Source organism: Lactuca virosa, chromosome 3 (assembly GCF_052849685.1).
Source record: "Lactuca virosa cultivar CGN04683 chromosome 3, Lactuca_virosa_CGN04683_v6, whole genome shotgun sequence".
Lineage (NCBI taxonomy): Eukaryota > Viridiplantae > Streptophyta > Magnoliopsida > Asterales > Asteraceae > Lactuca > Lactuca virosa.
The window spans coordinates 149,525,371-149,597,459 of NC_136428.1; the positions used below are offsets into that span (position 1 = coordinate 149,525,371).

The 72,089-nt window shown below is 36.6% G+C and overlaps 4 protein-coding genes across 6 annotated transcripts; 3 read left to right on the plus strand and 1 right to left on the minus strand.

Annotated features, from left to right (window-relative positions):
- The first annotated feature begins 21,300 nt into the window (after positions 1-21,300).
- On the plus strand, positions 21,301-23,894 carry LOC145166699 (protein PIN-LIKES 7-like). Its single transcript, XM_079085723.1, has 10 exons — positions 21,301-21,570; positions 21,717-21,796; positions 21,923-22,047; positions 22,143-22,264; positions 22,371-22,568; positions 22,648-22,767; positions 22,915-23,015; positions 23,118-23,170; positions 23,250-23,435; positions 23,673-23,894. Exons 1-10 carry the CDS (start codon positions 21,436-21,438, stop codon positions 23,795-23,797), a joined length of 1,245 nt encoding a protein of 414 aa, XP_078941849.1. The 5' UTR covers positions 21,301-21,435; the 3' UTR covers positions 23,798-23,894.
- A 528-nt stretch (positions 23,895-24,422) lies between these two features.
- Positions 24,423-28,372, plus strand: IRE1A (Endoribonuclease/protein kinase IRE1-like protein). Its single transcript, XM_079085726.1, has 7 exons — positions 24,423-24,807; positions 25,368-25,599; positions 25,685-26,970; positions 27,066-27,238; positions 27,318-27,564; positions 27,636-27,939; positions 28,058-28,372. Exons 1-7 carry the CDS (start codon positions 24,665-24,667, stop codon positions 28,193-28,195), a joined length of 2,523 nt encoding a protein of 840 aa, XP_078941852.1. The 5' UTR covers positions 24,423-24,664; the 3' UTR covers positions 28,196-28,372.
- Positions 28,373-31,068: 2,696 nt separating this feature from the next.
- LOC145166701 (uncharacterized) lies at positions 31,069-32,251 on the plus strand. Its single transcript, XM_079085727.1, has 2 exons — positions 31,069-31,207; positions 31,526-32,251. Exon 2 carries the CDS (start codon positions 31,530-31,532, stop codon positions 31,995-31,997), a length of 468 nt encoding a protein of 155 aa, XP_078941853.1. The 5' UTR covers positions 31,069-31,207; positions 31,526-31,529; the 3' UTR covers positions 31,998-32,251.
- A 14,575-nt stretch (positions 32,252-46,826) lies between these two features.
- LOC145166702 (uncharacterized) lies at positions 46,827-48,905 on the minus strand. Of its 3 annotated transcripts, XM_079085730.1 has the most exons (4): positions 48,763-48,905; positions 47,856-48,337; positions 47,187-47,338; positions 46,827-47,044 (listed from the first exon to the last, which is right to left on the minus strand). In XM_079085730.1, exons 2-4 carry the CDS (start codon positions 48,279-48,281, stop codon positions 47,008-47,010), a joined length of 615 nt encoding a protein of 204 aa, XP_078941856.1. In that variant the 5' UTR covers positions 48,282-48,337; positions 48,763-48,905; the 3' UTR covers positions 46,827-47,007. The 3 variants fall into 3 exon arrangements, with proteins under 3 accessions (XP_078941856.1, XP_078941855.1, XP_078941854.1); XM_079085729.1 differs by having other exon boundaries at positions 47,187-48,332; XM_079085728.1 differs by having other exon boundaries at positions 47,187-48,337.
- Between the last annotated feature and the right edge of the window lie 23,184 nt (positions 48,906-72,089).

Below are 72,089 nucleotides of genomic sequence, written 5' to 3' on the forward strand. Positions count from 1 at the left end.
TTAGAGAGAGAGAACTCATAAGTCAAAGAGACAGTGGGAGTCAGATTGACCTTGAAGAGCTTCAAGAGTCAGGAGATGAAGGAACCTCTGACACTGGCATGCAACCTGAGGAGGAAACTCCGGTTGAACCAATTGACCAGTCCTTACCTCTTAGACGTTCAAGTAGAGTTATTGTTCCACCCCAGTTTTATGGTTTCCATATTACTACTGACGGGGACACATTTATTAGTGATAGTACACTAGTAAATCTGGACGAACCTAACAGCTACAAGGAAGCCATGGCAGGCCCAGAGTCTGATAAATGGAAAGAGGCAATGGACAGCGAGATTCAGTCCATGTATGACAACCAAGTTTGGAATTTGGTTGATAATGTACCAGGTCGTAAGACGGTCGGGTGCAAGTGGATCTTCAAGAAGAAGACAGACATGGATGGGAAAGTGCACACTTACAAAGCGCGATTGGTCGCAAAGGGCTTTACTCAAACTCCTGGAGTTGACTATGATGAGACCTTTTCGCCAGTTGCCAAAATAAAGTCTATTAGGGTAATGCTCGCAATAGCTGCGTTTCATGATTATGAAATCTGGCAGATGGACGTAAAAACCGCTTTCCTAAATGGGAAGTTAGCTGAGGATGTTTACATGAATCAGCCAGAGGACTTCGTCGATGCGAAGCATCCAAATAGAGTGTGCAAGCTTGAGAAATCCATTTATGGATTAAAGCAAGCATCTCGCAGATGGAATCTTTGTTTTGACGAGAAAGTCAAAGAGTTTGGTTTTCTGCGAAACGAGGATGAGTCATGTGTGTATGTCAAGGCCAGTGGGAGTATAGTGAGCTTCCTCGTATTGTATGTCGATGACATACTACTCATAGGAAACGACATCCCAACCTTGCAGGAGGTAAAGTCCTGGCTTGGGAAGTGTTTCGCTATGAAAGACCTCGGAGAAGCTGCATATATTCTGGGAATAAGGATAGTGAGAGACAGAAGTAAGAGACTGATAGGACTCAGTCAGGATACATACTTGGAAAAGGTACTAAAACGTTTTAGTATGGAAAATTCCAAGAAAGGGGAGTTACCAATCCAATGCAATACCAAACTGAGTAAGACTCAGAGCCCAAGTACAGAGGCAGAGATAGCAAATATGAGCCGAGTACCTTATGCTTCCGCAGTTGGCTCGATTATGTACGATATGACCTGTACTCGCCCTGATGTGGCCTTCGCTTTGAGCATGGTCAGCAGATATCAAGGGAACCCTGGTAGAGCACATTGGATTGTTGTCAAGAATATTCTTAAGTACCTACGAAGGACCAAGGAATGGTTTCTAGTCCTCGGTGGGAGTGATGACTTAAGGGTGCGAGGGTACAGTGACTCTAGTTTCCAGACGGATCGGGATAATTACCGATCACAGTCGGGCTGGGTCTTTACCCTGAATGGAGGAACAGTGACTTGGAAGAGTTCCAAGCAAGAGACTGTAGCTGATTCAACGTGCGAATCGGAGTACATTGCGGCAAGCGAAGCGTCAAAGGAGGCTATATGGTTAAAGAACTTCATAGGAGACCTTGGAGTTGTGCCAACCATAAAGGAGCCCATGGAAATTTTCTGTGATAATGAAGGAGCGGTTGCCTTGACCAAGGAACCAAGGGATCATGGCAGATCTCGACATATCGACAGGAAATATCATTTTATTAGACATCGGGTAGAAGAGGGACTCCTCGTTGTGAAGAGGGTATCGTCAGAAGATAACTCAGCAGATCCCCTTACGAAGGGACTGAGTAGGGTCAAGCATTTGAAGCACGCTAGGAGCATTGGGCTAAATGACGATATTAGTTTAGATTAGATAGGTAGAAAACTTGTAATAGATAATTTTATATTCAACATTTGATGATTAAATAAAAGTGTTTTATTTATAAGAAAGTTACTATCCTATGTTGATTATTTATCTATTGTTTCAATTTTGCATGTTTTGACTTCCTGAATAATAAGATTATTCGAACAGTCCACAATCGATCATATGTTGGAAGTAGATATGAAAGAAGATTGTCATAAATTAGTTTGTAGATTGTCTAAAAGGTTTTAGACATAGCAAAGGTTTGCTGCAAAGTTTATGAGTGCTTATGAAATATGTTTTGAGCATTGGAATAAACCCGCACTTGCTAGTATCACTTCTTGAATGTTATCATAAGTGATCGCAAGATGATAATATCATATAATCTTAAAACCTAGAGATATGGTTGTTGTTTGCTAGTTGATTATATATTGATAATACGAAAACACATCAGTAACTTGATGTTATACAACGTATTATTGTGTGTAACTTAGCTAGTAGATAATAAGAGCATATAAGTCGAAGTTTATCTGTTCCTTTTATTCTAAGAGGATAAAAGCGATATCTTGGCCACTCGATGATTTGGTTTGACTTATGTGTCGGGCCCGGTCAGGATAATGTTGATGTGTTCAACTGAATTCTATGTCGAACGAATCAGAGATCGAGAAACAGAATGCTAGACAATAAGTATTGCCTGCATGATATCTAGAATAGAGGATTATAGGATCCCTTATCTGAAGGACAGGATTTTGATCAGAGTGACAGAAGCGTATAAGAGCTACGATTGCTAATCGGATTCTGAAGACGTATGTGAGATATAGTTACTAGACTTATTCAAGTGGGAGACTGTTGGATTAGTGTCTAAGCCCGTAACTATATTTGGTATGTACTTGACCCGGTTGTGCATGGTCCTTCTGGGTTGCCTTCACCAAAGCAACTTGACAAGGTAATTTGATATGAGAGAGAGGATATTATGGTTTATTAGTATATTATAAGAATAATATATTAAAGGAGAAATCATATTTATTTAATTAGTATTAGTCATAAATTAATTAGGAATTAATTTGGTGACTAAAAGAGATTAATTAAATAAAGGGGTATAAACTGTCAAATGTGTGATAGTTGGATTTTAGGCTAGGAAACCTAATGGACAAGAGGGGGAACGAAAATATGATGAAAGGATCATCATATTTCGTCCAAGGCCCTATTCCAGAAGGTTCCTTGTGCTGCTTGGTGGCTAAGCTGTCTATTAGGGTTTAGACTGAAACCCTAGTAGCCTGCAAGTATAAATATGACCCCTAGGCTATGGAAATCGGCTAGACATTATTCCAAGAGAAACCCTAGGCCGATTTCTAGCATCCTCCCTCCTCTCTCTTATTGCCTTCTTGCTACTTGGTGTTTGTGATCCATTAGAGGAATTACAATTGTGATTCTAAGCTCAAGCAAAGAAGATTCAAGCTATTTGAAGAGGTAAACATCTAGATCTGATGTTGTTTGTTATTTTGATAATATGTATGCTAGTTTAGGGTTTGCAAGACTTGGATTCAAAGCATGTACAATAGAGAAACCTAGATCCAAGCATTAGGGTTTGTATGAGCACATATGATTGTTTCTTATGCATAAAACCCATCAGTCACATCATGTAATGAGGATCTCAGAATAGAACTTAACAGAGTTAGATAATGGGCTCTACCTGATGTAGAGTCAAACTTATTGACTTTAACATCCTTAGGTAAATTTGGCAGCTTTGCAATCAACGCCCCTTCCTTTGGCAAAATAAACATATGGACCCTTTGGTAATGGGACTATCTCAGACTTAGCCTTTCTCTTTACCATTTGGTCAACCGGGTTGACTATGGTCAAGCCCTTTCCATTGGGAAGATAATGCTTTTTCTGGATTTCCAGTGTCACCATTGTCACTGTCCATAAAGTTTTTGGGAAGTTGATCTTCTAATCAAATTTGCTTTACTATCGTTCCAAATCATTGCTGATTCAGCAGCACCAAACAAATAGATATGATCATTAAGGTTCATGTCATAGTCTGTTTCATAGTAGTCCTAAAGGAACTCACTATGTGACTTAGAAAGTGATTGAACATCCAACTTTCTCAAGACTTTGACACCCAACTCTCCCGGCTTGTCAATATGTGACTTCATCTCTAAGATGTGATCACACATAGACCTTGCTTGCCATTAGGGCTTGAGTGACCTTGAACTTGTGGGTTAGGGAGAATAATTGGAGGAGGTGGAGGAAGAGAAGTATGACTTCCATGAGCCAAACTCGGGAAGTTATATTCATTAGGAAAGCTTGGTTTGGGAAGATCATTGTTGTCTAAACCAGACATCAACAATGGGAGAAATTCACGTAAAGTTGATTTAAGTCCTTAATATAACACCTAATATGATATATTAAGGCTAGGACCCAACAAACTATTTTATAACTTGGAAGAGGGATGCCGTAATCCAAGCTATAAAATATTGGAAGGTAGGTGAATGACGATTCACCAATTTCCACCAAGATAAACGAAATGTATTATTAGGTTTTAATTGGTTTTGAAACTCCTAGATTCTTTTGAGATTCATTGAACTTTTCAATGGCATGTTTCAATCTCGAGTGTGCCCTTCAGGTTTTGTGACTAGGATGCCGAGGATCACAAAACAAGGTGTGAAGTAACCATGCAAATATACTTGGTACCCTTAATATTTACCCCTCAATCGATGTGTCGGTTAACCACACACGCTCCAACGATACTATGATAAACATTAAGTTACCCTTTGCCTACCTTGTTAAGTCCAGGTTAGTGTGCCGGTTAACCACACACGCTCCACTAACAGCTTAAACAAAGTGCAAAGTGTAATTTCATGGATTAGTACCTTATTCACATTTTCCTAAGTAACTAAGATTGGGAATTTATAAAAGGTTTAGTTACTTAGTATTTATCATTAATACTTTTAATGAAGGGAGAATTATAGTCCTTGTCCTACCTGTTCGGCTAACGACCCTCCACCAGTCAAGGAAGCGGTGGGTGAGAGTGGACACCCATTAAACTGCCATTTTATACGCAGTAACCTTATACCCCCCTTATAGATCGGCTTCGTGAATGAGGCCTACTAATGGTAAGACGACTTGCTCTTATACATATAATATATTAAACTTTTAATATTATAATAGTATAAGGGTGTATTTTAGACATTTAAAATACTTGGTGGTTTAATCTATTAATTAAACTATACTCTTAATTTAATCAAATTTAAACCATGTCATTATGGAATTATTAATTCTCTTTTAATTAAACAGTTTAATTATCTATTAACAAATTCCATAAGAGTTAATTGAATTATTCAATAAAAACATCATAATTCCAATTATTAAATTCAAAATTAAAACCATTTAATTAATTGTTTAAGTTATGAACCCAAGAGTTTTAGAATTCAATTCTTTTTTTTTTATCATAAAAAAACTTTTTCCAAATTCCAAAACTTGAGGGCAAGTTTTGTAACTCTTGAAAACTTTTGGATTCCATAACTTATGGAGTTAAATACTTGTTTTATGATGAAACTTTTCATGTTCCATAACTTAAGAACAAGTTATGGAATTCTTTAAAACATTAAGACTAAGTTTTGTAACTCCATAAAAAACTTTGAATCAATTTTTTAAAAACCTTTTCATATCCATAATTTATGGAGGTTTCAAAAAACTCTTTAGATCAAACTTTTAAAACTAATAAAATAATCATATCATTTTATCTTTTATTAAATTTGACCTAATTCAACTCATATAGCAAATGATTCAAATTTTATAGATAATTAGTTTTTCACAAAAACAAGTAATTATCTTAAAATTTGACAAACGTCATGTTTTTTTCCTTTTTTTCCAACTTTGAAAATAAAACATTTGCATCAATATAACAGAAAACAACCCATGGCTTTGATACCACTGTTGGGTTTTGAGCATTCTAATACTCCTATGGTGTACATGCAACCCTATAAACCTTGGATCTATGTTTTCTCTATTATACATGCAAATATTAAATATTCCAAGGTTTCATCCTAACTAGCATATTATGAAGCACCTATACTACAAAGTTCTAGTTAGATGACATACCTTTTGATGTAGCTTGATGTCTTCAAGCTTTAAGATCTTAGCCCCAATAGTGTGGAAGCCTCAAGTGGAATCACAAATCACCAAAACACCTTGGAAGAACTTGAGAGAATATGTATGCACACTACAATCGGCCCACTCTTATTTTCACACACTTGTTCCAATTTTGTGAGCCAAGGACCCCTTTATATATTATGGAGGATTAGGGTTACATCCATGTAAACCCTAATACCCATGAACTTTCATTTACATAGGATCCATGGGTTAAAAGCTCCATGGACCATCCATGAAAGCTTAGCCCAACCTAAATGAACTTGGCCCATTCCATATATATAAGAGTCCATATTTAATTAGTTCTTTTTGATCACTTAATTAATTCTGAATTAATTCTTGATCAATACTAATTAAATAATATGATTCCATATTAATATATTAGAACTTATAATATATTAATATAAATCATAAATATACTATTCTCACAAGACTATCCATATAAATTGTGCTGGTGAAGTGCAACCCAAATGGACCATGCCGGGTCGGGTCAAGTACATACCAAATATAGTTATGGACTTAGACATTAATCCACCATTTTTATGTCCCTAAGGCGTGTCCCTAACACTTTTAGTGGTTATATACATGGAATGTATTCATATATGTGTAATTATATGTTAAATAGGATTCGTTTGTGCTCAAGACTCCAATTGACACCCAACAATCCTATATCGATCTTTCATTCGAGTTACTCACTACAGGTGAGTTCATACCCCTTAATCAATCCTTTTAAATGATTTTAAATGCTTTCATGGGGGGGATACAAGTAGAAAACAGGAAGTTATAGAATCAATCGCATGTGATTTATAACGGTGTTTTCATCCAACTGATTTTCACATACTTCAAAATGTGTTAAATGCAATGGTTTTCAGTTATTTTATACTTTGTTATCAAATAAACTACTTTTGAATCGTTTTATAAACCGACATCAAGTCATTATTATTTATTGTTCAAAACTCTTAAATGTATTACAAAACCTCTTTCAACTTATTGATAAAAACCATATCTATACACTTATGTTTCATGTATATATGTATTGATATGAGGGCTTTCATTCTTTCTTCAGTTCCAACACTCTTGAGTAGCAAGGGTGTATAAACCTACTTGGACATTCAATCTACATTCCAATAAACTATTATAGGTATAGTTTAGGAGATACAAATTACCATTCCTAGTACAAGGAATTACACAAGAGTCAGTTCATTCATGAGTCTATACAAATATACCAAATACTATATGAAGAGATACTATTACTTGTTATACAGAGAGAAATACTATATACTATATACAGAGAGAGATACTATATATACTATACGGGACTGACCATCCTACACCTGGCTGCTAGCTACAGCGGGACCTGTTCATCGACGGATGTTCTCGGTTGTACTGTTCGGCGAGTTTCCACGCCGTGATTATCCTAAGGCAAAAGGATACGATTTCAATGATTATATAGTTTTCCCTATTACTTTTATTTTGTGACACATTCACATAAACGATGAGGTAGACTATATTTTTATAATAATAGTTGTACATGGGAAAAACCTTCATTGATACAGAAATGCAAACTTTCAAAGCATTCGGGTCTTGGTAGAAGACTACCTTTTATACTAGTAGGAAATATGGGATTTTCTAGGGTTTTCACACTTATACTAAATGTTTCATTAAACATTTGCAAGTCTTTCATAACAGCTTTACAAATCAATGACACTAAAATACTTATGAATTCACCAGCTTTATGCTGATCTACGCTTTGAAAATAACTTGTATTCTCAGGTCACCAGTAGACAGGTACGATGACCAGGTTTTGAGAAGACGGAGCACAGACAAGACTCGTCTTTTATTTTGATTACATATTTTGGTGTCTTATTACTATGAAAGAACACGCATGTATTAAAACTTTACTTTTAATGCAATGGATGATGTTGTTGCTTGTTTACTACTTTGCACTGTTATGATACTTTACATGACGTCCTCCACCCCTGAACGTTTCCGCCGTTCTTGGTTTTGGGGTATGACAGATTGGTATCAGAGCATTGTTTATAGTGAATTGAGTATATCAACCCATAAAAGATATACTGACTATAAATACAATGGGACTAAAATACTCTGACCAAGAGTTTATACTTTTAAATAATAAAATATTTAACTAAGTATACATGCCTGCATTCATACTAAAATCAGTGTCACAATGACAAAAACAAAAGTATTACGATTGTTGAATATCACAAGTAAGCTCGGGGATGTATGGTCAATCCTAGGAGTGGCATAGCCTGATCAACTATGCTGGTCCGAGGAGTGATTAGCATATGCCCAAGAATGGTTGTGATATGGCAACAAGTCTAAAAACTTACCAACACTACCACAATGAAATACTATGGGAATATTTGGTGTTACTATAATTACTTATCTGCGAACTAAAAAGGTCTTTATCAGTAGGTCAATAGTTGCTAAGTGGATATACTAAGGTTATATGTATCTAGGGCGTCATAGACTTAGAATCTGTGAATCTTTGCTTTACTTCTTGTTCCTTGTTTGGTTGTGGGCTTAAAGTTAGGGTCACTTATTCGAAGGTCTATCCTGTTTTGAGTACATATAACTAATATGCACTAAACAAGTATTGAAGTAACTGATAAAGATCATCTTATAATTATCTTAGTTAATACATCTATTAATTACTTCTTTTACCCCTTTTCTCGCGTAGATATTATGGTTGGATTCCATCCCCACGACGACCCGTACTTCCCAAACGAAGGCAATGTTGGATGGCTAGAGGAAGAACCAGAAGATGATCACCCAATCCCTTTGGATGATCACCATGATGAAGGCTTTTCTGATAGTTCTGACTCAGAGCCTGAAGTCAACAACCTACCCCAAGTGGGTCAGGCCCCAAAATCTCAACCCCCAACCCGCGTTTCAAGGTCCCACACCCTTGTGGGAAACAAACTTGAATCGCTGGAGCGACGAACAGGGTCAGCCCTTACCCTACTATGGGGACCGAAGCTTCTATGACCTTAGCAGAGGTGGCTCTGCGGATCAAGCTCTGCCTGTTATGATCCGTAGGATTGCTCGGAACGTCGAGCAAGGTCGAGCAGCCATCGACCGAGTCATGGAAATTGATGCCAACTCAGGCGTTAACACCGTCCGCATTCGACATCTGGAAGACGCTGTCGAAGGGACGAGAAGAACCAATGAGACTCTGCGGCAACAGTTAGCTGCATCTCGGACCGAAATCCTAGAACTTCGAGTTCGTCAGAGGGTTCACGAGCGACATCTCCAGGAAGTGGTACGTCAACTGGCGGATATGAGGATTCTCCCCAGGAATTCCTGTCGCCGACAGAAGATGTCTAATACATCTTTTCTTTTGATTAAGGAATAGCCTTTCCTAACTGAGCTCTAAGTAGCACTCTTCTGTAAAATATTCTTGTCTCTCAAGTACTTTATTAGACTTCTAAACTGCCGACATTTTCCTTATGGTATGATGTAAGACCTATAGTTAGGTCATTTTCCCGAACTTATTTACATCTTTTATACCAGTAATTTCGGCAGTTATCTAATCTATTCAGAAATTCATACTCTCATTTGATATCGAACTATGGCGACTTAGTTCACAAGACACTTTCATTCTCTATACTATTGGATTCTTATCATTGTTTCTATCTTTTAAACTTGAAGTTAAAAGATGCCTCCTCGCGGAAATCCAAGGCGTAACAATAATAACGAAACACCGATACCACCACCACCTCCTCAGTTCGACGCTGCTATATTCCAAGCAGCTGTCACGGCGGCCGTAGCGGCTGCCATGTCACACATCAATACTCCTGTCCCTAGTGGATCGGGAACTGGGGCACCTCTTTCTAACCATGGCGAGAGTCATGGGCACCCCCGAGAATGCACTTACAAAGATTTTACTAATGCCAAACCCAGGAATTTCAATGGAACTGGAGGGGTTATGATTTTAAGGCAGTGGATAGAAAAGACAGAAGCAGTCTTTGAAATCTGCGCCTGCCCAGAGAACAATAAAGTCAAGTTTGCTACTTGTACCTTTTCTGACAGGGCTTTAACTTGGTGGAATGGCCACGTTAAGTCACTGACTCTAATAGTGGAAAATTCGATAAGCTGGGAGAACTTGAAAGCCATGCTGATGAGAGAGTACTGTCCACGAGGGGGAGATTCAAAAACTCGAGCAGGAACTCTGGGGTCTAGTAATGGTTGGTTCTGACATATCAACCTATACTAATAGATTCTGTGATCTGGCAATTCTTTGCCCGGATATGGTTGCTCTTGAGAGCAAGAAAATAGAGAGATATATTTGGGGACTGTCGCCCCAGATCCAGTCAAGTGTGTTAGCATCAAGGCCTGTTACTTTTGACAACGCTAAAGAGCTGGCACAATCTATTATCGATCACGGAAACTATCAGAACCCAACGATTACTACACCCGAGCAACAAAAGGGAAACAACAACAACAACAAGAAAAAGGGGTGGAACAAGAGGAAAAGCGGGACTTCGCAAGAATCCTCAAAGAGACAACAACTAGTTACAATCAATGCTGCCACGGTAACTCCTGTTGTCCCTGCTAATCCCTTACCAGCTAAGCCTTATGCCGGTAACCTTCCGAAGTGCAACAAATGCACCTTCCACCACAACAGACCTTGCCGGGAAATGCAGTGCACTAACTGCAACAGAAGGGGGCATACTGCTCGTTTCTGCAAGACCCCAGCAAGGCCGATCGCTCAAGTTCCTAACGCCGGTGTAGGCCAAGCTTGCTACGGTTGTGGCGAAGTGGGCCACTACAAGAGGAACTGCCCTAAGGCAGGGATAGCTGGCGGAGTAGGAAGAGTTTTGGCCATAGGCCACGAGGAAGCGGTTGCCGACCCCACAGTGGTCAATGGTACGTTTCTCCTCGATAACTCTTATGCATGCATACTTTTCGACAGTGGAGCGGAGAAAAGCTTCGTAAACCAGAAATTTGCACACTTGCTTAGACAAAAACCACGTGCACTAGATGAACCATTCACTGTAGAAATGGCAAACGGGAAAATGGAAAGTACTAACTGCATATACGTAGGTTGTACTCTAACTCTAGATGGTCATACTTTCAAAATAGACCTCATGCCGGTCCCAATTAAAAGTTTCGACGTCATAATCGACATGGATTGGTTAAGTCATCTTCGCGCCGACATCATGTGCTTTGAGAAAGCAGTTCGTCTTAACCTCCCTAACAGCGAAACTCCAGTTATCTACGGCGACAAACCTAGTACGAACCTTCGCATCATTTCGTGTATCCAAGCTCAGAAGTGCTTGCGAAAGGAAAATCATGCATTCCTCGCACACATCGTCGATACGAGTCAAGAAGTGAAAGACATTTAGAACATCCCAGAAGTACGCGACTTTCCCGACATCTTTCCAGAAGAACTACCGGGATTACCACCTCAACGCCAAGTCGAGTTCAGAATCGACTTAGTGCCAGGGGCTACTCCAGTAGCCAAATCTCCATATCGACTAGCACCAGCAGAGATGCAGGAACTTTCCAGTCAGCTTAACGAACTTCTCACGAAGGGATTCATTAGGCCAAGCTTCTCACCATAGGGAGCACCGGTCTTGTTCGTCAAGAAGAAAGACGGATCGTTTCGTATGTGCATCGACTACAGGGAACTCAACAAGCTTACCATTAAAAATCGTTATCCTCTACCCCGCATTGACGATTTATTTGATCAACTTCAAGGAGCCAACTACTTCTCGAAGATAGATCTACGATTCGGGTATCACCAACTACGAGTGTTAGAGGAAGATGTTCCCAAGACAGCCTTCCGAACTCGTTATGGACACTACGAGTTTGTAGTGATGCCATTCGGATTAACAAACGCGCCCACAGTATTCATGGATTTAATGAATAGGGTGTGTCGTCCTTACTTGGATCATTTCGTCATTGTCTTCATCGATGACATACTCATCTACTCTCGAAGTAAGGAGGAACATAGTCAACACCTACGAAGAGTCTTAGAAACATTACGATCGGAGAAGCTCTATGCGAAGTTCTCTAAGTGCGAATTTTGGATTCGAAGAGTCGAATTCTTGGGCCACGTAGTTAGTGAAGAGGGAATTCACGTGGACCCTTCCAAAATCAAGGCCATTGAGAACTGGTCAGCACCGAAGACACCTACAGAAATTTGTCAATTTCTAGGTCTTGCTGGCTACTATCGCAGGTTCATTCAGGACTTCTCCCGAATTGCGAAACCTCTTACCACTCTGACCCAGAAGGGCGTAGCCTTTGACTGGGAAGAGAAGCAGGAGAGAGCGTTCCAAACGCTCAAGCGAGCCTTGTGCACCGCACCAATACTATCCCTCCCCGAAGGGATAGAAGACTTCGTTGTCTATTGCGATGCTTCAAATCAAGGGCTCGACTGTGTTCTGATGCAACGAGGTAAGGCCATCGCCTACGCCTCGAGACAGCTGAAGACACATGAAGTCAACTACACCACCTACGATCTTGATCTAGGAGCAGTTGTGTTTGCTCTGAAGATCTGGAGACACTACCTGTATGGTACAAAAAGCACTATCTTTACAGACCACAAAAGCCTACAACATATATTCAACCAGAAGGAGCTCAACATGAGACAATGACGGTGGGTCGAGCTACTCAGTGATTACGAATGTGAAATTCGTTATCATCCGGGTAAAGCCAACGTAGTAGCTGACGCCCTAAGTCGGAAAGAATACTCTGGTCGTAGAGTCAAATCTTTGACTCTAACTATCCATTCACATTTGTCCATGCAAATTAAGGAGGCTCAGCTCGATGCTTTGAAACCTGAAAATGTGGCGAGTGAATCCCTGAGAGGGATGGATAAGAACTTGGAAGTCAAAGGTGGCGGAGCCTTGTATCTCATGGATCGGATCTGGACACCGAAACACGGTGGTTTCAGAGACTTGGTCATGACCGAGGCGCACAACACTCGTTATTCCGTCCACCCAGGTTCAGATAAGATGTATCTGGATCTTAAAAAGCTATACTGGTGGCCTAACATGAAAGCAGAGATTTCTACCTTCGTGAGTAAATGCCTTACTTGCGCCAAGGTCAAGGTCGGATACCAGAAACCCTCCGGTCTACTACAGCAGCCGGAGATACCGGAATGGAAGTGGGAGTGGATCACTATGGACTTCATAACCAAGTTGCCCAAGACAACGGGTGGACTTGATACCATATGGGTCATCGTCGACAGATTGACCAAGTCCGCACACTTCCTTCCTATCAAAGAAACAGACAAAATGGAGAAGCTTACAAGAACTTACATACGGGAGATTGTACGACTGCACGATGTTCCCATATCCATTATCTCGGACAGAGATAGTAGATTCACTTCGAGGTTCTGGCAGTCGCTACAAAGTTCCCTAGGAACTAGGTTAGACATGAGTACAGCCTACCATCCACAAACCGACGGACAAAGTGAGAGGACTATCCAAACCTTGGAAGATATGTTGCGAGCCTGTGTGATCGACTTTGGGAAGGCATGGGCTGCTCCATTCGAGGCCCTCTATGGCCGAAAGTGCAGATCCCCTCTGTGCTGGGCTGAGGTGGGTGATACCCAGATAGCTAAAGGACGAGTTCCTGACAGCACTCTCACAGGTCCGGAGATCATTCGGGAAACGACAGAGAAGATCGTTCAGATTCGTGAACGATTGAAATCCTCTAGAGACCGACAGAAAAGCTATGCAGATAAACGAAGGAAACCATTGGAATTCCAGGTGGGTGACCGTGTTCTATTGAAGGTCTCACCCTGGAAAGGCTTGATATGTTTCGGAAAGCGTGGAAAGCTAAATCCAAGATACATAGGGCCCTTCGAGATTCTCGCTAGAATCGGCCTTGTAGCTTACAAACTTAACTTACCTCGTGAACTCAGTAACGTACGTTCTACTTTCCACGTCTCGAACTTGAAAAAGTGTCAGTCCGATGAGACTCTTGTAATCCCACTCGACGAGATCGAGATCAACGAGAGCCTCAACTTCGTGGAAGAACTTGTAGAGATCATGGACCGAGAGGTCAAGCAAACAAAGCAAAGCCGTATCCCGATAGTGAAGGTTCGCTGGAACGCCAAGCGAGGATCTGAATTCACTTGGGAGAGAGAGGATCAGATGAAACTGAAATATCCTCGTCTTTTTACTTAGTTATTTGTAACTACTTATTTGCTTAAACTCTAATTTCGGGACAAAATTCCTTCTAACAGGGGGATGATGTGACAACCCGAAATTTCTATCTCGATCAATGGATCAATTTAGTCAAAGATAGACTCATTTCGCTAGCTTTTAGCACTGTTTGGGGTCTATTTGAGTGTTCTAAACCCAATACAATTAAGGTAGGAACCTAGAAATGGGATAACTCGATGCATATCAAGCAAAATCGGGCCAAACAATCCAACACATGGAGTGTGCGGCCGCATACTTGAGTGTACGGCCACACACAGGTGTGTGCGGCCGCACACCCATCCCAACCGCACACTCCCACCTATATATTCAACACTTAGCCATTTTGAACACTTTTTCCACTTCTTCAAAGCTAGAACTCGTTTTCTCTCAAGTATCATCCAAAGTTTCACTTCAATCTTCAATCAAGTGAGTGATTCATCCTTTGAATAGCTAATATATGACCTTAACTAGCCTTTCTCCTTGATTTGATCCATGAAAACACCTATTTGGTGTTAGATCACCAAGAACACCAAGAACACACACTAGTTTTGGACCTTAATCACCCTTTCAAGCCTCTATAACGTGTATACACTTATCATAACTTGTTATATGCTAAGAACACTTGATGATATACTAGAAATAGGTGCTAAGAACACTTGATGATACACTTCATAAAGGGTGTGCGGCCGCACACACCATGTGTAGCCGCACACACCCTTTTTAGGTCCAAAAATGGCAATAAACTCCATATAAGGCTAAGGCATGAAGTAAGAAACCTTCCTAGATGAGTCCTAAAGCCTTAAAATACGTTTTTGGCACATTTCATAGGGAGTGTGCGGCCACACAAACATCCTGGCCGCACACCCTGGCCGCACACACATAAATGTTGTGCATTTTGACCATACACTCCCTTGTATAGCCATATAACCCTTATATACAATCATATATGGTTGTAACACTTAATTCTAAGTGTTTTTATGTCCCTAAGGCGTGTCCCTAACACTTTTAGTGGTTATATACATGGAATGTATTCATATATGTGTAATTATATGTTAAATAGGATTCGTTTGTGCTCAAGACTCCAATTGACACCCAACAATCCTGTATCGATCTTTCATTCGAGTTACTCACTACAGGTGAGTTCATACCCCTTAATCAATCCTTTTAAATGATTTTAAATGCTTTCATGGGGGGGGAATACAAGTAAAAAACAGGAAGTTATAGAATCAATCGCATGTGATTTATAACGGTGTTTTCAACCAACTGATTTTCACATACTTCAAAATGTGTTAAATGCAATGGTTTTCAGTTATTTTATACTTTGTTATCAAATAAACTACTTTTGAATCGTCTTATAAACCGACATCAAGTCATTATTATTTATTGTTCAAAACTCTTAAATGTATTACAAAACCTCTTTCAACTTATTGATAAAAACCATATCTATACACTTATGTTTCATGTATATATGTATTGATATGAGGGCTTTCATTCTTTCTTCAGTTCCAACACTCTTGAGTAGCAAGGGTGTATAAACCTACTTGGACATTCAATCTACATTCCAGTAAACTATTATAGGTATAGTTTAGGAGATACAAATTACCATTCCTAGTACAAGGAATTACACAAGAGTCAGTTCATTCATGAGTCTATACAAATATACCAAATACTATATGAAGAGATACTATTACTTGTTATACAGAGAGAAATACTATATACTATATACAGAGAGAGATACTATATATACTATACGAGACTGACCATCCTACACCTGGCTGCTAGCTACAGCGGGACCTGTTCATCGACGGATGTTCTCGGTTGTACTGTTCGGCGAGTTTCCACGCCGTGATTATCCTAAGGCAAAAGGATACGATTTCAATGATTATATAATTTTCCCTATTACTTTTATTTTGTGACACATTCACATAAACGATGAGGTAGACTATATTTTTATAATAATAGTTGTACATGGGAAAAACCTTCATTGATACAGAAATGCAAACTTTCAAAGCATTCGGGTCTTGGTAGAAGACTACCTTTTATACTAGTAGGAAATATGGGATTTTCTAGGGTTTTCACACTTATACTAAATGTTTCATTAAACATTTGCAAGTCTTTCATAACAGCTTTACAAATCAATGACACTAAAATACTTATGAATTCACCAGCTTTATGCTGATCTACGCTTTGAAAATAACTTGTATTCTCAGGTCACCAGTAGACAGGTACGATGACCAGGTTTTGAGAAGACGGAGCACAGACAAGACTCGTCTTTTATTTTGATTACATATTTTGGTGTCTTATTATTATGAAAGAACACTCATGTATTAAAACTTTACTTTTAATGCAATGGATGATGTTGTTGCTTGTTTACTACTTTGCACTGTTATGATACTTTACATGACGTCCTCCACCCCTGAACGTTTCCGCCGTTCTTGGTTTTGGGGTGTGACATCATGTCACAAACTCGCTCTTTATCAGAGACTCCTTCTTCTTCTTAACAAACATAAGATAAGTTTATTTGATTTCCACGATAGACCGATGGGTCACGTTCTAATGAACTTTCATCGTATGTTGCAACGCTCAGACTCAGGTCTTTTAGAGTCAAATTCTGGAATTGGATATACTTTCCTTCATGTTCTAATGTGATATAATCACATTTTAACATGTAGCATTTCTAGCTACCAAATTCTTTAACAACGAGCACGATACTTCTATTGATCGCTTCGATTTCAATCTTCTAGTTTAAGTCGGACGCTACATCAAACATAGTTCTCTGAACCACGTAATATATTTGTCTTAGTCGGACTCGATTTGATATGACCACTAGGGTCGGAATAACAACAATCTTCTTAGTTATTACCGAAATGATGGTAATGACATACTTTGAACAAAACGGAATCAATTACTAGCTTCTTGGTAACCTTGTGACTTTCCCTGATCCAAGTGTGAGTCCTGTGCTTCCGGTAGTATAGGCCTCTACTACCATTCACACCTACTCATACTCGTCCCAAGTATTGTCTCCCAGTTCTCCAAGTCATTATCACAAAAACAATTTTAACACATACAAATGTGTCCAAACAATCATATAATTTTCCCTAGACTCTACTGGGACTTCTTCCATGCGTATCTTCAATCATCAATTCTGCTTCAACTCGGTTGGTGATGGAAATGTCAGACGATAGGATAACTTCATGGATACTCTTTCTTTCTGCTAATCGAAAGTGTGCTTCTCCCGTACTAGACGTATTATTTATTAAACTCATTCTAAAGGCATGATATCACTCTTACGATATCTTCCGATAGGTACCATTCAATATCGTAAGCCTTCTCATTTCCTCCATTTACTCAATTCACTACGAGTCTTCACCATGATGTTTTACACACCAAAGCAGTCGTTTGGTGTATCGATACGAGAGTAGAGGAAGTTTTAGACGCGTATTCCTCCTTATTACTTCGAAAAATTACATGCCAGTTCTAATATCGTAATTAAACGTTTAGAAATCTGAACACACAAAGTTTCCAGATCCGGTCGGCAACAGACCATAGTTCCGATCAAACGATAGCATCATAAAGCATCACAAATCATTTAGCACCTAAAAGCAATTTAGACATCTTCCCTAAATGAGCTAGTTCCCGTGTCTATTTAGGTGTACTTCCTAAAATATATTAGACACACTCCTCACGATCATCTCTTAGAATTCTAAGTTTAAGTCTAGAAATAAATCCTTATTCCTAGTTCGCTTAAACTAATGCTCTGATACCAACTGTGACATCCCCATTTTCACGGCCGGAAAAGACCGATTTTGTTTATGCTTTATAAAAATCAGAGTACATCTTTTAATAAAAATGTTGCGGAATTTGTTCCCAGAAGAACATGATAAATACGTTATCAAAGCATTTCCGAAGAAGTTTATTTTTATCCATTTTAAAACATTTGGGATGTCATCGTCAATACAGAAACATAAGCATAAACAGAACTTACATTCATTTACACTAGTGATCTACATTTCTTTAATCTCTCAGTGTAATGTAACTTCATATCGACACATGTGATACAAATAAGCTTGAGTGGGTCAGGTTGGGAAACCTGGTGAGTACATAGGGTTTTCAACCCACAATAATATAATTATTATGTTTAATCATCAAACAATTAACCCAATTACCCATCCCCATTATCTTCCTTACTCTTAAGGATCTACCCTAAGAATCAAGTATCCTGCATTCGTTCATTTTGAAGCCCATTGCTTCCAGGGTTTATATGATAGGCACTAAGTCCATAGCTGCCAATGCTTGTTCGTAAAGCACTAATTCCATAGCTGCTAAAGTTCATTCATTGGGTACTAAATCCATAGCTACCAGTGTTCAGCTAATAGGTACTAAATCCATAGCTACCAACGTTTATTTAACAGGTACTAAGTCCATAGCTACCAACATTTATCTAACAGGTACTAAGTCCATAGCTACCAATGTTTATTCGATAGGCACTAAGTCCATAGTTGCCGATGTTATTTGTTAGACACTAAGTCTATAGCTGCCAATGTTCACTCATATCATCTTTCATCTCTCATCATTCATCTACCCATGTTTTACCCAACATATCCGTAGATATAAAATACATATACAGTTTAAATTATTTAAAACATGTATAAAATCGTTCATCCAGCATAGATAACAAGTATACAGGTTATATGCACACATAGCACGTAATTTATATAAAATACTTCATATCTATGTGTAAGATGAAAGTAACTATGCACTCACAACACGTAATTTATATTAAATACTTCATATATATGTGTAAGATGAAAGGGACCATGCACTCACTTGATAAGGTGGTGACTCGGTACTCGGACAACGCTTCGTTTACTTTAAAATAATTTCCTTCGACGAAACCTAATATTATTACCACTAGATTTTAGTCTAATATTTACCGTGACTAACTATTGGTCTTATTATTATTATTATTATTATTATATGAGCGTTTAAACAATATTTTCCAACCACTATGTACAAACAGGGGCCAGACATAAAACATCGGAGGGCATGATTATTTTGGCATATAGCACTTTTGAAATCCAACAACCCAGGCGGCCCTTCAAACCGAATTCCCCGTACCGCGAGTGGTTAAAAAGATATTATAACGACACTTATATAACCCATAATAATAGCTCAAATAATTATTATAAGCTCCTAATAACGTTACTATATTTAAATAAAAGCTATATTAAAAATTAGGTAGGCGTATCTTACCTACGAGGGGGTTTGGCTAGAAGCCGCACTCTGCAGGGGCAGAACTTCCGAGCCGAAAGCTCTTCTTCTCTGAACCGTCGAGCTCTCCGAGGCTTTCTTCTAGCGCTAGGGGAGTTTTGGGAGGTTTAGAGAGAGAGAGAGAGAGAGAGAGAGTAGAAAGAGAATGGTGGAGGTGTGAATAAATGAGGGTGGAAGGGGTTGTATTTATAGGGTGAAATATGGGTGAAATTAGTGTCACGTGTCACCATCTAGTGGCAAGCCTTGGGGAGAAAGCAATGGCCAAGATTGTGTCACGTCACCCCTTTTGCAACAGCACCCTGCCGACTTCTAAACCCCTTAACTTTCGCATACGAGCTCCGTTTTCGACGTTCTTTATATCCACGCGTAGGTAAAAATAAGATCTACAACTTTCGTTTTGACTCCGTCGGCTAATTCTCGACCGATCTTAAATTTAACAGTACGAGGAGATTATATTGTTAAATGTCCTCGTAAAATTCATAACTTCTACATACGGACTCCGTTTTCGTCTGTCTTTTTACCGTTGAGTTCCTATTAATGAGATCTTCAATTCTCATCTAGGTCGTGTAGGCCAAAAACCGCTCGATCTAAAATTCGAGTTTTGGGTCGTGCACTGCTATGCTAAATCTTAGAAAATTCATAACTTCCTCATACGAAGTCAGATTTGGGCGTTTTTTTTTTTGTATGTTCTCGGTTTAACGTATACTACAAGTTTTTGTTAGATTTCTAAGGCTAAAAAGTCATCCATCGTAAATTCACTATTTACGTCTCCCAGTGCCATGTCGGTTTTGCCGAAAAACTTCGACGGGCCATAACTTCTTCGTTATAACTCGGATTTCGGCGTTCTTTATATGTACGGAACCCTTGTACCATATACTACCATTAGGGTTTGGTCAAACTATGGACTTTAGAGGCCATGGAAGGGTAAAATGGTCTTTTATCCTTCTGAGAATTTATAGTGGGTTTAGCCTAACATCTTTGGGGGTCGTTTATTAATTAGAGTTAATTATGATATATGTTAGGCGGAGGCTAGACCGGTGGTTCGAGTACGAGACATACTTACTTTACTTACGAGGTGAGTCTTCTCAATATACTTACCTGAGTGGTAATACTGAGTGACCAGAGGGTCTTATTTGAGTCATCGACCGGAGGGTCCTATGTACTTATACTGAGTTATGTGATATTATGCATTTTGTCTTGTGATATATGCTATATTATTATGTGCGTTACTGAGTTAGGACCGGAGGTTCCAAACCGAGTTGTGAGACCGGAGGGTCTTCACTGAGATACAGGACTAGAGGGTCCAACCCGAGCTGTGAGACCGGAGGGTCTTCACTGAGAAACATGACCGGAGGGTCCACACTGAGCCGTGAGACCAGAGGGTCCTCATCGAGACGCATGACCGGAGGGTCCATGCCGAGCTATAGCCATGATAGGCTTATTATTTGTGTATGTGGTATTTTGGGGAATTCACTAAGTTTCGTGTTTACCGTGTTGTGTGTTATGTGTTTCAGGTACTTCTCAGGATCACGGGAAGGCGTCGACTTGATTGTACACACCTGTTCGAGATTGTGTTTGAGGATTGTGGGATATTATCAGTCGTTTTGTTGATTGTGTTTTGACAATTGATACATTGTGGTTTTAAAAAAATACGATATTGAGTTTTTATGTGATTTAAAAATGAAAAAAATATATATTTGAAAATTTACCCACGAAAGCAAAAAATAAAGAAATAGATAACCCAATGATTTTACTTGGTTCGGATGCAGTGTAAATCATACATCCACGGACCACGGGCTGCAACTAGATATTTATTAAATAGAAAACAATCTTTATTTTGCTTTCCCATTTTGTCATCCCACTTGGTCACAACCTAAGTTTTGCTTTATGTTGTGGAAAAGCCACTACCACTAACTTAACAATTGAAACACCTTATAAACTGAACTTGAACAAAGATGATCGATCTTTTAATTTCAACAATTCTATCTATCTGAAGGAGAATAATTAGAATGGGATTTTGGGGGCTGTTGGTGGTGGCATCGATGCCGATATTGCAGGTGTTGATCATAAGTGCAATCGGAGCTTTCATGGCTACTGATTACCTCAACCTACTTCCCAGCAACACTCGAAATTCACTTAACAAGGTAAATTTCATCTCTTATTCATCATCAAACATACATGCTAATTGCTAAAGTATCTCTACAGACAACAAGTTACCATTAAATTCTCTTTTTTCTTAGAATCAAAAATAAATTTTAGGAATTAAAAAATTTGTGTTTAATGTTTGCAGATTGTGTTTGTGGTATTTACGCCTTCACTTATTTTTACAAGCCTTGTGGAGACTGTCACCTTTCAAGACATCATCTCAATGTAAATTGTTGCTATTTTCCTTTTATACATATAAAAGTTAAACTAATAAGTTGTATATATATATATATATATATATATATATATATATATATTAAATTGTTAATGTGGTTAAGTTTCTTTTTATAGGTGGTTTATGCCAATAAATATAGGAATAACATTTTTATGTGGAGGAATATTGGGATGGATAGCAGTAAAACTAATCAAACCAAAGCCTCATTTGGAAGGCCTCATCATGGCTATGTGTTCAACAGGTAAATTCTGGTTATTAATTATTCATTTTCACCTTCTATGCTTCTTTTCTTTTTAATTAATTTATTCATTTGATGATGAAAAATAAAAAAAATAGGAAACTATGCAAATCTTCTGGTGATAATGGTTCCTGCAATCTGCACAGATAATGGCAGCCCATTCGGTGATCATGCCATCTGTAAGGCTAAGGCTCTCTCTTATGCATCATTCTCCATGGCTGTAAGCATTTACCATTTTACTAAAATGTCTAAAATGCCCTTCAAAGATCTTTTTTCAAGAATCTTGTACACAAATATATATTGATTAAGAAAATGGTTTTGGACAGTGGGGTAGTTTCTACACGTGGACATGTACTTACCAAATGATCCAAGCCTCAGCTTTAAAGTACAATGCAATAAAAGAAACCGAGGAATTGTCAAATCATGCAAATCAAAACACTCATATACTCGATACAAATAATGATCATATTGATCAAATCATGCCTTCATCAAATTTGACTAGTCAAGATATAGAAAACCAATGTGTAAGTATCCCCCCTTTGAAACCTATAACAATTTAATTGCTTAACAAAAGAAATATTATCATTCGCAATCTTTTTGCAGACTGTTCAACAAACGTCAGTAGGGAATGTAAAGAAGAAAGATGGATCGATTTCAGATAAATTAGTAGAAATACTGAAGAAAATAGTAAATCAACTACTAGCTCCACCAACCCTTGGCTCTGTAAGTGTAAAATTTGTATCCCACATAAATTGAAGGACCAATTGGTAGTTAACCCTAAGTAGTGGGTTAAAATCATAACTCTAAGGGTGAATCAGTAAGTAGTTATAAATAGTGGGTTAAAATCGGAATATTTTTACATTTAACTAGTTTGCAGGACTCATTATTGGTGCAATCCCATGGATAAAACATCTTTTAACTGGCGAGAAAGCTCCTTTACGGGTGATTCAAGACTCAATGACATTACTCGGGTACACATGATATAATTAACATTATTAAATCTTTACAACATAAGTTTTGTAAAAATTTATGATGTTTTTTTTTTTAATGATGTTGTCATATATATGTTATAGGGATGGAACCATACCTTGTTTGACTCTTATACTAGGAGGCAACCTCACACAAGGTACTTTAAATAATAATAATAGACTTTAAAATGGAAAAAAAAACTATGCCCGAATTTTATATGATGAAATTGTTGATAGGTCTACGAAAGGCGAGCGTGGGGCCCACAATCATCATCACGGTTATGATAGTGAGATATTTGATTCTTCCTGTTGTTGGGATTGGTGTGATAAAAATGGCTACAAATATGGGATTGGTTCCGGTGGACCCGCTCTTCAAATTCGTGTTGTTGATAATGTTTGCTCTGCCACCTGGCGTCAATATCAGTAAGCCCAAATACGTAGGAAATAGCAACGTACTTTACAATTATTTACTTAAAAATTAGCAACATAAATGCATTTACTTACTTATAATAGCAATGTGTAACAAATAGAGTAAAATGGCCATATTGGTAGGAAAATGTAAGTACGTTGCTATAATGAGTGGTGTTTGACTTTTGAAAGTCAAACATATTATTTATTTTGACTTATTGTTTTATGGGATTTGTTATATGAAAAATGTAGGTACAATGGCTGAATTGTTTAGTGTTGGGCAAGAAGAGTGTGCGATGCTTATGATGTGGACTTATTTGGCTGCTGCTTTTGCTCTTACAACTTGGTCATCTGTTTACATGTGGATTTTATCTTGAAATTTTTGTACCTTTTAAATTTGCTGTATGTTATGTTTGATTGTCTATTTTGATTTTTAATATCTAGCTAATTGATTAAAAAAGTTGTTTAGCACCATTTTAGTCCACATATGTGAGCTCTTGTGCATTTAGTAGCCACATATGACCACATTTGAAGGTCAATTTAGTCAATCATGCCGCCACTTTTGTATTTTTAGTGTTTTTAATCTTTTAAACGAATGTGCTTTTGAAAAAAAAAAAATTAATATGTGATATGAATATCTTTTGACAAAAGTAACAGAAATAATAATAGACACTATGATACTTTTTTTTTGATATGTTAATAAGATTCTGGACTAAAGAAATAGTTTTTTTTTTATCGAGCAATTGTTGTGTAAATATCAAGTAATTCACTCTTCTAAAAATTGATATAACTATTACAATATAATGTATTACTATATCATCATATAGTTTTTGTCGATTATCAGTTAGAGGAAATTTAGGAATAAGTTTAGGAGGAAATAAAGTATATGTTTTTTGATATTAAGGACCAAATGTGTACAAACTAATAGATAGAGGGTCGAGATGAAACTATGTCGCAAATTTCTCCGGTGACGTGTGCTGCTTTTCTGTATAATGATTTCTCCGGTTGACTGTAATTGAGACTACAAACAAGACACCAGAGAGGAACACGGCTTCGGAGATGCTTGAATTGGACAGCCGGAAACCCCTTCGAATATTCCTCCGGCAATCCTTTGTTCCCTGCATATCCTTCATAGTCGTCTTACGAAGTTGAATTTTTACCCTAAATCATTATGATTTGGTAGCAAATTGAGTTCAATTCACAATCAATCCAACCCTGTTTGCTATCAGAATCAATCGCAATCGATGAATTACGCCTTGATCCGCTATTTATTTGCCGATTTCTTGCTCTTTCTGCTGTTGTTTGGATCGATTGACAGCGTTCAAAACTTGGAAATCTCGAAAGTCAATCAAGCACCGGCTAGGCGGTCTCTATTATCTTTTCCGGAGTAAGTTTTCTCCTTTTTTACTCGTTAATTTGAGGTTGTTGATGAACAGCTTCTTCTCATGCATGTACACATGGCTGCCTGCTGCCATTCTGTTTTCCCTCTTTATCAAGGTGAAGATCTGTATATCGATCCATGCTGCTGCCATGTAGTTTGGGTTCTGTAAATTTTGCTCTTTCAGTTGAACTGAAGTATTACCATGAATTTTTTTCTCAACTTCAGCTTGGCTTGATTTTGGTCCCATATTACTTACTCTAACTCCAATTTCCCCTTATTTGTTAGAATGGGCAATTCAATGCAATTCACAATGGTTCCTTTGCAATAAACGTGTAACTATGAATGTTATAATTGCTTACTCTCACATACTCTACTTAGGGTTTGCTCTTCATTCTAACAAGTGCAAAGGCTTTTTTAATTAAGGTTCATGATTTTACCACAATTTAACAAGATAAACATGATCACACATAAGCAGAGTGCTGCACTCAACATAATTTTGCAAATCTTTTTGTAGTATCATTTGAAGTAATTCTCTTTCATGCACTTACATACCTCTCTCCAAACAGTAATCATGACACTGCCCTTGTTGCTGCATTGGATGGAACAATCAATTTGGTATATCGTGATTCTGGGAGGATAATTTGGTCATTTGCATCAGGATCACCAATCTACTCTTCATACCAGACTTCTACCAGCCATGATGATGATAAGGAAAGTGCACCTGTGCCTGAAGGCAGTTATTATGTAGACTGTGGGGATGATTGGAAGCTGTATGCACATACAGATCTTGGCAAAGTGGTAAATTTCTGAAACATTACTCTTGCTACCAATATCAACAATGTACTTTATTATTCAATTTCAACTACCTATTTGTACCTCACAGAGTATGGATATGACTATGGAGGAATTCATCAGAATCATGCCACATGTATCAGAGGATGGAGGAGTTATTCTTGGATCCAAAAAAACTACTGCATTTGTAGTTGATGCTAATACTGGAAGGTTAATACGTGTTCACCACAGCTCATCAACCAATGAACACTCACATTTCATCTCCCAAAAAACCACCATGAAAAATGAAAAGTCAACTATGGTCAATGAAAAACCCGATAAACAATTCTCCTTCACAAGAACAGATTACTTACTCACATCATTTGCTGCAAATTCTGACAAAGTTTTATGGAATGTGACAGTAGCAGACATTGATGTTGCTTTACTTTGTCAAGAAACTCCAAATAAAATCATTCGTCCATCTTTACCTCTCCCAAATAATCTTCGTTCAAAATCCAGTGTTGACTTTGACTTTGACTTTGACTTCAACATGCCCTTGTCATGCCAGTCAAAAGCTATTGTCCATAGGCTACGTACACCTCATAAGCTCAATTCCTATAAAATCCATGGAAAACAAGCAGAAAAAAAAGTTCCAATCCTTCTACTCCCTAAAAATAAACCTTTACTACCCAATCCTAACAATGACCTTGACACCCAAAACCCCGAAATCCCAAGTCAACAAAATGTAAAAAAAGTCAACTTTCTTTCCGAAGGGCGAATGGCGTTTGTTGTAATTTTCATTCTGATTATTGCCATTGGTGGTCTTATGTATCGCCATCATACCATGATGGCTGCAATGTTGAACAAAAAACCTTCTTCTTCTAGAAGAAAGAGGCATAGGAAACAAGGAAGGATTTATGCCAATGAAGATGGAAATATCGATAGTGAAAGAAATCCAGTGCTAAATTTTAATCATTTAATCGAATGTGACACAGAAGGGCGTTCTATAGGCAAACTATTTGTGTCAAATAAAGAAATTGCAAAGGGTAGTAATGGAACAGTTGTTCTTGAAGGGGTATATGAAGGTCGTAAGGTTGCTGTGAAACGCCTTGTGAGGGCCCACCATGATGTTGCATTTAAAGAAATTCAAAATCTTATTGCTTCTGATCAACATCCAAATATTGTTAGGTGGTATGGAGTTGAATATGATCATGATTTTGTTTATCTTTCTTTGGAGCGTTGTGCTTGTAGCCTTTATGATTTAATTCAAATGAAGAAAGGGGGTTTAGAATTCGAATTAGATTCAAATCATTCAATCAATGGTGACATCATCATGCATGATGTTCATTTATGGAAACCAAATGGATACCCTTCGCCTATTTTGTTAAAATTGATGAGGTACATGTACATCCAATCATTTATAACAACAACATTGTACTTTATTTACATGTGCTACTTTATTTATATCTTTACTTTGATGTTTATTATTATAGGGATATAGTATCTGGGCTTGTTCATTTGCATGAATTAGGGATCATTCATCGGGATTTAAAGCCACACAATGTGTTAATAGTCAAAGAAAAGTCAATATGTGGGAAGCTTTCTGACATGGGAATAAGTAGACGCCTTGTTGGCGACATGTTGTCATTAGGACTCCATGCTACTGGTAAGAAGAAAAATCAACTTAATTACAAAAATCGGCTGTTTTTGACACGTTGTAAATTGTTACGGGTTATTTTCGTCAGGTTCCGGAAGTTCAGGGTGGCAAGCGCCTGAACAACTTCTTCATGGACGCCAAACACGCGCCATAGATTTGTTCAGTTTAGGTTGTGTCCTGTTTTTCTGCATGACATGTGGCAGACACCCATTTGGTGATCATCTTGAACGCGATGTGAATGTGGTCAAAAACCGAGTCAACCTTTTTCTAGTTCGACATATTCCGGAAGCTTTTGACCTCTTCTCTCGATTGCTAAACCCTAACCCTGAACTCAGGTAAAATTATAAAATTACAATTTCAGTCCTCTAACTTGACGTTTTAAATTAATAAAGAATTTGCATTGTAGGCCAAGGGCTGTGGATGTGTTGCATCATCCTTTGTTTTGGGATTCCGAGGTGAGAATGTCGTTTCTAAGGGATACTAGTGATCGGGTGGAATTGGAAGATCGGGAATGTGATTCCGTTCTTCTGAGGGAATTGGAAAGTAAAGGTCCGGTGGCTTTGGGTGGAAAATGGGATGAAAAGATGGAACCGGAATTCATCAATAACATTGGTCGATACAGGCGGTATAAATACAACGGTGTCCGTGACTTGCTTCGTGTTATTCGAAATAAATTAAATCATTACCGCGAATTACCCAAAGAAATTCAGGTTCGATTTTCACAACATACAAAACGTTATCACTTTTTTTTACAGACCTGGACTGGATTAGACTGAACATGACAGGTTGTACTGCGTTAATGATTGTTTTGATGATTATTGGACACAGGATTTGTTGGGAGGTGTACCGGAAGGATTTAATGATTATTTTGGGATTCGGTTTCCGAAACTGTTGATGGAGGTGTACAATGTTATGTACCATTATTGTAAGGATGAAGAATGGTTCTATAAGTACTTGGAGCATTAATAACGTATTGTGGTGTGCCAACTTTTTAAACTTATTTATATGTATGTATAAATATATTTCATAGCGGCTGTTGTGTTTATGTAAATATGATATATGTAATATATAGTAATGTATGATATACATAACATCAATATTAATATATATGAATCTTTATTGTATGAAAATGCTCTTTTTCTTTGGATATTTTACAATTTTAGTTGTTTAATTTCTTAATAATACCAAGATGGATCGAAACTCTAAGGTTGCGATTAATTGTGGAAAAACAGTTTTCATTTTCTGTTTTCTGTTTTCCGTTTTTAGTTTTTGTTTTCCGTTTTCAGTTTTCATTGGAAAATTTAGAAAACGTGTTTAATTAAATCTTATTCATTATTCATTTTCTGTTTTAGAAAATTAGAAAACGCGTTTAGATGTGTATATTTCTATTGGTTTTCATTTTTAGAAAACGGTAGCGATGATAGGATAGGGATGGGGGGCAGCCGTGGGGGGAAGTGGTGGTGTCAATGATGGCGACAGTGGTGGTGGTTGTGGCGGCGGTGGTGATGACAGGCAGTGGTGGTGGCGGCGGCGGTGGTGATGTTGGTGATGGGGTAGTGGTGGTGGTGGTGGTGATGGTGATGGTAGGTCTGTGGTAGTGGTGTTGGGTGTGTGTGTGTGTGTGTGTGTGTTTATAGGGGTGGGGGTGGGGGTGGGTGTATGTGTGTGATTATAGTAGTGGTGTTGGGTGTGTGTGTGTTTATAGGGGTGGGGGGTAGGGGTGGGTGTGTGTGTGTTTATAGGGGTGGGGGTGAGGGTGGGTGTGTGTGTGTTTGTAGGTGTGTGTGTGCGTGTTTGTTTGTGGGGGTACAGGTGTGGGTGGGGGTTGGGGTGGGTGTTTGTTTATGTGTGTGTGTGTGGGGGGGGGGGGGGTGGGCTTGGGCTTGGGAGTGGGTGGGTGTGGGTAGGTAGGGGTGTGGTGGGTTGGAGGTGTAAAGGTGGGGATAGGTAGTAGAGGTGGGAGTGAATGGGTGTTTATATTTTAGAAAAATTTTGGAATTAGAAAAATATGAAAAACAATGATTACTGGTTTTCTCAAAATTTCCAACTTCTTTGTAATTTTAGAAAACAGAAATTTTGCATTTTCCGTGAAAAATTTAGAAAAATAGACGAACTAAACGCGTTTTCAAAATTCTCATTTTTCTTGGAAAATTTTCCAAGAAAAACGAAAATTTTGAAAACGCGTTTGATTCGTTTAGTTTTCCAAAATTTTCTAAGAAAATGAAAATTTTTAGTTTTCCAAATTGTATGTAAATTAGAAAAATTATTTTTACAGTTTTCAAAAGTTTTCCAAATTTCTAAGAAGGAAAAAAGAAAACTTCATCAGTTTCAACCAAATGCGTTTTCTAAAATTTTCATTGAAAATTGAAAATGAAAACTCAACTCTATTTTCTAAAAACATTTTCTTAGAAAATGAAATAATTTTTCACAACTAAACGCACCCTAAGGGTGTGTTTCTTTGTGGCAAATTTTCTAGGAAAATTTTCCAAAAAAATAAAAATTTTGAAAACGCGTTTGGTTCGTTCAATTTTCCAAAATTTTCTAAGAAAATGAAAATTTTCAGTTTTTCAAATTATATGTAAGTTAGAAAAATGAGTTTTACAGTTTTCCATAGTTTTCCAAATTTTAAGGTGGAAAATAAAATTTTCACCGCTTCAAACCAAACGCGTTTTTAAAATTTTAATTGAAAACTAAAAATTAAAACTCAACTCTATTTCCTGAAAACATTTTCTAAGAAAATAAAAACAGTTTTCCACAACCAAACGTACCCTAAATAATCCTGAATGACCAAAAACACCTTATGTAATATACTGAAACGACTAGTTTTGTTAATTGTTTTCAATAAGTTGTGTGAATTACGTCTAAATTCGAGACTAGAAGATCATTTAACCAACTTTCCGTTTTTAATTACTAATTATTTTTTGTCAAATACACCATATGACCTGATGTTATATATCAAATACAATGTTTTCACAAAACAAAGTATGTTTATCATTTTGAAATATCTTGATCGAAAGAACTATAACAAAGATGAAATTGTTTAAGAGCATTAAGTATGGGTCACGTTATAACATCGAATTCATATGTCACCTCAACCATAACACCAAGGAGGAAATGGTGTTCCCCATGTTATAACATGTTAAGAGGTAGAGAGAAAAAAAGAAAATGATTTTGATTGATTGATAAAGGCAACAACCAATTAAACTTCACGTTGCATCTTGTCTTCGTCACAACGAGATATTTCATAACATCCTCTTAACAAGAAAGGGGAGGGGGGGGGGGGGGGTTCATCTTGTTATGACTAGGTTATGAGGTGTCACATCAGCAATAATATCATTTCTCGTTGCTCATACCGTATGCTCTAAGGGAATATGTTGATCTATGTTTTTGTAATTTGTAGTAATTTGAAGCAGTAATAATCAATTTTAACTATTTGGTTGACTATATTTTACTTATTTTCGGATCAAATTTTCAATTTTATAACTGTAACAAAATTATCCATATATTAATTTATTTACGAGTTCTCTTAACCTGCTAGTTTTGAGAGACTTCTTTTACTTGCACTTCACACCTCTAAAATTATTTTCCCAAAACTATTTTTTTTTATCAATTTATACATCAGTATTTTATGTATAAGAATTTTTTAAATAATCAAACGTTATTCCCTATGGGCCTATATCATATTTGATTACAACTAGTTATTTATTTTTATTTTTTCCATATCAAATAACTATATTATCGTGAATAAGTATTGAATTTTAATTATTTGACATGAAGTCATTTTAGCCCGAATGTGCAAAATACCGATCCAATGGACCTAACGAAAAAAAAAGACCGATTAAACACTTATGGAGGCGCTCGGCCCAAACTACCAAAAGCCGAAAATAGAACTCAGTCGACAGTCGACACTCCTCGATACGGCGGCGATCTTCGTCTTCGCTCAAGCAAATCTCCTTCTCCATTGTTGGTCGTTTCAAGGTATCATTCAAGCTCTCTCTCTCTCTCTCTCTCTCTCTCTCTCTCTCTCTCTCTACAAGAATTGACACAAGATCTGTATACACTCTAATTGTCTGAATAATTTTATTTATTCTTCCACCTGGAACCATATGTTTAGATGCTAATCCCTAATTCAATCGCTATGCTATGAAAAATCAGACTTTTCGACTCATTCACACTCCACAACAAGCACATGCATCATTATGTTATCCTTCTCTTTTAATTTCTTCATCTCGTAGTTTAGCGTTTAGGGTTTTTCGTTTTACTGTTCCAATTTTTATGTTCTTGTTCGGGTTGTAGTTAAATGGCGTCCCTGAAGGAAATTCTAACGCGTCGACCAGTGGCGGCGACAGTCCGTCTCACCATCCCAGCCGGCGGAGCAAGACCTGGACCACCGGTAGGTCCGGCTGTAGGTCAGTACAAAGTTAATCTAATGGCGTTCTGCAAGGACTTCAACGCTCGCACACAGAAATACAAATCGGAAGCTCCAATCGCTGCTACTGTGACGGTTTTCAAAGACAACACTTTTGAACTTAGCGTTCGCTCTCCTTCAGTCACCTGGTTTCTAAAAAAAGCCGCCGGAATTGACTCCGGGAGTGGACGTGCAGGTCATGTTGTTGCATCAACCCTAACCCTAAAACACATCTATGAAATCGCAAAGGTGAAGCAAGCAGATCCGTATTGTCAGTACATGTCCTTGGAGGCGATTTCAAAATCAATTATAGGTACTGCTAAATCTATGGGGATTAAGGTTGAAAAGCAGTTGGATTGATGATGAATCTTGAATTCTTGATTAATGAATGTTAGATTTTTGTAGACTAGTGTACTTGAGATGATATCTGGATTTGAGTATTTGAAAATTGCTTTGAAAAACTGCATAAAATCTTCAAGTTGTTTAAAGGTTTTCCTGTGTTGAAAGGTGAAACTTGAAGCCTGTGATTTCATATATCTTGCAATCTTTGTATATTTTTTTGTTTAACTTGTGGAAAAGGGATTATTGCAATCGATGTTTAAATTATTGTGAAATTTTTGTATGTTGAAACATCTGCAAATGTGATGATTTAACAGAAAAGCATTATCTCTGTTGCTTAGATTTGTTGAAATGAGAAAATGAAATGACTTAGATGGGTAACAATCTTTTCCGGATTGTCAAAAAAACATCATTAAACTTATTTTTTTTCTTACTTGTTAAGTTGTTATATCATTTAACTTGGTGAAGTGGTAAAAAAAAAATGGAGGAGGATGTTGCTTGATTTGGCATTTGTGTTGGCCAGTTTTCCTTAAAAAGAAAATCTTTGCATTGATATTATTTTTTCCTATGTGGCGATTAGAGATGTACCCCTAATTTATGGACACTTTAGAGAGCATTACACAAGATTATGTGAAAATTAGAGCTTTTCTCTAGTTCAAGAGTATAGTCTTCCTATGGAAGACGACAAAGACTCTTTTGTCTAGTTTATAGTACATTCAAGGAAAACGACAATGATTTGTTTGTCAATACAAATGAATCAAAGTTCATGTGTGTTACAAATGCACTTTTGACCTAAAACTGCTAGTCTACTTTAACCATATTAAAGCTTTTGTGATGGATGTTGATTTCAGAAGAATGGGTTTCAATGACTTCATTTTATATATATGAAATTTGAATAATGATGTGTGTTGATGTGTACTACTGCGTTGGACAAGTATCACTAAGATATAGGTCGAGAGCATTGACGTGTAATGATTTTGTTGGTTTTTAAAGGATAGTTATGTATAATGGTGAAAGAACCAAAAGCGAATAGTTTGATGATCGTGTGGATTCAGTTTCTTGTCTAATGCATTATTAGTTGTTTACAAAGAGGATATGGTTTTTGAATTGAATAGTGTGTTGGTCCCTTTTTGAGCAACAATTGTTTTTATTTAAGACCAAATACAGTTTATTTATAAGTTCTAGAATACGTGACAACTACACTAAACCCCCACCCCTAGTGTATCTTTATTTTGACCCAATTTAGAAATGGGATACTATGGTACGCATCCTTGGTATGAGATTATCTCACTTAAAAGAACTTAAACTATTGTTAAGCAATTATGTTGTTGCTAATGGATATAATCTATGGTATGAAAAAATGACAAAAGTAGATTGTTAGTTAAGTGTTGCAAAAATGACAAAGAGGTTTCATGTCCTTTTACATTACGGGTAAGTTGGATTAGTAAAGAAAATTCATTCCGGATTAAGTCTTTAATTGTAGAACATAATTATGCTATAACCTTTATCTTTAGATCAGTTGTCACATATTCATGGGTAGGAAAACAATTTGTTAATCACATTTTGGAAAATCCCCAAAATAAGTCATAGAAAAATGGCACATGAAGTTATGAAGAGAATCAATATAAAGATTAGTGTTGTGTAGGGTAGAATGCAAAGAAATATGCTTTGAATTACATTGAAGGTACATCTACATTATGAAAAATTATGAAGTTATGGTCAGAATTTGAGGTCTAATCTAGGTTCTATTGTGAAGGTAGATGTAGATATTATGCCTAATTTCACATGATATATTTCAGAGATACATGTGTGTCTAAAAGGTGTAAATGATTGTTGGATTCAAGGATGCATAAAATGAGAATAAACAATGTGTTAGGCACATCTATGCCAACGTTAAGAAAATGTTTGCAGATGTTGAATATAGGAAGCTTTGGTAGATAGTTGTAAATGCCTTAAATACATCAGTATTTGAAACCACAATGAATCAAATTAGGTTGATAGACACAACTGCTTATGAGCATTTGATGGAAAGGCAACCTAAAACATGGTGTAGGGCTTATTTTGAAAAAGATGGGTGTTGCAATGTTGTTAAAAAAAGGGAATATGACTTATTAAGGTAATTAACTTTTCGGTATGTTCACATCAGGGTAACTATCTTTTTTTTCTACACATCTAGGTAACAAACTTGTTTGAAGTGTTCACATATGACTATTATGACCTGCTATAGCAGGTTAAATCCTAGATGTGAACGCTTTCAACAAGTTCGTTACCTAGATGTGTACAAAAAAAATAGTTACCCAAATATGAACAAAACGAAAAGTAAAAACTAAATTACACGAATGGTCTCTGTGGTTGGGGGAATTTGTGTTTTTGGTCTCTAACTTATTTTTTTAACTTGGATGGTCCCTACTGTTTATTTTTGTTGCGCGTTTGGTCACTGTCTTACCTAAAAAGACTATTGTGCCCTTATTAATTTATTTTTTAATTAATTTTCTTATTTATGCATTTATTTTTTTACATATTTAAAAAAATTAATAGACCCACATATTTGTATCTCCTCGGATGATCTCTACTGTTTATTTTTTAATTAATTTATTTTTTTAACTCGGATGGTCCCTACTGTTTATTTTTGTTACGCGTTTGGTCCATGTCTTACCTAAAAAGACTATCAAACGGCCTCTAAGATTACCTAAAAGTAAAAATTAAATTATACGAATGATATGTAGGGTATATTAATTTTTTAAATATATAAAAAATAAATACATAAATAAGAACATTAATTAAAAAATAAATTAATAAGGGCAAAATAGTCTTTTTAGGTAAGACAGTGACCAAACGCGCAACAAAAATAAACAGTAGGGACCATCCAAGTTAAAAAAATAAGTTAGGGACAAAAACACAAATTCCACCAAACCACAGGGACCATTCGTCTAATTTAATTTTTACTTTTGGTTTTGTTTATATTTAGGTAACTATTTTTTTTGTACACATCTAGATAACGAACTTGTTGGAAGCGTTCACATCTAGGATTTTACCTGCTATAGCAGGTCATAATGGTCATATGAACACTTCCAACAAGTTTGTTACCTAGATGTGTACAAAAAAAAGATAGTTACCCAGATGTGAACATACCGAAAAGTTAATTACCTTAATAAGTCATATTCCCTTAAAAAAACGACATTTTAGAATCTTTCAATGCAACACTTGTGATTGCTATGAAGAAACATATTATAACAATGTTGGAGGAAATAACGATGTTTGTAATAGATATATGCCCTTCGGTTAAAATGGGGATTGAAAAAATTAAGCAACATTAGTGGTATCGGAGAGTTGTAACATCCCAAAATTTAAGATCAAAAATTTCATTTTTAATTTAAAGATTCATAAAACAGATTACTGAAAATGTCACCAGTGTTATCTCATATCAAGAAAAACCATAAAGTCGAATATCTCTCAAAAACATATCATAGGAAAATAATGTCAGATTACAAATCCCAAGAGTCTCATGTGCGGAAAATCGAGTTTGTGATGTGTTGCAGTCATGCCGACTCTTTTCCCTTCCAAGAAGAGGTACCTGAAACCAAAACTGTAAACCGTAAGCATGAAGCTTAGTGAGTTCCCCCATCATACCACATACCATACAATAAACATACTGTCAGACATATCTGGGTGCCCGAACTACCTTCCTGAGCATACCGGGGTGCTCAACCTACCCCTGTTAGGCATACTGGGGTGCCCAACTGTGACATCCCCATTTTCACAGCCAGAAAAGACCGATTTTTGTTTATGCTTGTTTGAAAATCAGAGTAACATTTTAAATAAAAGTGTTGCGGAATTTGTTCCCAGAAAACATGATAAATAGGTTATCAAAGCATTTCCGAGGAAATGTATTTTTATTCATTTTCAAAACATTGGGATGTCATTGTCAATACAGAAACATAAGCATAAACAGAACTTACATTATTTACACTAGTGATCTACATCTCTTTTAAATCTCTCAGTGTAAAGTAGCTTCGTATCGACACCTGTGATACAAATAAGCTTGAGTGGGTCAGGTTGGGAAACCTGGTGAGTACATAGGGTTTTCAACCCACAATAATATAATTATTATGTTTAATCATCAAACAATTAACCCAATTACCCATCCCCATTATCTTATTTACTCTTAAGGATCTACCCTAAGAATCAGCTATCTCTTGTTCATTCATTCCTAAGGATCATCCTAAGGAATCAGCACGAAGTCCATCATCACCGGGGTTTAGGCACTATGTCTGCATAGTCGCCAGGATTTATACAACAGGCACTAAGTCCGCATAGTCGCCAGGGTTTAGGCACTAAGTCTGCATAGTCGCCAGGGTTTATACAACAGACACTAAGTCCACATAGTCGCTAGGGTTTTGGCACTAAGTCTGCATAGTCGCCAGGGTTTATACAGCAGGCACTAAGTCCGCATAGTCGCCAGGGTTTTGGCACCAAGTCTGCATGATCGCCAAAGTTTAGGCACCAAGTCTGCATGATCGCCAGGGTTTAGAGTACACATGGTGAACACATCGTTCACAACACCTACAGGTTGCGAGCCTGCTAGTGTTCCACTAGACTGTCTAGAATAGTTCGTGGTTGTCATCCATACTCTGCAAGATGACGGGGCCATCATTTGGGAAAGGCTTCTCACATCGTCCACCTCTCACACTCACCTCGTGGTCTATAACACCTCTCAACTCATCATCCAACTCATATTCCATCTATTACATCTACCCATGTTTTACCCAACATATTATCGTAGATATATATATATATATATATATATATATATATATATATATATATATACAGTTTAAATCATTTAAAACATATATAAAATCGTTCATCCAACATAGACAGCAAGTACTCAGATAATATGCACACATAGCACGTAGTTTATATAAAATACTTCATATCTATGTGTAAGATGAAAGTAACTATGCACTCACCTGAAAGGTGGTGACTCTGCACTTGAACAGCGCTTCGTTATCTCAAAATAATTTTCCCTCGACAAAACCTAGTATCAATACTAGGGTTTAATCTAACGTTAACCGCGACTAATTAATAGTCTAGCTATTATTATTATTATATAAGCGTTAAACAACACTCTATATAACTCATAATAATAGCCCAAATAATTATTTTAAGGACCTAATAACATTACTATAATTATTTTAAAGCTATATTAAAAATTTCATAGGCGTAGCTCACTTACAGCGGATTTTACAGAAAACCGAGTTTTGCTCGGAGCAGCGTTTCCGAACCGAAAGAACCTTTTTCTCGGGACTCCGGGAGCCTCGGGGCTTCCTTTGGGTGCTAGGGGTTTTTCCTAGGCTTAGGGGGGTTAGGGAGCTAGAGAGAGAACCTAGAGAGAGAAAGAAAGGTTGAATTTGTTGTGAAAAATGAGCTGCCTTCGCAGCCCTTTTATAGCCAGGCGAGGCTGCTGAACGCGCTGCGTTCCTCGGAGCTACGCTCAGCGTTCCTCGGACGCATGGCGCTCCTCGGCTACGCCCAACGTTCGTACAAGACAGGTGTCCGAATCCGGGTAGGGCGACGTGGATCATTCCGAGACCAAGAGAATCCGAACGCGGGGCGTTCCCCTTTCGTACGCGTTGCGTAGTGAGCCAGCTGTCACCCATCCGAGGCGAGTCTGTGATCAGCAAGCGACGGCCCAGATCGAGCCACGTCATCATTCTCGCATTAGATTTCGTAAATTCACTTTCCGACTTCTAAAAATCATAACTTTGGCATACGAGCTCCGTTTTCGACGTTCTTTATATCCACGCATAGGCGGGACCGTACTCTACAACTTTCGTTTAGACTCCGTCGGCTAATTTTGACTTTATTTTAAAAGTTATATTTTTAACAGGCCGGGAGAGGATTGGTCCGTTAAAAATTCATAACTTCTTCATCCGATGTCCGTTTTCGTCTGTCTTTTTATCGTTACGCTACTATTAACGAGATCTTCGATTCTCGTTTAGGTTGTTTCGGCTAAAAACCGCTCGATCTTATATTCGAATTTCGGGCTGTACACTGCTATGCCGAAACTTCGAAAAATCATAACTTCCTCATACGAAGTCAGATTTGGGCGTTCTTTTTATGGACGCTCTCAGTTTAACGTATTCTACGACTTTCGTTTAGATCGCTAAGGCTAAAATTCACTCTATCATAAATTCACTATTTACGCTTCCCGATATTGTGTCGGTTCCGTCGCGAAACTTCGACGGGTCATAACTTCTTCGTTATAACTCGGATTTCGGCGTTCTTTATATGTACGGAAACCTTGAGACATATTCTACAACTTGGCTAAGATTATTTATTCTAAATAATCTTTTGTCGAAAAGTCGTTTTCGACCCCTATTATCTCTAGATTGACTAGCCCGGATCTACGGGCGTTACACCAACCTACCCCTGTTAGACATACCGGGGTGTCCAACTTACCCCTGTCAGGCATATCTGGGTGCCCGACCTACCCTCCGGTTTATCTCAACCGGTTACGTGGACTATTTCACCCCTACCACTACCACATAATAACATATCATAAAAATACTGCTAGGCATATATGGGTACTGTCTACCCCTTCGGTCTCTTTCAACCGGTAACTGGGGAATATTTCACCCCTCCTACTACTATCAAATAATATCATAGCATACTAGCACATAAAGCATAACAGATAGTAGCATACCAGACAATTATCACCAAGACAATCATCTCAACTATAACCACCTACTAGTGGGCCGACCTTGGTGCCTTAGACCCACTTCTACTGGAAGGTAACTCACCTCAAATGTCGTGAAGTAGCTGAACTGTCCTCGGCTCTGCAATCAACTCCCCTCAAACTCCTACACATAAAAAATCTCTTTTAATTACCCTTTCATACTCATACCCCCTTAAGGGTCAACTCTGGTCAAAGTCCAAGTCAAAGTCAACCTTCTGGTCAAAGTCAACGTTATGGTCAAAGTCAACCTTCTGAGTTGACTCAACTCGCCGAGTTGGTCCATCAACTCGTCGAGTTCCATAAATCATAATCCCTGAAATCGCGACCTAACTCGTCGAGTTCTTTCATGAACTCATCGAGTACCTCCCTATAATAGAGTCAGGACTTTTCAACACAACTCGTCGAGTTCCTCCTTGAACTCGTCGAGTTCTTCAGTCTTCAAAATCCAAAAACCATGGCCAACTCGCTGAGTCATCTCCTAGACTCACCGAGTTTGCTAAATAAACATAAAACGTTAGGGGACCACGATCCAACTCGCCGAGTTGGACGAACAACTCGTCGAGTTCTCTTTGTCTAAATCCATTCAGTCACTTCAAATCGAGTTCAAAGCTTCCAAACCATATATCTGGTCCCCTAGGGCTAATATATCACGTAAAGTTCCTATCTTTACTTGCATGCATGGACTACATGGCTCAAAAAGCCAAAAGGATGGTTCATAAGTTGCATGGGACCTTCATGGCCATAAAGTTGGCACCTTTATGCCATGAAGTCCCCTAAGGACCCTAGATCTGAAGAGTTTTCCCCACATTGGACGTCCAAGTCCCAAAGACTAGCATTCTTAGACCAAAACATGGAGAAATCACTCTAAGACTAGATCTAAACATTAAATAGACAACATAGGTGATTTATACCTCCAATGAACCAGAAATGGAGCTCAACTTCTGGATCTACTCTTCTCCTTCACGTCCTTGCTCCTTCTTCAAGAATCCGCTTCTTCAATTTCACAAAGAATGCACAAAAATGGCTCAAAACACTCAAAATGGATTAGGGTTTCGTGGCTAGGGTTTGGGATGATGGAGGCTGTAAATGAGGTTGGCCTTTGGAGGTTAAGGTTTTTAATTAGGGTGCTAAACCCTGAAAGTTAGGGTTTCATTCTAGTAGCCCTACTCGTAGAGTTGAGGCTCTCGACTCGACGAGTAGGCTTTAAATCCCGCGTCCAAATTCCGTTCCTACTCGACGAGTTTGGGGCCTCCAACTCGTCGAGTTCCTGCACAAAAATGAATAAATTGATTTAAAATACATACCAGGAACGGGTCGTTACAAGAGTAATTCCAATTGGGTCATTGGGATGCATCGACATGAAGTAAGACTTCTGCATCAAGGTTTTGGTGCTCATTTGAAAGCGAAAACTTGTGCTTGTAAAGTATGGCAGCTCACTAGTATACTGTGTATGCATGTTGCTGTTGTAATTTCCTATGTAAATAGGAATATAAAGCAATATGTTGCAGAATGGTTAACAAAAAAAATGTTCTGCTATTAGTACACAATCAAGCCTATTAATGGCAATGACATGTTGTAATAGTATTTTCCCCAAAACATAAAAGAATAACAAGAATACCAACCATTAACAAAAGGAGAGACCCTACAAAAGATAGAAGGGAGACATATTGTTATATTGTGGAGACAACTACAAAATACATCCTATGTAGACAAACATGCCATAAAAATGTCCAATAGTCAAAGAAAACAAGGCACCACAAGAGGTGGAGGAATCTCTTGCAGTTGAAGAAACGCATGTACTAGTAAGGATGGTAATCGATTAGGTTTTTTGGTTTTTTTCGGTTTCCTCGGTTTGAATTTTTTTTTGTCTAATCGAAAACCGAACCAAATCGAATTCAAATTCTCTAGACCAAACCGAAAACCGAATTCTAATTCGGTTTGGTTCGGTTTGAAAACCGAGGAAACCAAATATTAACTTAAAAAATTTTCAAACATAAATTAAAATGTTTTTAACACAGAAACCTAAAGTTACAAACAGAAAGATCTAAAATTTCATACAAAATGATCCAAATAGTAAATGGGTTAAAATGATTTTTACTTTATAATTAATACTTTTATTTGATATAAAATATAAAATTTATTTTTTTAATTAATTGATTTGTGAAATTCGGTTTTTCGGTTCGGTTTGGTTTAAACTTCATGAGACCGAAACTCGAACCAAAAACCAAATTTACAACTCGGTTTGGTCTCAAACCAAACCAAAAACCGAATTTGAATATGGTTTGGTTTGAAATCGATTTTGGTTCGATTTGGTTTTCGGGTTTTTCGGTTCCGGACCAAATAATTCTCACCCCTATGTACTAGGCCGGAAGTGGAAGCATTGTGAAGAGGCAAATGAAAAACTCTTAAGAGAATCACCAAATTAAGGGTAAGGAAGAAGGTTGATCCTAAAAGATAGGAGTGACACTAGTGTGGAAAATCGAGTGGAACTAGAGTAATGAACTTATTCCAAACATTTGAGTGCTTATGTATAGAGTTTTTCGTAAAAGAGAATTTATCTTTACGTATTTTGACATTATATATATATTTTTTTACTTTTAAATGTTTTATGACCTTTATTGTTTTGTCTTTAATGAACTTGTTCCAACATCACCACATGGTTTTTTAATTCCCAAAACAATGAAGTACATTTATTGTTTATTAACTACATTTGCATATATGAAAACATTGAACTACATTTATTCTACTATCTTTTTAATTACTAGGAAATTGTTTAGTTATAGTTTTGGTCCTTATAATTTTTAATTTTAATAATTACAAGTTTACTCCGAGTAATTTATAATTTCTATTAATTAAAGTTTTTGTGCATCATATTTTTTAATTTGCATAATTACAGCTTTGGTTCTTATATCTTCTATTAATAACAATTTTGGTCCTTAGTTTTTAAATTTAAGATAATTATAGTGTTGGTCCCATAGTTTTTAACTTGCATTATCTATATTTTTGGCCCTTATAGTTTTTAATTTCAACAATTGCTATTTTCGTCCATGTGTTTATTTTGCATTAATTATAGTTTTACTCCCTATAATTTTTTAAGTTAGGATAATTACAATTTCAATCATATAGCTTTTAATAAGTATCAGAATAAATTATAGTTTTATTCCTTATGGTTTGTTCAAATTTATATTTTTGTTGAATCAACCGTTGAGAAGTCGATAAGACATATCCTTATGGTTTAAACAAATTATATTGCTTATGCCTATGCCACATTGCCACATGATGTTATTGGTCAAATTATAGTTTTGGTCCCTATGGTTTTTAATTTCAATAATTATAATTTTGGTCCATGTAATTTGAATTTACATATAATTATAGATTTGGTCCTATTGTTTTTAATTTAGGATAAATACAGTTTTGGTCTTTATAGTTTTTAATTTGTAAAATTACATTTTAGTCTTTATAGTTTTTAATTTGTATTAATTATAGTTTTGGTTATTGTAGCTTTTGGTGTAGGATAATTACGGTTTTTGTCCTTATAGTTTTAATTTGCATTATTTATATTTCAGTCCGTATAGTTTTTAATTCAATAGCTACAGTTTTGGTCCTTGTATTTTTTATACAAAACTGCAAAAATGTTCCTATAGTATGTATTTTTTTTTATGTTTGGTCCAAACTTTGACTTTTTTGGATTGATGGTCATTTTTCTCTAGTTTCGATATGTATTTGGTCCCTCAGTAAAGTAAATTGACTGTAATGCCCTTCTGATTTATTTTTTATGTTTTTTTCTATTTAATTTAAATAAAAAAAAAATAATTAATTAATTTGAGCCCGCATCTCTCTCTTATTCATTCATTCTCTTATTCATTCATTCGTACCCAGATCATAAACATTACCAAACAATAGAAAATTCAACAAATTTACATGTGTTCTACAGTCAATTTTAACATTCAAGATATCTATTTCACACACACACATTCTATTTTATATATCTCACCCACATATCATAGACTCTGTTTCCCCACCTTCCTTTCATTCAAGCACGATCTCGAACACAACAAACAACTCCAATACACTCTGTTTCAATATGCATCTCTTTGATATTTCCCTTCTTTCTTTCATCTCCAGTTTATGGTGTTTCCCCTCTTTCTGGCATATCCGACCAACAACCAACCTTTCCTCTTCATTTGATTCATCTTCTCAATGACCTATGAGAGAAATTTCAAACAAAAAACACCCAGATACAAAATCATTATTGTTGATTCAAACCCTAATAATCATTCAACCCTAAAGCACAGGATGCAAATGAAGAACACGAGTAAACCCTAGAAATCAGGTGGTGCTTCATTTGATGTTTTTGCCATTGAGACACACACGACGAAATTAAAAGTGGGTCTCGAATTTACGGGATCTGATCCAGCGAGTCTATGATATGTGATGGGAAGAAGGCGATGGTCCCGACCTTAGATCAGTTACGTCGTCCGTTAGGCCACCTCCGACCACAATTTCCTTCGTCGGATATTATAATAGGGATGGCTTTGATCTTCTTTAAGTGTGAGGGTACTGGATGATGAATCCAAGGATACTAACCACTCCCGTTCTTTTGGTCCCTGTGGTTTGAATAGTGGTGGTTCTGGTTAATGGTGGCGGCTAGGGTTGTGATATGAAGAAGGAAGAAGAAAGAAGAACATAGGTGATGACGATGAAGTTGAACAACTTTTGGGTTTTGTGTATATTGATTTTGGAGTGTGTAGGAGTTTGTGGTACTCGAATCTCAGGGGTGTTTGGGATTGCTTTTCATGCTAAAAAGTTCTTTTTGACAAAAGTCATTTTTGATTTTTTGGCTTTTTATAAAAGATAGTTTTAAAATGTGTTTGGTTCATCTTTTGACTTTTTAAAAGCTAAAAACCTAAAAGTTGAAAAAGATCACAAATTCATGACTTTTCAAAAGCTTATTTTTGTTCTCACCAAAAAATTGTTTTAAAAGAACTTCTTGAAATGTCCAAACATCCTTTTTTAACTTTTAGCTTTTTGGAAAAACTAAAAGATCTAAAAGTCATTTTAAAAGATTTTCCAAACACCCTCTGAACCTAGAACTTCATATGATTCATCATTGTGTGTATGTATGTGTTGTATTGCCTGTGTTGAATCTGAACCCGAATATTCATATGGTTCTTCCCCAGATCTTTATATCTTCATCTAGACTTCATTATGAGAGAGAGAGAAAGAGAGTGTGTGTGGGCCCCTTCTATTGTTTTAATTATTAAATTACTAAAAAAGATATTAAAAATGTAAAATATAAAAATAAAAGGGTATAATAGTCTTTTTAATTTTCGGAGGGACCATTTCCACATAAACATGACCAAAAGGACCATGAAACCAAAAAAGTTAAGGTTTGGACTAAACCTCGGAAAAAATACATACCACAAGGAACATTTTTTCAATTTTGTCTATTTTTTATTTTGCATTAGCTACCCTTTTATTCCCTATAGACTTTAAGCGAGGGTAATTACATTTTTGTTCCATGTAGTTTTTATTTTCCTTTAACTACATTTTTGGCCCCTATTGTTTTTATTCAGAAAAAACTTTTTTGGTCAGTTTCACAGATTACCCAGTTTCGAATGGCGATGGTCCACGTGTTATGATGAGTTTATTCATCCTATATTTTTTACTGAATAAACCACTACAAAATATTTTTATGTAAGATTACTTGTTTAATTTATATACCTAAGATACATAAAAAAAATAGAAAACAAGAAAAGAAAGAAAAAGTAGACAGAAGAACAACGATCATTTTAAAACATTTAACAAAGAAGATCCCAACTTTTCAGGAAACAAATGTCTAGTTTTTGCCAACATAATCAACATCTATGAAAATTTTTATTCATAGTTCTGCACTTTAGGTCCAAGCATTGAAAATTTTTCATAGATGCTGATTATGTTTGGCAAAAACTAGACCTTTGTTACCTGAAAAGTCGGAGTCTTCTCTGCTAAATGTTTTAAAATGATCGTTGTTCTTCTGTCTACTTTTTCTTTCTTTTATTGTTTTCTATTTTTTTTATGTATCTTAGGTATATAAATTAAACATTAATCTTACAACAAAATATTTTGTATTGGTTTATTCAGTAACAAATATAGGATGAATAAACTCATCATAACACGTAGACCATCACCATTCGAAACTGGGTAATCTGTGAAACTGACCAAAATAGTTTTTTCCGAACTTTTAATCGATATTCTATCTGTTTTTGTAAATATAATTTTTTTGGGACTTTTCTGTTGATTATACCAAAATGTTACGACTTTTCTAACAATAACCCTTATATAAAATCATATTTTTGGTTAATTCTAATTACTATCTTTTAAAAGCAATTAAGTTTATAAAGGTGAAACATGTTTATGAAAGCCATAGCAACAAATCTCATGCACATCTAACATCTTTGTGCTTTTTCGTCATCGTCTTAATCTAGGTTGTCATCGTCTTAATCTAGGTTGAGAATATGATGTCAAATAATGTAGAGTAAATTACACGAATTGTCCCTATGGTTTGGGGTAATTTGTACGTTTGGTCCCTAACTTATTTTTTTAACCCGGAAGGTCCTACTGTTTGTTTTTGTTGTGTGTTTGGTCTCTGTCTTACCTAAAAAACTATGTTGCCATTGGTTTTTTAATTTATTTAAATAAACACACCCACAACCCCACTTCCACCTCACATTACTTTACCTTACATACTCCATCTTATTTAAATAAATTAAAAAATCAAAGGCAAAATAGTCTTTTTAGGTAAGACAGAGACCAAACACACAACAAAAACAAATTGTAGGGACCTTCCAAGTTAAAAAAACAAGTTAGGGACCAAACATGCAAATTACCCCAAACCATAGGGGCCATTCATGTAATTTACTCTATGATCTAACATAAGACATACTAAAAAAAGAATTGAAGTTTTAGTAAATACATTTTATAATTTGGAAAGATTGTACCAAGTAAATCGAGTTCACCAAAAAGCTTTTGTATTATATATGATATATAATAGATTATTTTGATATGATATATAATAGATTATTTTGACAATCTCAGTTATAGTTGTTAAGATCCGATCTTGACCTTAAGATTTTACAGTCTTAAGATCCTATAACCGAAAAACGATCTCGATCACAATAGGCTCTATCTAAAGGAAAATTTATATTGGGTCTTAGGATCCTGACTAGGATCTTAAGATCTTAACCTATTTGATCCTACCTCTTTAGTATTTATTTATTATATGGACGAGTCTCTAAAATTTATCTATTCGATTTGAAATCGAGTATCGCAAATCTATTCATTTCGAATTAGAAAAAACATTGCGACACTAATGTGAATAACATCATAATGGGAATAACTAAAACCAAGTCGTCGTGATAATCATGTGAAAACATTTTAGCAAATGTAATCATTTTGTTTTTAGATATTTAATGGTTTTTTTCTTTTTAATTTTAGTATAATCATTTTGTTTGTTTTGATAAAGTACCACAAGTCATATGATGAGATTATAATTTGGATATTTATATCTTGAACTTTAGGGGTAAGTATGGATCGGTTTGGGATAAAATCGAACCCAACCCGTTAACTTTGGTTTTTGACTTTTAGAATCTATTAGATTTGGTTTTTCAGGGTCAACCCATAGGTTCATGGGTTAGGGTTTTAACCTATTTTTTAGCAAATGTAAACAAAGTAAATAACTTCCTCAAACAATTTAGCACTGATCAAAAACACCAAAATCAATTAAATAGTTCAAGGAAATATTAAAATTGTCAAGTTTAGAAGTTTACAACCAAAAGATGAAAACACCAATATTCAATTCTTACATTCTTTATTTAGTTTTTTATTTATTAAAATCTATATTAAATATTAAATAATCAGGAATATATATTATGGGTCGGTTTCTAAACCCAAAACCGATTTTTATGGTTTGGTTTCTGTTCTATTAGATTTTTGTCAGTTTTTCGGTTTCCGGCATCGGTTTTGCTCACCCCTATTAAATTCTATTGTTAGAATTCATAAAAGATAATCTTGAAAAACCATTAATGATCAACTTACATTGTGATTACAATATATCTATAAAAAAAACATAATAATATTAAAGGATTTTCCATTATTCAAGCCAAAAAATCTTGTTTGTCTTTACAAAACCCATGTCAAACACCACAAAGACTAATCGGAAAATATCATCAACACTTTCAACCTTTTGTACTACATACAACATATCTCTCTTATAATCAATCCCCTAATTCATCATTTCACACTACCATCCATTCATTCATTCTTTCTCTTCAAGTTAACTTCTTTCAGCCTACAAACCAAGCACATTAGTTAAAAAAAAAAACAGTTAAATGCAAGAAATAGCAACACACTTTATTAATAACTGTTTCTTAGATAAAAAAAAAAATAAAAAAAATAAGAAGAAGAAATTTTGCAAGAAAGTAAAAAATTACCTGAACACTATGCTTTCCCAAATGCTGATTGTTATGGTAAACATAAAAACATCACAACTGCATAACTTTGTTTTGTTTAACACAAGGAGATGCTTTAAAAGCCTGACACTTCCACAAATTCCTCTCAACAACATTATTGCCAGGTGGCATCCCTACAGATAATGAGCTTTTAGAAGAAGTATGATGATCATGAACTTCTTTAGGGTTAGGGTTAGGATTAGGGTTAGGGTTTGCTTGAAGTTGAAGTTGATCCCTATCATGACATATACTCAATGGCAACTTCTTCTGTTTCATTCTTCCCCTTTTTCTACCAAAAGAAGTCATACTCATATCATCATCACAAGATTTCACCTTTGAATGTGTTTGTGTCTGTATCTGTATTCTCTCTCTCTCCCCATTTGTTGTAATATCTTCTTCTGCTTTTTTATCATTTCTATAAATCCCTTCAACAACTATACTTCCATTGCTAATTATACCATTTTCTGAAAACTTTTTAAGCTTATTATTATTATTATTATGACCCTTTAACTCAGAGGGAAGAGGTACACCAGATTTTGAAATTCTAGGGGAGCTGTTTATGGCTTGGTGTAATTTACGTGCTAATTCTTCATCATTTGTCTTATTACCATTTTCTAACCTTGGTTTCTTATTGTTATACAACATTTGTACCTCAACTTGCTTATTCTTCTTTGAATTTGAATCTTGTTCTGGAGAAGATGGTGTCTCTTGATTTTGATCATCAACAATGGCTACTAATTCTAAAGCTTTTTTGGCTGCAGCCATGGCTTTGGATGCTATTACTGCTTTCTCTTCAGCTGCAGCTCTTGCAGCCATGGCAACTTTGACTGCAACTTCAGCTGCTGATCTTGAGGCTGCTACAATCTCCTCTTGTGAAGGATTATCAGTGCTTAAATGAGCTCTTAATAAGTAACTGATTCGCGTGTCTAATTTACTCAATGGGGTACATGTTGATGGTGAATTTGGGTTTCCATTGATGTCGCCATTTTGCTTTTTTAAACAGGCGAGTAGACGCTTTCTTGGAGGCAGAAGAACATCAGAGTCTAAACGATTAACATCACATACGTTTGCTTCCATTATTTGTTACATCAAAGTAATATCTTCAAACACTTTGTATGTGAATGCGATCTTCTCTGCATAGAAAGAAAAAAAGTTCATACATCCTTATGGCATAATGAAATCAATCAACTAAATCCCATTTCTATCGGAATTGTTCAAACACTCAACAAAGGATTCAAATTTGAAATCACAACCCGATTGTTGAATCTATTCGCCGCCCAAGTTAAATTGAGATAATTCAGATTCAATTTCAGATAACCAAACAGAATTACACAATTTCAATCTCCTCAACTCATTGCATTAGAAGAAAAGAAGAATTGATCGAATGAATTTACAAGGAAAGGAAATCACGAGCTTGATTCAACAAAATTGTGTAAATCCAATCGAGCTAATTAATGATCGAAGATGTTTTGTTTCTGTATTAATTAATCCATAATCCGATTGAGCAAATACAGATAAATTCAACAAGAGTTGAAGGAAATGAAGAGATATAACGTACCTGATCTTGTGAAAGGGCGGGGCATGTATTGTTAGAATTAGGGTTTTGAGATGTGGAAGGAAAATGGTCTGCAAGTAGTTTTAAGAAGGAGAGAGAGAATGAAGATGATATATATATTGTCAGAAACAATTTCGATTGGTTCCAGTTCTAGAAACCCATAAAACGCAAATCCAGTAAATTTTTTTTGTTAAACCAGCAGTTGTTAACTTCCAACCTCGTTTTGCCTTGGTATTTACGTATATGCCATCGTGAACCAAAAAGGTCTCTAGCAAACATTAAATTTGTTAGAAAAAACATCATAAATAGTCCATGTGGTTTCCCAAAATCTGAAGTTTAGTCCCCGTGGTTTAAAAACGTCATAGATGGTCCTTGTGTTTTCAAAACTTTTGACGATCGATCCTTATTGCTAACTCCGTTAAGTTCTGTCCGTTAGCTAAATGACATTTTCGTCATTTCACCACCACAGGGACCATTTATAATGTTTTCTTATATATTTTTTTTAAAAGAAAAAATTAAATATGGAAAAGCTCTCTCTCTCTCTCTCTCTCTCTCTCTCTCTCTCTCTCGATCTGAAAAAGCTTTAACAGGTTGTACGCTACAACCTAAACTTGTTCTTGCTTACAAAAAATTAGAAATTTGAGTTCTTGAGTTCAGATTTTGTATTTGTATGTGTTCATGTTCCATATTTTTTGTATGTGTTATTGTAATTTTGTGTGTGTTCCAAATCCATTTCTTTGATGCTCCGATTTTCGAAAATTCGATCTGGAGATAAAACTACAACATGTATGTGTTCTTGTAATCTGAGAATCAAAAATCAATCAATACACTCTATCTCTCTCATACATACAACATTAAGAACACAGTAGAATCGATGATTTCATGAACAAAAACATTTCTATGTGTGTGTTTTCTAACCCGATTCCAGCAACATAAAACATTTTTTAGAACTTAAGAACCCAAAAAATCTGCAGATCGATGAACAAATTTGAAGCAGAAAACACTAACTGAAGAATGAAGACGAAACCCTAATTGAAGACGAAGCCGTCATCGATATCTGAACATCTCCTTACGACGAATCAAGAAGAATAACCGAATCGGAAGCAACAACAGGGGTAGATCGATTTTGGTTGAGGAATCACGATGAAGGGGAGCCCATTTTTCCAGCAATCCTCTTGGCCTCTTCGAACTCGTCTCCGGCAGCAATTGAACCGAAAAAGGAAGCAATAGCAACAGTCGACCAATGGAGAGCACCATCGATGCTAGATTTGACTGAAAAAAAGAAGGACAACGAAAACGACAGTAGGTGGGCGTTTCTTGGGATTTTTTCAGCAGCCGGAGGAGGGGTGGCTGGAATGGAGGCAACAACCCACTTCCTTCTGTTTCGTTTTTCCGATGAGTCAAGGAAGAAAAGAGGAAGAGGGGAATCGGGAATAGAAACTACTAAGGGTGTTTGGGTGGTGCTTCGACAGGAGGAGGGTGAAAATTTGTGAAATCGTCGGTTCCTCATTCCCTTCCATCACCGGAGGTCAAAACGAGATTGAGAGAGAGAGAGAGAGAGAGAGAGAAGGGATTATATTTAATTTTTTCTTTTTTAAAAAAATATATAAGAAAACATCATAAATGGTCCCTGTGGTGGTGAAATGACGAAAATGCCCTTTAGCTAACGGACAGATTTTAACGGAGTTAGCAATAAGGACCAATCGTCAAAAATTTTGAAAGCGCAGGGACCATCTATGACGTTTTTAAACCATGTGGACTAAATTTCAGATTTTGGGAAACCATAGGGACCATTTATGATGTTTTTTCAATTTGTTATTATCTTTTACCTATCAATCTTCATGAAGTGTTTGAATGTGGGTTTTAAAAGCGATTATTATGACATAAAGCAAAAAACAATTAGATAATTATGTACCTAGACTAAAAGATAAAGGGATATTTAAAAATATGAACATGAGATTTTGTCATTTTAACCAATTTTTTATATATCTTCCAAAAATATTGTTATGTCCGGAATGGTCTATGTATTTCGGACAAACTTTATGTCTCATTAAAATATATTTATATGATAAAAATACATGTAAGATTGATATAAAAATGTTTTATATAAAAACAATTTACTGATATCGAGCACTTTTCAAATGGCTCAAACTCTTGCATGTACCTATGCGGACAAAGAAATCAACCATTTTGTAGATGTGACTGTTGTATTCAAGCTAAGTTTTCAATTTCTTGGAGTAATAAAAACTATAGGTTGTTTGGTAAGCATCTTAATGGTTCCATTAAGATGAAACGTCTAAATCGTTAAGCATTTAGGGTGCTTGGCAAGGAAAAAATTATATTTGAATCATTAATCGAGCTTTTTAATCGCTCATGACCGTACAAACGATTAAGTTTCTAAAATCTCATCTTTAACCTAATAAAAACACGCTTACATCTCTTTAGGCACCTTCTACGACCTATCTGCAGCATTCATCGACCCTGACGACTTCCTTCCTTCTTCCATCAGCAATTACCGACACCCTCACATCAATGACCACTCCACCTCTGTCAACCCCAAACATCCATGGCTTTTCCCGTTCCTCTATTGGCACCCTCATAATGGTAATCTCTCTCCATCTATATGAAAAAAATGTGAAAAAAACGTGATTATTTTCATTCTCTCTACTTTTGGTTGTTCTCCGTACATGACTTGGACCATCGTCAATCTCTCTCACGTCGTGGTATTTCTTTTTATTTCTCTTATATTATAGCCACAATTACCTTATTACGACTATATTATAGCCAATTTTCCAGACTTTTGTTTGTGTCGGTGAATTCATGATTTAGGGTTTTAGAAACTGAATACTTTTCTTACCATTTGCATAATATTATTTATTGTAACATCTAGTTTTTTGGGCTAGAATTTTTCGGTAAATTTCAAAATTTTATCTTATTTAAATAAATTAAAAATAATAAATAAATAAACTAAAATAATTAAAAATTACAAAGACTAGTTGTGTTATTTGAAACTATAAAAGTTAGGAGGTTAAACATTGAATTTGTGACATTTAGAGTTTGAGGGTAAAAAGTGACAAAATAGTAAAATCATGTTAGACTAATTGTTGATTCAATCAAGTAAAAGTGTAACAATTAAAAAATACCAAGTAAAATTTTCATTTAGTTAAACCAAAATCATGCATTCGACTGTTCCAAAAGATAATCAGAGTAAAAGTATTCCCAAAACATCATAGTAGATCGTAAACAGTCAATGCTTAATAGATTTCTAGGAGCTGTAATACGATCAAACCGGACCCTTCCTTTTGAAAGTGAAAGTACCTGGAAACATTTAAACACAAAACCGTAAACACAAAGCTTAGTGAGTTCCCCAAAATACCATATACTATACAAGCAACGGGCCCCACCCAATGAGTATGATGGGCCTCGCCCTAACTCGCATAATGGGCCCCTCCCATTGAGTATAACGGGCATCGCCCTAACTCGCATAACGGGTCCCACCCAATGAGTATAACGTGCCTCGCCCTAACTCGGATAACGGGCTCTGCCCAATGAGTATAACGGGCCTCACCCTAACTCGTATATGGGCCCCGCCCAACATAAAAAACATGCAAATATCACACAGACAACTAGCATCCTACAAACATAATCTAATGGGTCGGCATTGGTGCCTTTGACCCATAAGTACAGTAAAGAGACTCACTTGAACTATTCAACAGAAGCCCAACAGCTACCTCAACAACTGAACATGCAACCCAAGCTTCCTAAAGCCAAACGGAAACCAATCCTTAGCCAAATGCTTAATTCTACTCAAGTTTGACAAAAAGTCAAACTGATCAACAAGCCAACTGTCAAAGTCAAAGTCAAAATTGCCAATCAACAGCCCTCCACGTCGTGGGGACAAAATGCCAACATGGTCGTTAATTCTCCAGTCGTCATGTCGTGGCAGCCTAAGGCCACGTCGTGGGGACTAGTCTGAATAGCTCAGACGAGATTAATCCATTTTCTTCCGATTCCAAGAGCTCTAAAGCTCAGATCTGATCCTTTCCAAGGCCTTAATGGATAAAGTTTCTAACTTTATCCATTAGGAAGGTCCAAACCACAAAGATCTAGACTTTAAGTCACAAAGGGACCCAAAAATGCATCTTTCTCAACTTAATCCATTAAGTCCAAGTCTCAAACTTTTAGATCTGAATCAACAAGATGTATAGATGGATAAAGTTTTCAACTTTATCCATAATAATGCCACAATCTTCCAAGATTTAAAATTTAAAAAACGAAAATGACCCAAAGGACCAAGATAACTTGCATGGCTAAAATGGAAGACAAAAGATCACAACTTTACTAGTCCATGAGGTCCAAGAAGCATTCTAAACTGATCAAAAGATGTTGGAATCCACTCAACTCCAAGATCACCCATAAAATGGACCAAAATTGCCAAAACTCCCAAATGACAAGATCTAAGGAACTAGATAGCAAGATTAGAACTCTATACTTACAATAGTCTAGAAATGTAGTGTCTTTGATGGATCTAAAATTGAAGCATCATTCCTTGCAACCAAAAGAGCCTTATTTATCTTTAAACTTCATCGTGATATCATAAAAATCACCCAAAAGATAAGAGAGAAGAGAGGAGATGTAACACCCCGACTCTCAGGTATAAATTTTATAGCTTTACATTCAGATTTAAAGGCCTACTCGACGAGTTGGATGCCCCAACTCGGCGTGTAGAAATGGATATGGTTGCGTGACTTAAGGTACCTACTCGACGAATTAGAGGACCCAACTCGACGAGTTGGAGCTGGAATGTGAAACCCTAATTTCCAGGGTTTTACACCCTATTTAAAGGCTCATTAGCCACCCTCTACCTTTCTTATCACCTCCCTTGACCTCAGAACACCCTAATCGTGTATTACTCCCCATTTTGTGTGTGTAAAAGCTTGGAAGGTGGTTTTAGTGGAAGTAACTTGAAGACTCAAGAGCTTGGATCAAGGAGAAGCTTGTAGATCCAGTACCTACTCCATTTTGGCTTCCATTTGAAGGTAACAAGTTGTTACTATAACACCCATAAAATTCGAGCCAATTTAAAACTTTTTAAATCATTTGAAACCATTCAATTATTACAATTTGTTTTCAAAATAGTTTATACATCAGAGTTCCCAGAAATCATAATCGTCAATCGAGGAAGTGTACGGTCACGCCTTCGCCTACCTGCGACCATCCGCTGAACCTGAAACAATAAACTGAAACTATAAGCCCGAAAGCTTAGTGAGTTACCCCCAAAATACCCATACACACAACAATACACATATAATAACAACAACATATTATGGGTCCAATCATCCATCGGGATGGAATACCCCAGGCCCTCAACCATTGGGTTGGAATGCCAACATACCAATACACTTCACATAACAATATATACAACTAACAACATGTACTGGGTCCACAACTTTACAAACTGGATTACCCATGGGCCCACAGTGTGATTCTGGATTGTCTTCCGAGCCCACAACTCACATCTGGATTGCCACCGAGCCCACAGTACGAGTCTCCCTCAGCTCGTATCTGGAATGCTCCCGGGTTTGTTGGTTACCGCATGGAACAGTTTCTCCTCAACCCATCCCACATAATATGTCGACATATAACGCAAATAATGCACATACAGATAATCACATGATACTACAGGTAGTCCTACAAATCTACCTAACTGGCATAACAACTAGCATGCAGACAGTCAGACCAACTATAGGTCACTAAGCACAACCACATCCGATCTACCAGAATACCGATCCAACAGATCATACTAGCATATAACCATCCTATCTACCAGGATATCGAACTAACATATCACAACAGTAATAATCCCAATAACAAAACAAAGGGCCGGCCTTGGTGCCTTAGACCCTTGAGTACAGTGAGGATAACTCACCTCGTAAGTAGCTCGGAAGGCGGTGTCAAATTCCTCAAAATGTAGCTCCAACTCCAACACCTATATTCACCAATGTCCTTTGCTATAAATATCCAATTTACCAAAATACCCTCAGAAGTCAACTGGTCAACCCTTGGTCAAAGTCAAAGTCAACTATCAAGGTCAACAATCCATGTTGACCTCAACTCGTCGAGTACCCTCAGCTACTCGCCGAGTTCCTTGCATAACTTGCCAACTCGCCGAGTCACCATGCCACTCGCCGAGCCCAAGGCAATCTTCATCGGACTCGCCGAGTTGTTCATCCAACCTGTCGAGTTCAAGACCATCTTCATATGACTCGCCGAGTCTACCATGTGACTCGCCAAGTCCTTTCAGTCCTTCATCCATACAGATGCTTTTTAAGCCATGCTAAGACTCCATACTGCAGATCCAACTTCCCAAGGCATGCTTATCACGTAAAGTTGCAAACTTTACGTGCATGCAAGGCTCTAATGACTCATAATGCCAAATCCAAGCTTGAAATGGGGTTTTACACTTAAGGAGGGGTTCATACTTGCCAAAGTTGATAGCTTTATGGACTTACAAATCAAAGAGAGTTCAGATTTGAAGTCACAACTTCAGATCTGAGCTCATACCCAAGAATAGCTTCATAACCAAGCCAAGAAGCCCTAAACTTCATCCAAAGAGATCTAGAATGAAATGGGGTTAAGATAACAGCTTAATACCTTCCCAAAAGATGCCAATTGAAGTAGATCTTGATTCCCACGAGGCCACGAGTTCCTTGCTTCAATCCACTTGTTTCCCCCAAGCTCTTCTCACCAAGAATCCTCTCCCAAAGCTTAAAACACACAATGGGGCACATACACACACGTATTAGGGTTTTGCTAAGCTCTCAAGGGACTGTAAAGAGGCTGAAGGAGGCTTATGATTCTTTAAATAGGGTGCCAAACCCCGGAAATTAGGGTTTCACCCTCCAGCTCCAACTCGTCGAGTCACTCTTCCGACTCGGCGAGTTGGTCACTTAAACACGTGGTCCAAACTCGCTGCTACTCGACGAGTCTGGCAACCAACTCGTCGAGTAGATCTTAAATTCACGAGAATTTATAACCATAAATTGGTATTCGAGAATCGGGGCGTTACAGTTACCTTGATCATTCTAGTTTTAGATCTCCTTATTCAAGGGTTTAAAGCAATTTCTAGCATATTTATGGGTCATTTCTGGTATTGAGCATGATCTGAAGTTGTAACTACAGATCTAGACTCCTTTAAGCCCTCATAGTCATAAAGTTATCAAATTTATCATGCTTTGGCCCTTCTTTTTGGCTTAAACCTCTTCCTTAGCTTGGTTTTGGCATTTAAGGCCTTGCATGCACGTAAAGTTTGCAACTTTACGTGGTAACCATGCCCTAGGAGGCTAGATCTACAATTTGGAGCCTTGGTCTTGCTTAAAAGCGTTGGAATAAGAAAAGGACTAAATGGACTCGACGAGTTGCATGGTCAACTCGACGAGTCGGATGAAGATTGCCTGTTTTTGGTTATGCATGGACTCGACGAGTTGGTTAGGGTTTTCCTGACATTCTGGACACTGCATGGACTCGACGAGTTGTCTGGAAACTCGGCGAGTCGACTAGGGTTTTCACGACTTCTTGAGTTCTGAAGGAACTCGGCGAGTCAGTGAGTTACACTCGACGAGTTGGGTCAACATGGACTATTGACCTTGACCGTTGACTTTGGCTTTGACCAAGGGTTGACCAATTTAACTTCTGAGGGTACTTTGGTAATTTGGGCATTTATGGAAGTGGATCATTGGTGGATGTAGGTGTTGGTGTTTGGACCCGTGATTTGGGAATTTGATATTTCAGTTTTGATCAACATTGTGAGGTGAGTTGTCCTCACTATACTAACAGGGTCGAAGGCACCAATACCAGCCCTTTTCGGATTTGTATCCGGGTTTATTGCATGATGATATGCTTAGTGACCTTTAAGGTCGGTATCCTGGTATATAGGATGATGCTATGTTAGTGACCGGTTAGGTCGGTATCCTGGTATATAGGATAATGCTATGTTAGTGATCTGTTAGATCGGTATCCTGGTTATAGGATGATGCTATGTTAGTGATCTGTTAGATCTGTATGACTATCTGTACATGCTAGCTAGCATATGATATTTATGTGCACATAATTGTTTGATTGGGGGTTGGGTTGAGGCGGTCATGCTTTGTGCTTGTGCCAACATACCCAGGGCGGATCGGGTAGACTATAGACCCAGTTAGGGCGTACTAGTCAGGCCGAACGCCCGACGAGCGGTCCGGATAGGCTGAAGACCATGAGAGGCAATATAGACATGTCGATGGCTCAGAGAGCGGTCCAGATAGACTGATGGCCATGCGAGGCTGTCCAGTCGGGCTGATGGATCATTATGCATGCTGTTTGTTTATATGATATCGATATGGTTTGCATGGCGTGTAAGAGAATCGGGATAAAATAGCCTTAAAAATTCTGAGAATTGTGATTTCACTATCAAATCAAAGTATTGGGTGGTACTCCCTAATCTTTTATTGATAAGACTCAGAAGAGAAAAGAACAGAGAATGAGATATATGAATTTCGTAAGTACCAAAAAAAAACTGACCAAAATTGGTTAAATACCTTTTTTGTCTGAAAACTGTCAAAACTGTCATAAAACAGTTTGGCAACAGTAAAAAAAATTGTCATAAATTCGGGTTTTCTATAAGGATTAATACCAGCCAGGGGCTCTGCCCCTTGGACCCCGCCAGGGGCTGCCGCCTCTTAGACCCCGTTCCCAGGGGCGCTGCCCCCGGACCCCCGTTCGTTCAGGGGCTTCGCCCCTAAATGACAGTCTACTTTTAATCTTGAATAAACTTAAACATGTGTGCACTCCACACCTTCCTTACTTGTTTAATATTTATCAAGATCACTTTTGGTCAACAAAGTAATTCCATTACACTTAAATCACATTAGTGAAACAAATCACCAACAAACCTCCCCCACTTAAGTGTAATCTTGATTAATTTAAAACAAAAACATAACAACAAACTGATGCATAAATGAAATATCGTGACGATTGAATTTCACATTAGTATATTATTCATTCCAAATATTCGAATATCAGGGTGTCACTGTGACATCCCCTAATTTCTCGGCCAGAAAAGACCGATTTAATTTATGCTTTTTAAAATAAAATCAGAGAATCTTTTTAAAAAATGTTGCGGAATTGGTCCCCAAAAACAAAACATGATAAAAGTTTGTCAAAACCTTCCTTTAAGAAATATATAATTTCCTTTTATATTAAAACCTCAGGATGTCATGTTCCGATACAGATCAAAAGCATAAACAAGACATTATAAGCCTTACAACAGTTATTTATAACTACTGGCCTATAATCCATAAATCACTCATCATCATCATCCGACTATGCTCGGGGTCCACTACCTGTAATCATAAAAAGCTGAGTGGGTCAGACTTGGAAGCCTGGTGAGCATATAGGGTTTTCAACCCACAATAAATAAATTTATTGTACTTAAACATCAATCAATCAACCAAATTACCCCAACCCCATTATCTTATTAATTTCTTAAGGGTTTACCCTAAGATTCGAATATCACTCCTTCCTAAGGATCCATCCTAAGGAATAGGCACAAGGTCACACCATCACCAGGGTTTATACAACATGGGCTAAATTCATAGCTCTTATTTATTGACAGTATTATTGACAGTATTCACCCCTGTCATACATGTCAATGGGTTTTTAGAGTACTCCTGATGAACGTATAGTTCACACACCTACAGGTTGCAAGCCTGCTAGTGTTCCACAGACCGTCTAGAATAGTCCATGGTTGTCATCCCTACTCTGCTGAATGACCGGGGTCACCGTTTGGGTAAGGGCTTATCTCATATTTCACCACTCACCCTCAACTTATGATCTCCTTTCACCACTCACCCTCAACTTATGATCAATATTACTGATCATCTCCTTTATCCAACTCACCTTTCATCACACACCCATTATTTCATCTACCCATGTTTTACCCAATATTTTTGTAGATAAAAATACATATACAATTTAAATTATTTAAAAACATGTATAAATCACACCTTCAACATCCAACTCAAATAAACAAACAATAAATATTCACACAACACCTATTTTATATAAAATGCAAGAATTCCAAATTCATGCCATTTACTGAAATCTGTTAGATTGTAAACTTATATGGATTGATCCTCTTGTAATGATTATGCACAAAGTCATATAGACTTGACAACAAACATTACAGAGCATTCCAAAGGAGATCAACTCCTTGGAAACATCCTTCTTGCATTAAGTTTCCTAATCTTACACAGATTGAATAATTTCTAACTTTGAAACATTTCCATATTCCAGTTTGACTATCACTTCTGAACAAGAGTTTCCTCCTTACAGATTATGTCAATATGGTCCTTCCAGAATTATCATTATACTTCCAACTGTCCTTGAGCAACCAATCTTTGGTAAACCTTAGATTGTCCTCGACAATTGTTTAATCCTTTTAGTCATATCCAATTCTAGACCTTTTCCCTTCTTAATGCCCCAGGCATTTGGAAAATTTTAGAAAGGATGAATATAGCACATGCAATCGATCCTATATCCGAAGCATATGGGACACGATTCATGATGTATCACATAAAGACTAAACCAGTCTTTTGCTATAATATTTCCATTTCAATTTGCCAAGTTCTCATAATTCAGATTATGAAAAGGGATGTCGTAATCATAATCGAATTTTAGAACGCAAATAATGGACCCTATATTAGAATTTTCTTATGTTGAGCCATTCCAACATAACATTCATATATATACTTGACTAAATACGATTAAAACCTCAATCTAAGCTTTTAGATTTGAGATGAAGTATAATTTCCTCTCCCTTAATTATAGCAAAACAACTTTTTCCCAATTGAAACCTTTTGTTTTCTATAATTAACATTGCTAACTTGCAACCTTTATCATAATTATCATGCTCCCACTAACATGATGATTATTAACATAACACTTATGCTCCCACTAGCTTTGACATGTACTCAGAAATCAGTTGAACTTCAAGAAAAAACAATACTTTATTGACTTTCTTACCAAAGTTCAGATTTCTGATACTAGATTGCTTTGATAAAACTTTATCAATATCATACACCTTATCTTAGATAGCTCACAGGTGTGTCTAAACAATTTCAGAACTATGAAAAGGGATGCCGTAATCATAGTCTCAATTGTTTAGACCTTTGCCACTTCTCACAAGTCCATGTTAGTGTGCCGGTTAACCACACAGCTCCACTAACGACTTTGAGAATGCAAATATCACAATTGCTATCTACTTCAAATCTACTTGGTGGAAGTGTTTCCTCACCATCATTTTCATGAATCGGAGAGAAACCTTATGACCCTTAGATTTAATGGTGTATGTGTTCTTATCCATGTGAATTGTCAAAACCATAGTCACAAGACAAGGATAATGACAAATCCAAACTCATATGGACTGAACTCAATCTTAATTTCTTGCCACCTGGCAGCTCAAGGGCCTGCCATTGCTTCCAAGTTGTTGTGCAACCAATTGAGAACTCTAAGAACTCATATGCAAAGCCAACTTTAACTGGAATGGGCACAGAATATGTCAACACGATAGGTTATAAACCTCAAGTCGTGTGCTAGTGAAGAACTTCAGGTTTTATTCTTGATTAGTTCTTGAGACTTTCAAGACCATTAAGACTCCCACTGTCCTCTTGACATATAAGACTTTCTTGTCAGATATTCAAGAGATAGTGTGGATTCTAATCAAGACAAACACTTCACACAATTGGCCTTAGTTGGTCTTTGTTTTATCCAAAACATCACAACTTACCAATTTCAAATGTACAAGAGTAGAAAACTTTTACTCTTACATTTGATAAGTGTTTTAAACCTTCTTTAAGACATGTCACTCAAGTTACAATCTTAGAGTATAACTCTAAGAATTGTTTTTGGAACGAAGTATGAATCATCTTCTTGATTTAACCACTTCAATAATTCATAACTCCTCTTCTTAACTATCAGAATGCACTTAAAGGATGAATTGTGATAAGGTCTCAAAATCATTAAGATGGTCTTAAAACATGATACTAAAGTACTCTCCCATCTTTTCAGATTTGAGAAACTTTTATCTTTCTGCCTAAATTGATTCTTCTTATTCGCTCTGCCATACATTGGAACCTTTTCCAATGTCTCAGAATTACACTTAAGCTTGTAAGTATAACCATATTTACTGAGCTGTAGTAAATTATGACGAATAGTCTTATCGATCTTTTGTGGTGGACTCTGACCAGTGCACAAGAATGTGTACCCGATCCCTTAGTCCTTCACTTGACTCACACACCCATGTGAACAAGTAGTTAGTCTTAATTTTTCCAATGCTCGAAAGTTCTCATTCATCATGCTATACAACTTGCATGATTTCAAGTTTCTATCCAACTGAAACTTGGGTGATGAGAATCTTTCCTTATTTGGTAAATTTAGACACTACCACAAATGAAAGAATCAAATTCATATTTCCACTCTTGCTCTTAATGGAATCTTATAAGCAACACAGATTTTCACAAATGCCATTGTAAGGATATTTTAAAATAAATAAAATCAAAAGATTTACCTTTTATTTTAAAACTTTGCGGAAAAACTTATCCTTACAATCCATATGAAAACTTGTTGTTATCTATTCCTAAGCAAAATATCATAACTCCTAAGAAGTAGCTCAAGAATCCGATCTTCAAACTATGCGATAGAAATCCATCTACGCGATCAGATTCAGCATATTCTTTCTTTAAGTTTCTTTATTTTTCTTTGATTCTTAAAACATCAACATGTGACCCAGTCACATCATGTATCAAGAATCTCAGAATAGAAACTTAGCAGAGTTAGATAGTGGACTTTACCTGAAGTAGAGTCAAACTTATTGACTTTAACATCCTTAGGTAAATTTGGCAGTTTCGCAACCAATGCCCCTTTCTTTGGCAATATAAACATATGGACCCTTTGGTAATAGGACTATCTCAGACTTAGCTTTTCTCTTTACCATTTGGTCAACCGAGTTGACTATGGCCGATCCATTTCCATTGGGAAGAGAATGCTTTTTTGGATTCCCAGTGTCATCATTGTCAATGTCCATAAAGTTTTTAGGAAGTTGATCTTAGCAAATAGATCAGATCATTAAGGGTCTTGTCATAGTCTGTTTCATAGGTGTTCCAAAAGAACTCACTATGTGACTTAGAAAGTAGTTGAGCCACCAACTTTCTCAAGACTTTGACACCCAACTCTCCCGGCTTGTCAATATGTGACTACATCTCCAAGATGTGATCACACATAGACCTTTGCTTGCCAATAGGGCTTGAGTGACCTTAAACTTTTCAGGAACTTGTGGGTTAGGGAGAATAATTGGAGGAGGTGAAAGAAGTATGATTTCCATGGGACATCATCTTCATTTAGGAAAGCTTGTTTCAAGAGATTTGGGAAGATCATAAATGTCTAAACCAGACATTTTTTGGGAGATACTCAAGATAGTTGATTTAAAGTCCTTAATATAACACCCAATATGAAATATTAAGGCTAGGAACCAACACAATACTTTTATAACTTGGAAGAGGGATGCCGTAATCCAAGCTATAAAATATTTGAAGGTAGGCGAATGACGATTCACCAATTTCCACCATGAAAACGAAATATATATTATTAGGTTTTAATTTGTTTTTGAAACTCCTAGATCTTTGAGATTCATTGAACTGTTCAATGACATGTTTCAATCTCGAGTGTGCCCTTCAGGTTTTGTGACTGGGATGTCGAGGATCACAAAACAAGGTGTGAAGTAACCATGCAAATTACTTGGTACCCTTAAGTGTTTACCCCTCAATCGATGTGCCGGTTAACCACACACGCTCCATCGATACTATGATAAACATTAGGTTACCCTTTGCCTACCTTGTTAAATACGAGTTAGTGTGCCGGTTAACCACACACGATCCACTAACCGACTTAAACAAAGTGCAAAGTGTAATTTCATGGATTAACACCTTATTCACTTTTTCCTAAGTAACTAAGATTGGGTATTTATAAAAGGTTTAGTTACTTAGTATTTATCATTAATACTTTTAATGAAGGGAGAATTATAGTCCTTGTCCTACCCGTTCGGCTAACGACCCTCCACCGGTCAAGGAAGCGGTGGGTGAGAGTGGACACCCATTAAACTGCCATTTTATAGGCAGTAACCTTATACCCCCCTTATAGACCGGCTTCGTGAATGAGGCCTACTAACGGTAAGACTGACTTTGTTCTTATACATATATATATATATATATATATATATATATATATATATATATATATATATATATATATATATATATATATATATATATATATATATAAGTATTAACTATTAATATTATAACAGTATAAGGGTGTATTTTAAACATTTAAAATACTTGGTGGTTTAATCTATTAATTAAACTATACTCTTAATTTAATTAAACTTAAACCATGTCTTTATGGAATTATTAACTCTTTTAATTAGACACTTTAATTAATTTAATGAAGTCCATAAAGTTTGAACTTTAACTTTCAAAATTCTTGGGTTTGGAATTAAAGTGTATATGGGGTTTGACTTTACAAATTCCAAAACTTGAGGACAAGTTTGGACAATTCAAAAAACTTATGGTTTCCATAACTTATGAATTTTAAAGTGGTTAAATGGAAAAAACCCTTCAAGTTCCATAACTTGTAGACAAGTTATGGAAGACTTTAAAAGCATTAAAAATGCGACTCTTCATTTTTTCATAACTTATGGAATTTTTATGGGTTTTAAAATTCATAAATGTGACTTTTCATGTAACTTGAGGACAAGTTACAAAAACACATATTATGAACAACTTCAAGATTAATTTGGATTGAAAACAACTATCTCATAATTATTCCTATTAATCTAAACAAACTCATAAACATGAACATTCATAATCAACATTTTTCAAGCATCATATAAACATGTATAAAACTTGAAACTTTGATTATTATCCTTTATTTGGATGAGAATAAACATTACCATAGTATCAAAAAACAAATTTTATGAACAAAAACACTTTGCGGTAATGATTCTAATCCAAAACAGACCAAAAAACTCGAAGATAAGCTGTCAGGGGGTCCAACTCGTCGAGTGCATGAACCAACTCGACGAGTTGGATGAATTTGTTCATGGACTCGTCGAGTCCATCACTGGACTCGTCGAGTCTGCTGTCCCGACAGCAAAAAATTCGATTTTTTTCAGTTTTTTTTTCAGCAACTTGCATCAAGTATAATTGAAAACAACCCATGGCTCTGATACCACTGTTGGGTTTTGGTATACTACAACATCCTATGGTGCACATACAACCCTAAATACCTTGGATCTATGTTTTCACTAATTATACATGCAAATGGTTTCCAAGGTATTAATCTTACAACTAGCATGCATTTAACATAAAATTATAATATACTAGTTAGCATGACATACCTTTTGATGGAGCTTGAATTCTTGGTGTATTTGGCCTTAAAGAGCTTAGCCCCAATAGTATGGAAGCCTCAAATGGAATCACAACACACCATGGACAAAGGATGAACTTGAGAGAGAATTCCATGCACACAAAAGACACCATGAACTCTTAAAAGATACAAGTGGCGATTTTGGGCAATGAAGTATCTATTTATATGTGGGATTTCTAGGGTCAGGATATAACCCAAATCCATACCCATGGGTTTTATGATCCATGGTTCATGTGGCCCAAGTCTTTATGTATCCATACATAAACTTGGTCCAACATGGATCATAAGCCCAACACATATAAATATAACTAATTATCATAATTAGTCCCCATAGATTTAATTAGTCTCTTTCGACCACTAAATTAATTCCAAATTAATTCTTGATCACTACTAATTAAAACATATGATTTCATATTAATATATTATTACTTATAATATATTAATAAACCATAAATAACCTTCTCTCAAAAGTCCATCCTAACAAATTGTCCTGATGATATGCAACCCAAATGGACCATGCTACTCTCGGGTCGAATACATACCAATAATAGTTATGGGCTTAGACACCTAATCCAACAATTACCGGAACGATTGTAACGACAGACTAGAATAAGACGGAATCAATTACGAGTTCCTTGGTAACCTTGTGACTTTCCCTGATCTAAGTGTGAGTCCTGTGCTTCCAGTAGTATAGATCTCTACTACTATTCACACCTACTCATACTCGTCCTAAGTACGGTCTCGCAGTCCCCAAGTCCTAAAATCACAAAACAATTTAACACATACGAATGTGTCCAATTAATCATAAATTTTTCCTAGACTCTACTAGGACTTCTTCCATGCGTATCTTCAATCATCAATTCTGCTTCAACTTGGTTGGTGATGGAAATTCCAGACGATTGGGACAACTTCAAGAATTACACCAACCATTCCATTCATCAGATAACAAAACCAGGGTTTATATTATTTCCTTGAAACGATTACACAAAGGTTCAAGTTTACCCTATACTATGCCTCTAATATGCTAAACCACTTGTTACTATTCACATTATTACTTCGTAACTTGATCTTCGGGTATCACGTCTTTACTTCTACTTCCTAGCATTATTAATTGCTTCGTTAAGGATATTCTGAAATTCACTTGGCGTTGGCGGTGCACTTGGCCTTGTTACTTCATTTTTCTTCGGACAGTCCTTAGAAATATGACCTTCTTCCTTACATACATAACACACCCTCTTGGGAATCGTACAGTGATTGGCGTAATGCCCTATTTCTCCACACCTAAAGCACCTCACCTTCCCGTCACAATTCCCAGAGTGTTTATTTTTGCACTTTCTGCACCATTTTCCTCTACCTCTTCTTTTGCCAGACTTTGAGGATATGTTGCTCTTGTTGGGCCTTGAAGACCCCTCAAATTTCCTCTTCTTGCCAACTTCAATCTTGTTGGCGGTCCTGTCATTGATCATTTCTTCAATAGACTTAGCAACCCAGATAGTTGCCTCAAGAACAGATGCCTGACGTATTGGCACAGTAAGTTCATCCTTACTTTGTTGAAGTAAACGTTTTGTTTCTTCCATCTGTTGATCCAACATCGTACGCACCATTGCCTGCACCCCAGTCATCGTGATTGGCTCAGGCTGCGGATTATCGTTTCCGAATTCACTTTGTGTACTTGCCATTTCGATCTATACACCAATCGTAGGTGAATTTAGATCTTTAATTTCGATAGACGTTAAATCTTCGTTATTACTCCGAAACGTTTATATGTTAGTTCTAATATCGTAGTCATACGTTTAGAATCCTACACACATAAGGTTTCCAGATCCAGTCGGCAACAGACCATAGATCCGAACAAATAATAGCATCATTATAGCTATAACACAAAACATTTAGCACATAAAAGCATTTTAGGCATCCTTCCTAAAATAAACTAGTGCTCGTGTCAATTTAGGTGTACTACCTAAAATATAATAGACACACTCAACTCACAATCATCGCTTAGCATTCTAAGTTTAAGTCTAGAAATCCTACAATTTCTTAGTTCGCTTAAACTAATGCTCTGATACCAACTGTGACATCCCCTAATTTCTCGGCCAGAAAAGACAGATTTAATTTATGCTTTTTAAAATAAAATCAGAGAATCTTTTTAAAAGATGTTGCGGAATTGGTCCCCAAAAACAAAACATGATAAAAGTTTGTCAAAACCTTTCTTTAAGAAATATATAATTTCCTTTTATATTAAAACCTCGGGATGTCATGTTCCGATACAGATCAAAAGCATAAACAAGACATTATAAGCCTTACAACAGTTATTTATAACTACTGGCCTATAATCCATAAATCACTCATCATCATCATCCGACTATGCTCGGGATCTACTACCTGTAATCATAAAAAGGTGAGTGGGTCAGGCTTGGAAGCCTGGTGAGCATATAGGGTTTTCAACCCACAATAAATAAATTTATTGTACTTAAACATCAATCAATCAACCAAATTACCCCAACCCCATTATCTTATTAATTTCTTAAGGGTTTACCCTAAGATTCGACTATCACTCCTTCCTAAGGATTCATCCTAAGGAATAGGCACAAGGTCACACCATCACCAGGGTTTATACAACAAGGGCTAAATTCATAGCTCTTATTTATTGACAGTATTATTGACAGTATTCACCCCTGTCATACATGTCAATGGGTTTTTAGAGTACTCCTGATGAACGTATAGTTCACACACCTACAGGTTGCAAGCCTGCTAGTGTTCCACAGACCGTCTAGAATAGTCCATGGTTGTCATCCCTACTCTGCTGAATGACCGGGGTCACCGTTTGGGTAAGGGCTTATCTCATATTTCACCACTCACCCTCAACTTATGATCTCCTTTCACCACTCACCCTCAACTTATGATCAATATTACTGATCATCTCCTTTATCCAACTCACCTTTCATCACACACCCATTATTTCATCTACCCATGTTTTACCCAATATTTTTGTAGATAAAAATACATATACAATTTAAATTATTTAAAAACATGTATAAATCACACCTTCAACATCCAACTCAAATAAACAAACAATAAATATTCACACAGCACCTATTTTATATAAAATACTTCATATCTATGTGTAAGGTGAAAGTAACTACACACTCACCTGATTTAATGAAAATCGGGCAGCAGTTCGTTTCCTAAAACGATCGTTTCTAATAAAACCGGGAGTTTTATTGAGAAACTGGGCTCTGCAAAGGGTCGGGCTTTGAAACCGAAAAGATAAATTTTCCGGGCTTCTCGGGCACTTCGTGGCGTATTCCGGGTGTTAGAATCGATACCGGGGCTTCGGGGAATGTTAAGATGAAGAAAATATGGAAAAAGGGGCTAAATATGGCAAAATCTCAAAAGTAACCGGGAGGGTTCGCATACCCTTCTATTTATAGTGTCCGAAGGTCGGCTTAGAAGAGTGGGGTCCACAGGTGAAGGTGCGCACGTGCTCGCACATGGGCTGCGCGTGCGAGGGCCTCGCTGGAGGCTTCTGATTGGACCGCTTCGGACAGCACCTCCGTTCGGACACGTTGCTGATGACACACCGAGATCGGACACGTGTCAGCCTCCTATTGGACCGAACCTCGGACTCGCGAAGAACATGAAACGGCTCGCCAGGTGGCTTCGGTGACTCAGCAGGTTCCAGACACGCGTCGGATGCGAAGCGAGGACACGTGGCCGAAGTCCACATGTGCGAAATTCCTCGGTTTTGGGGATTTTTCTCGGTTTTCACGCCAAAACTTCTAAAATCCATAACTTTCGCATACGAGCTCCGTTTTTGACGTTATTTATATGCACGCGTAGGTAAAATTACGCTCTACAACTTTTATTTAGACTTCGTCGGCTAATTTTGAATTTAATTTTTATATTATTATTTTTAACAGACCGGGACAGGAAATCCGTTAAAATTTCATAACTTCTTCATCCGACGTCCGTTTTCGTCAGACTTTTTACCGATGTGCTACTAATGACGAGACCTTCGATTCTCGTTTAGGTCGTGTTGGCTAAAAATCACTCGATCTAAAATTCGAGTTTTTAGTTGTCTACTGCTAAGCTGAAACTTCGAAAAATCATAAGTTCCTCATACGAAGTCAGATTTGGGCATTCTTTTTATCGAACTTCTCGGTTTAACGAATACTACGAGTTTCGTTTAGATTACTAAGGCTAAAAAGTAGTTTATCAAAAACTCACTTTTTATGACATTCGGCACCGTGCCGGTTTGTCGCGAAACTTCGACAGATCATAACTTCTTCGTTATAACTTGGATTTCGGCATTATTTATATACCCGTAATCCTTGTCACGCCCACTACAAGTTTCTTAATAGATGTCGGCTTTATCTAAAATTTAATTTTTGACGCTCATTTTTATTCTTAATTATTTAAACCCTAATAATTAAGCATAAAACACATAAAACACATAATATTCACATAATTCCTTTTCATTTCTTCTAAATGAGTTACAAAGGTTAACCTAGACCATTATGTCAATATTAATGTCTAGCCTAGAAACACGGGCATTACAGTCACTAAGGATTGAACCCTTTCTATTCTAAGTGAATACATGAAGATAATATACACAACAGTTTACATTCTCAGAGTTCTAACTTGACACTATATTTTACTAGCTTGTGTCCCATCCTTCAATAAGCATATCAAAGTCAAGTCCCAACTTCTTGAAGCAGCTAAACTTCATGCTTATATACGTAGTTCTTTTGTTCTTGCACCTGCAAATGCAATTTTTCAAAGAACTATTAAGAAATAAAATTTCAACCTCCTTAACTTGCAGTACTGAACACATACCTTGGGATGATAATAAAATGTGTTCCAATCTTCAAATATCAAGCTTTCCACATTGAATTCGGCATCTAATATTGCATTAGATGGGAATTGGGTATCTCAATATAAAAGATTTAAGTGGACTTTAAACCCATCCCTACAGCCGCCTTGTGCACAAGATCTCTTGCTAACCCTTTGGTTAGATGATCGGCTAAATTCAACTGAGTTCTTACAAACTCCACAGATATCACACCAGTCATGATGAGCTCACGAATCATGCTATGTCTAACACCTAAATGTCTAGACTTTCCATTGTACACTTGACTATAAGCCTTATCCAAGGTTGCAACACTATCACATCTGATAGAAATGGTAGATATCGGTTTGGGCCATAATGGAATTTCATAAATCAAATTCCTTAGCCACTCAGCTTCTTTACCAGCAGCAGACAATGCAACAAACTCAGACTCCATGGTTGAGTTAGTAATAGAAGTCTGTTTCTTAGATGCCCAAGAAATGGCACCTCCTCCAAGAAGAAACACCCAACCACTTGTATATGAGTGATCCTATAAGTTGTTAATCCAGCTGGCATCTGAATAACCTTCCAAAACAGAAGGATATCCATTATAAGTTAAACCATAATTCATGGTCCTTTTCAAGTACTTGAATACTCTACTCACAGCTTGCCAATGATGTGAACTAGGATTACTAGTATATCTACTAAGCCTTCCCACAACATATGCTATATCAGGCCTAGTACTAATCATGACATACATTAGACAACCAATAGCCCTTGAGTATTCAAGTTGAAACACTGGAGATCCTTTATTAGGTAGAAGCTTAAGACTAGGATCTATAGGAGTGCTAACAGGAGAACAATTCTCAAAGTTAAACTTTTTCAATATCTTCTCAATATAATGAGATTGAGAAATTGAAATCCCATTGTTTCCTTTTCTAATTCTTATACCAAGAATTACCTCAGCCTCCCCCATGTCTTTCATATCAAAACTAGATGATAAGAATTTCTTGGTTTTATCAACATCTTCTAAATTAGTACCAAAAATCAACATATCATCTACATATAAGCAAATCATGACTCCTTTACCAGAAGTATCAAATTTTCTATATACACACTTGTCAGCTTGGTTTAATGCAAAACCATTAGACAAGACAACATCATCAAACTTTTGATGCCATTGTTTTGGTGCTTGTTTCAAACCATATAATGATTTCTTCAACTTGCACACTTTGTGTTCATTTCCAGGCATCACAAAACCTTCAGGTTGTTTCATGTATATTTCCTCATCCAAGTCACCATTCAAGAATGCAGTTTTCACATCCATTTGGTGAATCACAAGATTATGTATAGCCGCAAGAGCTAATAATAATCTAATAGTAGAAATTCTGGCAACAGGAGCATAAGTATCAAAGAAATCAATGCCTTCCTTTTGTCTAAAGCCTTGGATAACCAATCTGGCTTTATACTTATCAATTGTGCCATCCACCTTCATTTTTATTTTGAGGATCCATTTACATCCTAATGCCTTGCAACTAGGTAAATCAGCCAATACCCAAGTATTGTTATGCATGATAGAATCAATCTCATCATGAATTGCCTCTTTCCAGAAATGAACATCCCTAGAATCCATAGCTTCACTAAAAGTCTTTGTATCCTCTTCAATATTAAAACAATATTTATGTTGAGAAATAGTCTCATTCCTTGTTCCTTCAACTAAATATAGTTGAAAATCAGATCCAAAAGACTTAGATTTTCTAGCTCTGGTGCTTTTCCTAGGTTCAGGTACAAAACTTGCACCACCAGAAACATCTTCAACTTGAGTAGTACTCTTGCTGGAAGATTGATGAATCATGTCCCTTGGTCTAGGTATAGATGTAAATCTTTCTTCATCAAAGATAGCATCTCTTGACTCTATAACTGTGTTTACAGACACAGAGTCATTAGATTCTAAAACATAGAATCTATATGCCTTGGAATGCCCAGCATATCCAACAAAGATACAATCTATACCTCTCTCACCCAATGTTTTCCTTTTGGGTTCAGTGAGCCTTACAACTGCTCTACAACCCCAAACTTTGAGATAACTCAAATTTGGTACCTTTTTACACCAAAGTTCATAAGGAGTATTCTTACTCCTTTTATTTGGAGTTCTATTCAAGATGTAACATGCAGTTAACATTGCCTCGCCCCAAAACCCTTCACTTAAACCAGGATATGACAACATGGAATTAACCATTTCTTTCAAAGTCCTATTCTTCCTTTTAGCTACACCATTTTGTTGTGGTGTATATGGAGCTGTGGTTTGATGTATTATTCCAGTTGATTCAAAATAAATTGGATCATAATACTCACCACCTCTATCAGTACGCAATACTTTTATTAATTCATTTTCATGAAGCTCAACTTGTTGTTTATAAATTTTAAATTTATCAAGTGCTTCATCCTTAGAATGTAGCAAATAGATATAACAATATCTAGATGCATCATCAATAAAAGTAACAACATACTTCTTGTTTCCAAGGGAAGGTGTTGCATGGAAATCACATAAATCACTATGTATAAGATCCAACACCTTGCTATCCCTAACAACATCTTTGAAAGGTTATCTAGTGATTTTAGTTAGCATGCATGTTTTACATTTTTCATTATTTTGCATATCAAAAGCAGGAATTAAACTCATTTTAGACATGTCTTTTAATCTCTTGTAATGAATGTGTCCTAGTCTAGCATGCCATAATTCAGATTTATGAAAATTATTGCTAATACTACTAGAAGCCATGCAAACAGAACTATCACTAGAAGGATAATTAATATTAAGCCTAATCATTGCATTACATATATAGCCAAATCCCATAAAAGAACCATGTCTTGACAAGATATACTTGTCACTTTCTAACACTTGTTTGTAACCACAATTATTTAATACAATTTCAGACACGAGATTCTTACGAATCCCTGGAACATATAAAACATTGTTCAA

Coding starts and splice junctions, on each gene's coding strand:
- LOC145166701 (XM_079085727.1), top strand. CDS start 31,530: ATGGCGTCCCTGAAGGAAATTCTAACGCGTCGACCAGTGGCGGCGACA.
- IRE1A (XM_079085726.1), top strand. CDS start 24,665: ATGAATTACGCCTTGATCCGCTATTTATTTGCCGATTTCTTGCTCTTT. Junction 24,808..25,367: donor TCTCTATTATCTTTTCCGGA/GTAAGTTTTCTC, acceptor CTCTCCAAACAG/TAATCATGACACTGCCCTTG. Junction 25,600..25,684: donor ATACAGATCTTGGCAAAGTG/GTAAATTTCTGA, acceptor TGTACCTCACAG/AGTATGGATATGACTATGGA.
- LOC145166702 (XM_079085729.1), bottom strand. CDS start 48,281: ATGGAAGCAAACGTATGTGATGTTAATCGTTTAGACTCTGATGTTCTT.
- LOC145166699 (XM_079085723.1), top strand. CDS start 21,436: ATGGGATTTTGGGGGCTGTTGGTGGTGGCATCGATGCCGATATTGCAG. Junction 23,171..23,249: donor AGGAGGCAACCTCACACAAG/GTACTTTAAATA, acceptor AATTGTTGATAG/GTCTACGAAAGGCGAGCGTG. Junction 23,436..23,672: donor GCCACCTGGCGTCAATATCA/GTAAGCCCAAAT, acceptor TGAAAAATGTAG/GTACAATGGCTGAATTGTTT.